At 45.0% G+C, this 62072-nt stretch overlaps 3 protein-coding genes and 2 long non-coding RNA genes across 5 annotated transcripts; 3 read left to right on the forward strand and 2 right to left on the reverse strand.

Moving 5' to 3' along the window:
- The first annotated feature begins 4951 nt into the window (after positions 1 to 4951).
- Positions 4952 to 7906, forward strand: LOC130405999 (E3 SUMO-protein ligase ZBED1-like). Its single transcript, XM_056611362.1, has 3 exons — positions 4952 to 6683; positions 6933 to 7038; positions 7184 to 7906. The coding sequence occupies exons 1-3, from the start codon at positions 5247 to 5249 to the stop codon at positions 7549 to 7551; spliced, it is 1911 nt and encodes a 636-aa protein (XP_056467337.1). The 5' UTR covers positions 4952 to 5246; the 3' UTR covers positions 7552 to 7906.
- Positions 7907 to 35975: 28069 nt separating this feature from the next.
- LOC130406660 (uncharacterized) lies at positions 35976 to 38696 on the reverse strand. The gene is made up of 6 exons (XM_056612338.1): positions 38608 to 38696; positions 38163 to 38439; positions 37892 to 38060; positions 37710 to 37786; positions 37461 to 37640; positions 35976 to 37264 (listed from the first exon to the last, which is right to left on the reverse strand). Exons 1-6 carry the CDS (start codon positions 38610 to 38612, stop codon positions 37211 to 37213), a joined length of 762 nt encoding a protein of 253 aa, XP_056468313.1. The 5' UTR covers positions 38613 to 38696; the 3' UTR covers positions 35976 to 37210.
- Positions 38697 to 39065: 369 nt separating this feature from the next.
- On the forward strand, positions 39066 to 40686 carry LOC130406661 (uncharacterized). The gene is made up of 3 exons (XR_008904490.1): positions 39066 to 39948; positions 40039 to 40135; positions 40212 to 40686. It is a non-coding gene; the product is annotated as an uncharacterized LOC130406661 (long non-coding RNA).
- Positions 40687 to 42677: 1991 nt separating this feature from the next.
- On the forward strand, positions 42678 to 44118 carry LOC130406659 (uncharacterized). The gene has a single exon (XM_056612337.1). The coding sequence runs from the start codon at positions 42678 to 42680 to the stop codon at positions 44010 to 44012; it is 1335 nt and encodes a 444-aa protein (XP_056468312.1). The 3' UTR covers positions 44013 to 44118.
- A 4251-nt stretch (positions 44119 to 48369) lies between these two features.
- Positions 48370 to 59270, reverse strand: LOC130406552 (uncharacterized). Its single transcript, XR_008904470.1, has 3 exons — positions 59225 to 59270; positions 57693 to 57813; positions 48370 to 48727 (listed from the first exon to the last, which is right to left on the reverse strand). It is a non-coding gene; the product is annotated as an uncharacterized LOC130406552 (long non-coding RNA).
- Positions 59271 to 62072: the final 2802 nt, after the last annotated feature.

Here is a 62072-nt window from a genome sequence, read left to right on the forward strand (position 1 = left end):
AACTTGTTTCTTTACCTTTCGCTTGAACTATTTGGCCCAGAGTACGAAGAGTTTGGGGTGTGGGTGAGGGTTTGAGAGCAGAGTCTGCTGTGTGGACTACAGAAAGTGTTGTTTATGTTATCTAAAAGATTTGGGTGGAGGAGGGATGAGACTTTAAAGATAATAGAGAAATATCCTGCAACAACGCAACAAGGAGATTACAGAGGGAGAACACTCCTTGAAAGAGACTCTTTAAATTAAGTTAAATTAGTGGCGATCCTTTCCATAATGATATAACCTGATCTGAGCATCAGTGGTAAACAAGCCTTTAGAGGTCCTTCATTGATGGGTGCTGTCGCCCCACAGGATGACACTGCAGCTGTCTCACAGATCACACCTGCAGCGTCCTCCTAAATACTGGACAAATCTCACATCATCGTCAGCATTAGTTCTTTAGACCCCAAATGATCTGAAAAAAAATGCTACAGGTTAAAGGACCACAAGGTAATCATTTGAGGAGTACTCTTCTATATTAGAGAAGTGCCCCGGTTCCCCTCGTAGGTCTAATGAGGTAAGTAACGTCAGACAGTGGTCTTGACATTATACATTCCCACTATGTACTTTTCCGTTCTAATTCACTATTCTGTCAGTTGTAGCGTGCTGCGGGTGCTGGACTGGATGCCTGGACTCTCCTCATGGATAACCGGCCAGAACCCCATCACCATTTTAATATGATGTACATGTATTTACCTGTATGCCATTTGTGGCACCCATTGCACTCCTGACCATCCCTGGAAGAAGGGATCCCCTACACTGCGTTTCTTCTCAAGATTTCTTCCTTGCTGATTCAAGGGAGTTTTTTCTTGCCCGTGTGGGGGCATGGGTAAAGGGGGGTGTCACAAATATTTGGCCTGTTAAGCCCTTTGAGACTGTAATGGTGATTAATTCCAGTCTGGTTTCCGCTATGGCCACAGTACAGAAACAGCCTTGGTCAGGGTCACAAATGACCTCCTGATGGCAGCAGACACCGGCTCCCCATCTCTCCTCATCCTCCTGGACTTAACAGCTGCTTTTGATACGGTTGACCACAATATTCTCCTTCACCGCCTGCAATACACCATTGGACTATCAGGAAATGTGAAGAACTGGTTCACCTCGTACCTCACTGACAGAACTGAGCACGTTGCCCTGGGCAAAGCAAAATCACACACCAACAACGTCACCTGCGGTGTCCCCCAGGGCTCGGTGTTGGGCCCCACACTGTTCTCACTGTACATGCTCCCCCTGGGTAGTGTCATTAGCAGGCATGGCTTGTCTTACCACTGCTATGCTGATGATACACAGCTCTACATCAGGACAACCCCCACTTCTTCTGCCCCTCTGCCAACATCCACACTGACCACCTGCCTGGAGGAGATAGAGGCGTGGATGAAGCTCAACTTCCTACAACTTAACAGCCATAAAACGGAAGCCATCCTTATTGGCACGCCACATCAGCTCCGCTCCCCCACCATCACCAATATCACCTTCTCTGGCAAAAACATCCCCCTTTCCACATCCGTCACCAACCTCGGTGTTAAAATGGACCCACAACTTAATTTTGACACCCACATCAAACACCTCTGTAAGACAGCTTTATACCACCTCAGGAACATCGCCAAACTCCGCCAATCACTCACCCTGGCTGATGCAGAGAAGCTCGTCCATGCCTTTGTCTCCTCCAGGTTGGACTACTGCAATGCACTCCTCATTGGGATCCCTGGCAAGAGCATCCAGAGGCTCCAATACATTCAAAACAGTGCTGCCAGGGTCCTGATGAGGGTGCGCAAGCATGACCACATCACCCCCATCCTGAAATCACTGCACTGGCTCCCTGTCTCACTCAGAATTGAGTACAAGGTCTCCCTCCTCACCCACCAGTGCCTTCACGGACTTGCCCCCCTCTACCTTCAGGAACTCCTCACCCCCCCGACAAACTCACGTACACTCCGTTCAGGATCCACTCACACCCTCCAAACCCGACATACAAAGCTGTGCACCATGGGTGATCGGGCCTTTTCTGCTGCTGCCCCTAGACTATGGAACGCCCTCCCTGACCACCTGAGGGCTCCACAGACTACAGCTCTTTTTAAACGGAACCTCAAAACCCATCTCTTTAAAAGAGCATTTAGCTAAACTTTCTTTGAGGTTCCCCCTTTTTAATAGTTTTTTTGGTATTTTTTTCTCTGAAGCACTTTGAGATTCTTGAATATAAAGTGCATTATAAATACAATTTATTATTATTATTATTATTATTATTATTAAGGGCTATACAAATAAAATTGAATTGAATTGAATTGAATTGTCCGGGGCCCCGCTGCCCAGCCTCCGGTAGAACCGCCTCCAGGACTGCAGGGTCTTTCCGGACCAGATCCAGAACCCCGACGTGATGCCCACGATCATGGCCATCAGATATTTGATCATGAACACTGCGAAGTCCGGCCGCAGGGGTGCGGTATCGTGGCGAGGGCACGGCACCGCCAGCCGCTTGCAGGTCTGTGAGCGCCAGGTGTTCTCCCAGTGCGGCCGGAACGCCTGCTCGTAGAAGAAGCAGGCGATGACCACAGTGGCGGGCACCGTGTAGAGCACCGAGAACACCCCAATGCGCACCATCAGCTTTTCCAGTTTCTCTGTCTTGCTGCCGTCGTGCTTCATGATGGTGCGGATCCGAAACAGAGATACGAAGCCCGCCAGGAGGAATGACGTCCCGATGAAGAGGTAGACGAAGAGCGGCGCCAGCACGAATCCCCGCAGCGCGTCTACGCTGTTGATGCCCACGAAGCAGACCCCTGTCAGCAGGTCCCCGTCCACCTGGCCCATGGCCAGGATGGTGATGGTCTTCACCGCCGGCACCGCCCACGCCGCCAGGTGGAAGTATTGGGAGTTTGCCTCGATGGCCTCGTGGCCCCACTTCATCCCAGCAGAGAGGAACCAGGTGAGGGACAGGATGACCAACCAGATGGTCTGATTGTAGGCGATATCCGTGCACAGAGGGATGGAGATGGCCTGGCAGAAGCCGTGCTCCGGCACCGACAGACCCGCGTCATCCTGAGATTGGGCCGCGCATGGCCAGGCGACCCCGAACACGAACATAACGTAGACCCCGACAAAGTTGGTCCGGAACCGGTTTGAAGAACCAGATCTAGACCCTGACGTCACATACTCCAGCAGCGACATAGTTGAGGGAGAGAAAACTTTGATCTCACTAGACTTGAAGAGTACTCACCGAATCAGCGCCTTGGCAACATCGACATTTAAACAGTAAAAGTGTGTTATTTTGCATTTCGGAACGGTTGTTTTCCGTTAGAAAATGTTATTCTGCATCAGAAAGGTATCCGAAGTGATCCGAAGTGATAGTTTTCCACTCTGAATTTTTTTTATTTTCCAGGGTTTAACGGAGAGAAACATCCAGATGAACTCCGCTGTTGGCGTTGCCCTTTGACTGCAGACATCCTCGTGTCCGTCGTCCCTGAGTGAACAAACGCCCCGCCGACCCTCCGGACCTCAACCAGAGATGAAGAGAAGAACGAACCTCAGCCCCACCGACCCTCAGGAACTTGAAACAAAGATCAAAGAAGAATGAAACTTTCCGTGCAGATCATCAACAGCACGAGACGGTCGCTAGGATTTAGTGGGGGCGCGCGCACCGAGCAGATGGTTTCTAGACGCCCATCCATGGACTCCTGGCACGGGGAGGGGCGCCTGGAAACCACTGCCGCGCCTCCACCAATCACAGCGGGTTATTTCTTTCTTTGATTCGAGACATCTGGATAAAACGAACCTGTCAAACTATGATATTTAGAGTTAAAGAAGAATTCATGATATGTGTAATGATGATCATATATTCATATCATATTGAATAATCTCATCTAAACTATAACATTATCATAAACATATAATGAAATGTAAAAATGTATGTATGTTTTGATGAGCCGCAGAGATCTAGTGAGTTAAACAGTGTGAAGGTGATAGTGTTAACAGGTTAATCACTGTAGCGGCCGCGTTGTCAGAATCACACATTGCTGCACCCCTTTCCAGTAAAACACACCTCCATTCAAGGCTTCCTCCGTCATCCACCCCTATTCATCTCCTACTCCAATGGAGTCAACTGCCCACCGATTCCGCACAGTTTAAAAAGTCCGTCCTCCAAGCAGGAAAAGGGGGTAGCGAGTGCAAGTCACCGGAAGAGTCCGTGTAGAAGAAGTGGGACCACGGCGTTAAGCGTCTTGTTTGAAGTCCGCGCTATAATCAGCTTTGCAACCTTGTCCTGGGAGTTTCGTCGGCACGTCGGCGATTGCCTGCATGTGAATGTCGTCATTCCCCAACCGGACGTTGCTTCATGGGCACCTGAACCTCACAACTGACTGACTCTGACTCTGACTAATGCTATCAACTTCGGTACCGTGAGTACCCGGTGTGTATTTTTGTTTTGGGTGGGTTGTTGCTACACCGGGTCGAGAGACGCTGGTTATTGTGATTTATTTCCTTATTTTTCGCGGTAATACCCGAAACAGACTTTTCTATTGGAATTCGCGGTAAAACCCGAAACGGACTTTTCCCCAAATGGATTATAAATGGGATTAAACGACTGATGCGTACGCACGCTGCATTTATTTTCTTCTTGTTTGTACTTTACTGTGGATAATTATTATGCAATTATATTGTGAAAACCGCATTGCTGGATTGTCTTTGTGATTTATTGTTGCTCTTTGATCTGCCTAGTTATTAATTTGTGTGGGTTAACTAAGCTATTTTCGGTTATGTTTTATTTTACTTTGTCAGACTTGACTCTGACTGGCACCCCAACATTCAACTTAGTCTAACCCGCTACAAAATGGCACCCCAGACATCTGGATTCACTAAAACCCGGGATTAAAAAAAGAAAAAAATCTTCATATGAACTAGGGGTGTAAAAAAACCCCGATACGTATCGATATCCGTTTTTAGCTTGTAAGATACGACTACATCGATGCGTGAAGTCCCGCATCGGTTTTAAAATGACACGAATCGGTTGGTGCCCCGATTTAAAAGCTATGAACCGATTCACAAGTGTTTTTCTCTACGTTAAGTTGCTATCCGAAACCCTCACTCACTGACTTGGTGCATTTGAGCTCAGTCACAACAATGACAGCCTGTCATTGGCCAAAGCCCGCATACTATAAGCCTATCAGGCGTGCCGCTATCCCTTTGAATAACGCAACGTATGTTGACATTAAGTCTGTAGTGAAATGATGTCTGACCACAGCGAACCCATTTTCAATGCGCCATCGACCCTCCGATCAAAAGTTTGGAAGACATTTGGCTTCTTCAAAAAAGAAGGTAAACTTGATAAAAGTGAAGCCGTATGTAAAATATGTAGGGCAGCAATTAAGTACACTGGCAGTACTACAAATCTCAGCACACACATCTCGAGACGCCATGCCAGTGATGTTGAACTTGATGCCAGCACTGCATCGACCAGCAGCAGCACCAGCAGCACTATAACTCAGTTTCTCACTCAATCACAACTGAGTTACAATTCAGCGAGGGCTAAGTCAATAACGATGCGTGTGGCTCGTTTCATCGCCATGGACCTGAGGCCATACAGCGTCGTTGAAAATGACGGATTTCGCGAACTGCTTAGAGAATTAGAGCCGAGGTACAAGATACCAAGCAGACAGCATTTCAGCGAAACGTGCATACCCGAGCTGTACAAAAAAACTAAAACTGACCTTAAGGCTAAGCTCTCAAGTGCAGAACGAGTGGCAATAACTACCGATGCCTGGACATCACGTGCAACGGATTCATACATTACGATAACCGTGCATTATGTTAATCTGGATTGGGAGTTGGCAAGCTATGTTTTACAGACGAGAGTCTTCAATGAGTCACACACGGGGAAAAACATCGGGGCTTTATTGAAAGAGGCATGTCTTGAGTGGAACATAGAGGATAAAGACCCAGCACTGGTGACCGACAACGCGAGAAACATGGTTGTGGCGGGAGTAGAGGCCGAGATGTCCCCTCACCTTTTTTGCTTCGCGCACACATTAAATCTGGCTGCCCAGAAGGCCTTGCATGTGACCACTGCTACGAAGGTGCTTGGGAAAGTGAGGAGGGTGGTTGGATTTTTCCACCGTAACATAGCGGGTGCTGAACTACTGCGACAAAAACAACAGCAAATGGCATTGCCCTCCCACAAGCTCATCAATGACGTTACTACCCGGTGGAACAGTTCCCACGACATGCTCGAACGTTTTTTGGAGCAACAATCGGCAGTTTTTGCCACACTCATGTCAAGGGAGCTCAGAAAAGGAGAAGATGTAAGCGCTCTTACTGAAGGAGACCTCAGCAATGCTGAGGACATGGTGAAAGTGATGGCACCTGTCAAAGTTATCACCACAGTTATGTGCGAAGATGAGCAGCCCACAATTTCGTTGATTGCCCCCTTCAAAGCAAAACTAAAGAATCACTTTGAGGCCACTACTGAGGACACAGGGCTCATTAAGGATATGAAGAAGGTGTTCCTCGAAGATTTTGTTAAGCGGTACACAAACATTGAAGACCTGTTGTGTACTGCATCAGCTTTGGATCCACGCTTCAAAACCCTGCCTTTCCTCAGTGACCGTGAGACCGAGAGGATCTTCTTGTCCATTACAGATGAAGCTACAAACCTGCATGATAAGGTAAGCTAAAGCTACCCCTCCCCTTTACAAATTAACTGTCTAAATACACAATATTTTTTGCATTATTGTTATAGTATTGTCTATTCTTTCCTCTCGTCATATTGTTGAGTGTCAGTCAATGATGGGCTACTGCATTGAACTAGACAACTAGTTAATCCAAAATGTTTGTTTTCTGTGATGATAAACATCTACCTAGTCAGTGGTTACTCATCAATAATCATCCCTGTTATTTTGTACTATTACTACTAGAAAGTAGAGGAGAGCCATCCCAGTCCGAGTGATATTCAAGAGCCAGATCAGAGAGACCCAACATCCGTCCAGTCCAGCCCAGTCCAGGTCCATGAAGAACCAAGAGGTGCGTTTTTGCATTCTGCATTTACATTTAACACTGCTGCTGCTACATTTAAAGTAATGTTTAATGGTATGGTAAATGTTATCAACTGTCATCATGGCAATCCCAAATGAGTGGCTTAATATACTGTAATTGTGTTGCATGTCAGGTGATTGTCCTCCTTGTAAAAAGAGGAAAAGTACAGCACTGGACCAGCTGTTTGGAGAAACATATGTGGTAAGACCATCAAGAAGCTCCAGGGAGAAGGTCAGCGAGGAAATCCTGAGGTACAGAGAGAGAAACCTTTTGCCCCTGAATGGCAATCCACTGGAGTGGTGGAGAGCACAGGTCGACTTACCATTGTTGTCAGATATTGCAAAAAGATACCTCTGCATACCAGCTACAAGTGTAGCATCAGAAAGAGTTTTCAGTACCGCAGGAGATATTGTTTCCTCTCAACGCAGTGTACTTAGGGGTGACCATGCCGATCAATTGATTTTTCTCAAGAAGAATCTTAAAAAACTCGAGCACAAATGAATTATTAGGAGGTAGCTAAAGGATATCAGCATACACTAAATGTCCTACAAGAATTGTATTAGTTCTACTTATATATTTTTTTTTTCTCCTTATGCTGTGTTTGGCAGCAATTTGTGCCATTACATTAAAGTAATAATCTAGGCCAGGATGGCGGTTTTGGTTTAAACAAAATTAGATATTTCCTATTGCTGCTTCTTACAGTTCACAGCTTTACTTCGTGTTTGCAGTGATATTTCCTATTTTCTTACAGTTCGCAGCTCTATTTGTGTTCTCAGTGAAAGGTTGCACATGTATTAATTGGTATAATGATACCTTATCTTGAGTCTGTATGATTTGCAGAGGCACTTAATTTGCAGAAGCATTTATTCTAAATATGAGAAAAGCACAAGGTCTAGCTCTGTTTTATTTTATTTTTGTATTGTCATCCATCAACAAGGGACTTCTTTGGGTATAGAAAATATATTTTATTTTACTATTTTATTTAATATTTAAATATAATTTTTTTGTATTTCCTTATGGTGTATTTATTTGGCTGCAATGTGTGCCATTACTGAAATGTATTTTTTTTTTGTATATGTGAGACAAACTACATACAGACTAATTTCACAATAAAATGTTTGTTCATATTCATTGAACAAATGAAAAGAACTCTTTCAGAATATTTTCAATTATTGAACTGCATCGAATCGCATCGCATCGCATCGCATCGAATCGCACTGAATCGTTTTTTAACAACATGCATCTTTTCTTATATCGTATCGTGACCATGTATCGAGATACGAATCGGATCGTTTTTTTCATGAGAGATTTACACCCCTAATATGAACCCTTTTCAGGAATGGATTTATTTTCCCCAACACCTGTTGAAATGGCCTCAGCAAAGCAAGACTGCAGAGAAACTCAGCCATCTGCAGCGAAAACCACATATTCCTTATTGGATATGGATTTTTGTGTTACATTGAACCCGGATCTGTCCCAACCTCTCATTCCTCTGGCAGTGGCAGCTCAAAATGAAGTTGGAGATCAAGATGGTTGTTCATCTTCATGGACGACTGAATTAATGGAGGAACCAGTCGACACTCATATAACAATAAAAGCAACTTTGGAGAAAGAATTTGAGACTCTAAGGGAAGCACAAAAACAACACAAGGAGGACCTTGAAAAAACAGTTACAACTTTATTGGAAAAAATCACGGCGACACATGAACAGCGCTTTCAACATTTGCATGAAACTCTGGACAAACAGTCATCATTTCTGAGGAGAGAGTTTGCAGCAAACCTTAACTGGCGCTTAACACACCATCATACAGAGATTTTGAAGGACATCAAAGAGTTCATGACCCCAGTCGAACAATCAGTTCATCACCTGCAGGAGGATGTGTGGAAGTTGTCCCAAAATATGGACAACGTATCCCAGGAATTGGGTACAATGAAACAGACATTGAATGTATCTGCCCTTGCACCACTCGCTGTTTCAGCAGCACCGAAAGATGTTCGGTTAGAGGAAGCTCGGAGGCAGCGCCTCCAATCTACTGTTCTGACTGATACGGCAGGCGTGCTTCTGACTCCAGAGGATTCTCCTGTTCTGTGTGAGCCCAGGGCACGGTTAACAGGAAAATGTCCTGTAAAACTGCTGTTCCCATCATTTGGAAAGATGGAGGGGGAACCAGATCCCCTTTTGTACTTGGAAAAATGTAGTGATTTTCTTGCTTTAAATCCGTTGATGGATGAGGAATTGATGGCAACCTTGAGAAATGTTCTACATGGGACGGCGAGAGACTGGTGGGATGTGGTACGTTTAAACACACATACCTGGTCGGACTTTCAACAAAAATTCCGTGCTGCCTTTCTGTCAGAAGATTATGAAGATGAGCTGGCAGAGAGAGTGAGGACAAGAGTTCAAGGCGAAGGTGAAAGCATTAGAGATTTTGCTTTCAGATATCGCTCCTTGTGTCAGAGGTGGAAGCCTGAAATTCAGGAAGACGCAGTCTTAAAGCTGATTTTCAGAAACATCAATCCCCATATGGCAAGCCAGCTCCGAGGCAGAGTAACTACAGTGGATGAACTGGTGAGGCTCGGACAACAACTGGAAAAGGACAGGGCGAGTCAAATTAACTATGAACAACGGACAAAAAAAATTGTGAAGCAGAAAGAGAAAGTGGAGATGGTTACTCCTAATGACCCACCACCGCAGAAAGAAAACCTTTGCCATGTGGTTTACTGCTGGAGGTGTAAAGGCAGCCATGCTCCATATTCATGCCCAAATTATAATCAGTTCAAGAAATCTAATTCCCCTGGACAATCCTACCCGCAACAATCCCACTCACAGCACTCCCGCCCTCAACAATCCCATCCGCAGCAACAACAGCCTCAGCCGCATCATTCTCAGCAGTCTCCCCCGCAACAACCCTACCCACAGCACTCCCACCCGCAACAATCACATCCGCAGCAACAACACCCTCAGCCACATCATTCTCAGCGACCCAACCAGCAAAAACACTCCTCTAATCAAACCTACCCACAGCCTTTTGGCTCTTCAAATCCCCAGAACCATTCTTCAGTGAACGCGGTGACCCATTCAGCTCAATCCCCGTTATGTATCACCTCACATCTCTTTGTACAGGGCCTGAAAAAGTTCAGCATCCCCGGGGGAAGCACGGATACTGCCATCCCACGACAACTGAAAGTGCCCTTGACTATAAGGAACTGGACAGGAAAAGCTGTTGTTGATACAGGTTCCACATATACTCTACTAAATGAACACATCTGGAACAATGTCAAAGCTGCAAATGATAAACTTACCCCATGGACCGGTGATCCTCTTTACCTTGCTGATGGGCAACCAAGGAAACCCCTTGGGTGGGCCGAGCTTGAAATGAGCCTACATGATAAGACCTGGTTGATTACTGTGGTGGTCCTAGACTCCAGGACACTGGCTTTTCCTGCCCTGATTGGTTTGGACTTCGTGTTTTTTACTGGTATGCAGCTTGATGTTGCAGGCGGGATGTACTGGTTCCGGGATAATGCGGAAAATAAATTCTACTTTTGTGCAGAGTCCTCTCTTTCTGGGGAGGGGGAGAATGGCAACTCTATTGCCTTCTTTTCTGTGGTAGCTCCATCGGCCACTGCACTGTTCCCTACACAGGCCCCTTTGGAGGACTCAGACTTGATGCTGAGGGCAGTTCAGGAGTCTCACCTGGAGGAGCACGTAAAACCTCAGTTACACAATCTGTTATGTAACAATGTTGATGTGTGTACAACCAAAGTAGGACGTACTGAGATATTGAAGCATCAAATCTTTCTCACCAATCCTGTACCAATTAGACAGAAACCCTATCGAGTCTCCCCTCCTAAACAAAAGGTGATGAAGGAACTCATTGAGGACATGCTACAAGATGACGTCATTGAACCTTCTTGTTCTGCATGGGCCTCGCCTGTAGTCCTGATTCCCAAAAAAGACGGGAAACCACGGTTTTGTGTTGATTACCGAAAAGTGAATGTTAACACAGTCACTGATGCTTATCCCATTCCCACAATCCAAGAGATATTGGATAGCCTCTCGGGTGCTGTGGTTTTCTCTTCACTAGACCTAAATAGTGGCTACTGGCAAGTGGAGATGGATCCAGAGGTGAGGGAAATCACAGCCTTTATATGCCCTCATGGACTGTTCCAATTTAAAGTCATGCCATTTGGACTTAAGAATGCCCCTGCCACCTTCCAGAGGCTCATGGAGAGAGCCCTGGGAGAGCTGAAGGGAATCATCTGCTTTGTCTACTTGGATGACATTATCATCTTCTCTTCGTCCTGGGAACAGCATTCTTATGATGTCCAAGCTGTCCTGGACAAACTCAGAAACGCAGGCCTCTCTGTGAATATGAAGAAAAGTAAACTGTTCAGAACCTCTTTGAAATTCCTGGGCCATCTTGTCTCTGCTACAGGAGTCCTTGTTGACCCAGACAAGATTGAGGCTGTGCAGCACTACCCTGCACCCACCAACTTGAAAGCCCTACAAAGGTTCCTGGGCATGGCTGGGTGGTATCACAGATTCGTCCCCAACTTTTCCCAGATTGCTGAACCACTCAATGCCCTAAAGAAAAAAGGAGCAAAATACTGCTGGTCACCTGCATGCCAAACATCGTTTATTACCCTAAAAAAGCACCTGGTTAAACCACCTGTCCTGGGCCACCCAAGCTTCGATGCACCCTTTGTGGTATACACCGACGCCAGTGAGATTGGACTTGGGGCTGTGCTTGTCCAGAAATCCCACCAAGGAACCGAGGAAGTCCTCGCCTTTGCCAGCCGCAGTCTAAACCCTGCTGAGAAAAACTATGCTGCCACTGAGCTAGAATGTTTGGCAGTGGTGTGGGCAGTGGAGAAGTGGAGAACTTACCTGGAAGGTAGACTATTCACCGTGGTTACAGATCATGCCTCTCTACTATGGGTGTTCAAAACCACCAAACCCAGCACCAGACTCATCAGGTGGGCACTCCGGCTTCAAGAATTCTCCTTCACTGTTGAATACCGAAAGGGAAAGTACAACACTGTACCGGATGCCCTCTCCCGGGCTCCTACAGAATCCATCCATACAACCGCACCGGTGTGTGCTACCATCGCATCTTCCCCTCCAAAACCATCAAAAGAGCTTCCTATCTCAATTGAGGCCCTGTGGAAGACCCAACAGGAAGATCCAGAATGTCAGGTTCTATATCAAAAAGTAGTAGAAACCGGACAAGTCATTAATTCAAACCCTTCCTACATCATTCTGGATGATCTCCTCTACCGTCTCGTCACCCTCCCATACAAAACCATCTACCAACTCTACATACCTCCTAGCTTCCGCTCACACTTACTAGACTACTTCCACCAAGATCCCCTCTCTGGACATCTTGGCAGGCACAAAACCTACCGAAGACTACAACATCTTGTCTACTGGCCAAAGATGAGCTGGGATGTCAGAGAACATGTAAAAAACTGTTACACATGTCAACTTTACAAACCAGAAAACAAAAAACTTGCAGGAAAACTCCAACAAACCCAAACTCACCGCCCCTGGGAGATGCTGGGAGTGGATTTGATGGGCCCCTTTCCCAAAAGCTCCAACCAAAATGTCTATCTCCTTGTGTTTGTAGATTATTTCTCACGATGGGTTGAATTGTTCCCCATTCGAAATGCCACTGCTGAAACCATCTCTCGGGTCATGGTCAAAGACATCTTGACCAGGTGGGGCATTCCTGACTACATCCTGTCGGACCAGGGAACACAGTTTGTTTCATCAGTTTTCCAAACTGTATGCAGGACCTGGAATGTGGGACACAAGTTAACATCTGCATACCATCCGCAAACTAACCTTACAGAGAGGGTGAACCGTACCCTAAAATCCATGATAGCATCCTATGTTGGTGACAATCATAAACATTGGGACAAGAACCTGTCGGAGTTCCGGTTCGCGATTAACTCTGCAGTCCAGGAGTCAACAGGCGTTTCTCCTGCAGAGCTTAATCTTGGTCGCTCCCTCAGAGGACCTCTTGATGCAATGTTGCAACCTCAGGAAACTGCCCCTGACACCCCTCCATACACCAAAATCACACAGCTCAAAGATCTCTGTTCCTTTGTTGAAAAAAATCTGGACTCTGCTCGTCAACGGCAGAAAAGAAACTACGACAAACACCGACGTGACCTTGAGTTTCAGGAACAGGACAGAGTCTGGTTGAGAGCCCATCCTCTCTCCAAGGCTGAAAAATCATTTGCCGCCAAGTTAGCCCCAAAATGGCAAGGTCCATATCGGGTAGTGGAACAAGTTGGGCCGGTGAACTATAAAGTTGTTTTAGAAAATTCAGGCAAAGACTTAAAAGTTGTACACATTTCCCGTCTCAAACCTTGCTACCCGACTGCTCAGGACCTACAGGAGCAGGAGAAAAAACACCTTCTTGAAATCTTCAATGAGGAGTCGGATGAAGAGGACTTCCTTGGGTTCGCAGACACCTCCGGTTCTACTACAAAATAAACTAGGAGGTGATTCTGTGTAAAACGCACACTTAGTAGACAACTACTGCGCCTTACCTTTGGTCGGCTTCTGCTAAGGGGGGAGGAGTGTAGCGGCCGCGTTGTCAGAATCACACATTGCTGCACCCCTTTCCAGTAAAACACACCTCCATTCAAGGCTTCCTCCGTCATCCACCACTATTCATCTCCTACTCCAATGGAGTCAACTGCCCACCGATTCCGCACAGTTTAAAAAGTCCGTCCTCCAAGCAGGAAAAGGGGGTAGCGAGTGCAAGTCACCGGAAGAGTCCGTGTAGAAGAAGTGGGACCACGGCGTTAAGCGTCTTGTTTGAAGTCCGCGCTATAATCAGCTTTGCAACCTTGTCCTGGGAGTTTCGTCGGCACGTCGGCGATTGCCTGCATGTGAATGTCGTCATTCCCCAACCGGACGTTGCTTCATGGGCACCTGAACCTCACAACTGACTGACTCTGACTCTGACTAATGCTATCAACTTCGGTACCGTGAGTACCCGGTGTGTATTTTTGTTTTGGGTGGGTTGTTGCTACACCGGGTCGAGAGACGCTGGTTATTGTGATTTATTTCCTTATTTTTCGCGGTAATACCCGAAACAGACTTTTCTATTGGAATTCGCGGTAAAACCCGAAACGGACTTTTCCCCAAATGGATTATAAATGGGATTAAACGACTGATGCGTACGCACGCTGCATTTATTTTCTTCTTGTTTGTACTTTACTGTGGATAATTATTATGCAATTATATTGTGAAAACCGCATTGCTGGATTGTCTTTGTGATTTATTGTTGCTCTTTGATCTGCCTAGTTATTAATTTGTGTGGGTTAACTAAGCTATTTTCGGTTATGTTTTATTTTACTTTGTCAGACTTGACTCTGACTGGCACCCCAACATTCAACTTAGTCTAACCCGTCCAGTCTTTTATGTTCTTCAGTTATCTAAACTCCTAATAACTAACTGAATTTACCATATTATATTATGTGGAAACGCAAACCCTAATGGCGCGTTTCCACCGGCGGGTGTGCTTTGGCCCAGCACGCCTTGGCCCAGTATGCTACTGAAGGTGCGGTTTGACCCAGCTCAGTTACGGCTTGCGTGCCTTGCTTCGCCCTGAAGGGGCTTATTTACCATAATGGCAATGTTCTATACATTATCCCGCTTATTACACGGCTACTTGTCAAAACAAAAAATAACTTCACACGGTGTGTCTTTTTACAATTTATTTGTTACCAGCATTCGAAGAGTTGGTTAGCTGAGAAATAGTCCGCCAAAGACGTTTATCAACGTTGGGTTGATAAATTACCGGACTACTTGCAGAGTGATACGAAAGACGGCAAAAAATCCACTTTCCTTGACAGCGGCAATTATACTTGGCAACAGTGAATTATTAAACATGCGCCCCCTAAACCCAACTCTGCTTTCATCCCGGAAATGTCTGATCTCCTCACAACACTCTGTACTACCTCTGCCAATACCATCATTCTGGGTGATTTAAATATTCATGTTGACACCCCCTCATGCCAGCCCGCTGCTGATTTTCTTCAGCTGCTAGACTCCCTCAACCTACAACAACATGTTGATGCCCCCACACACTCCAGAGGACACACAATTGACCTGGTCATCTCAAACTCCGCCCCCATCAGCAACCTACAGGTCTATGATCTTGGCGTCTCGGATCACAGAGTTGTGTCAATGGAGCTCCCTTTTCCTTCCTCCCACACCAAACCAAAGCGGCAGATCCACTTCAGGAATGTGAAAAATATCAACATGGATGCCCTGGCCCTGGACCTTCAACATCTCTCCTCTGGCTCAACTGACTCCCTCTCTCTTGCTGACTCAGTGGACTTATACAACCAGTCCCTGAGCAGTCTCCTGGATCTCCACGCCCCCTTAACATCGAGGTCAGTCTCCTTCTCGCGCTCCGCACCCTGGTACACCAGTGAACTACGTACAATGAAGGCTGCTGGGCGTGTCCTTGAGCGGCGACTCAAGGCCTCTGGTCTGACCGTTCACAAACAGGCATACAGGGAACACGGGAGGGCATATGCTGAAGCCCTGAATAATGCACGGTCCAGGTTCTATTCCGCAATAATCAACAATAGCCCTGGTAACTCCAAACAGCTCTTTTCAACTGTTCATCACCTTCTCAAACCCCCTTTACCATCCCAATCTGATGTCACCACGGAGAGGTGCAACATGCACATCAACTTTTTTAAACAAAAAGTGAATAACATCCGCTCACACCTCTCCATCACTACTGCCCTGCCCCTTCAAACTGCTGACCCACCGATTGACTCTGTCCAGACCCTCTGCTCCTTCTCCAGCATCACAAAGGAAGAGGTGGAGGACGTCATCAGGAAAATGAAGCCATCCACCTGTGCACTAGACCCCTTCCCTACAGCTCTGCTGAAGGCCAACATCTCTGCTGTCTCTCCACTCATCACCAATATCATTAACCACTCCCTCCTGGCCGGCCATATCCCATCTGCATTAAAAACTGCTGTCATCAGACCAACATTAAAAAAACCTACCCTTGATCCAGAAGTCCTCTCCAACTACAGGCCCATCTCAAATCTCCCATTTCTGTCAAAAGTTCTGGAAAAAACAGTTGCAGCACAACTCCAGGATCACCTCATACAACATCACTTGTTTGAAAAATTCCAGTCTGGTTTCCGCTATGGCCACAGTACAGAAACAGCCTTGGTCAGGGTCACAAATGACCTCCTGATGGCAGCAGACACCGGCTCCCCATCTCTCCTCATCCTCCTGGACTTAACAGCTGCTTTTGATACGGTTGACCACAATATTCTCCTTCACCGCCTGCAATACACCATTGGACTATCAGGAAATGTAAAGAACTGGTTCACCTCGTACCTCACTGACAGAACTGAGCACGTTGCCCTGGGCAAAGCAAAATCACACACCAACAACGTCACCTGCGGTGTCCCCCAGGGCTCGGTGTTGGGCCCCACACTGTTCTCACTGTACATGCTCCCCCTGGGTAGTGTCATTAGCAGGCATGGCTTGTCTTACCACTGCTATGCTGATGATACACAGCTCTACATCAGGACAACCCCCACTTCTTCTGCCCCTCTGCCAACATCCACACTGACCACCTGCCTGGAGGAGATAGAGGCGTGGATGAAGCTCAACTTCCTACAACTTAACAGCCATAAAACGGAAGCCATCCTTATTGGCACGCCACATCAGCTCCGCTCCCCCACCATCACCAATATCACCTTCTCTGGCAAAAACATCCCCCTTTCCACATCCGTCACCAACCTCGGTGTTAAAATGGACCCACAACTTAATTTTGACACCCACATCAAACACCTCTGTAAGACAGCTTTATACCACCTCAGGAACATCGCCAAACTCCGCCAATCACTCACTCTGGCTGATGCAGAGAAGCTCGTCCATGCCTTTGTCTCCTCCAGGTTGGACTACTGCAATGCACTCCTCATTGGGATCCCTGGCAAGAGCATCCAGAGGCTCCAATACATTCAAAACAGTGCTGCCAGGGTCCTGATGAGGGTGCGCAAGCATGACCACATCACCCCCATCCTGAAATCACTGCACTGGCCCCCTGTCTCACTCAGAATTGAGTACAAGGTCTCCCTCCTCACCCACCAGTGCCTTCACGGACTTGCCCCCCTCTACCTTCAGGAACTCCTCACCCCCCCGACAAACTCACGTACACTCCGTTCAGGATCCACTCACACCCTCCAAACCCGACATACGAAGCTGTGCACCATGGGTGATCGGGCCTTTTCTGCTGCTGCCCCTAGACTATGGAACGCCCTCCCTGACCACCTGAGGGCTCCACAGACTACAGCTCTTTTTAAACGGAACCTCAAAACCCATCTCTTTAAAAGAGCATTTAGCTAAACTTTCTTTGAGGTTCCCCCTTTTTAATAGTTTTTTGGTATTTTTTTCTCTGAAGCACTTTGAGATTCTTGAATATAAAGTGCATTATAAATAAAATTTATTATTATTATTATTATTATTAAACATAATTCACCGCCGGAAGTTGTGAAGGGCCCATGCACGTGAACGAAGCAAGACATTGAGAAGAAACGTGTAATAAATGACTATAGCCTCCTCTTCGGGTAAGGTCTTGCATCACTGTTTTCGCTGTACATTATTTTTCATCCTCATCATCATCCTCATCGTCATCCGCTTATCCGGGGTCGGGTCGCGGGGGGAGCAGCTCAAGCAGGGGGCCCCAGACTTCCCTTTCCCGGGCCACATTGACCAGCTCTGACGGGGGGATCCCGAGGCGTTCCCAGGCCAGTGTTGAGATATAATCTCTCCACCTAGTCCTGGGTCTTCCCCGAGGTCTCCTCCCCACTGGACGTGCCTGAAACACCTCCCAAGGAAGGCGCCCAGTGGGCATCCTTACCAGATGCCCGAACCACCTCAGCTGACTCCTTTCTAAGTAAAGGAGCAGCGGCTCTAATCCGAGTTCCTCACGGATGGCTGAGCTTCTCACCCTATCCCAAAGGGAGACGCCAGCCACCCTTCTGAGAAAACTCATCTCGGCCGCTTGTACCCGCGATCTCGTCCTTTCGGTCATCACCCAGCCCTCATACTAACCTCACAGAGAGGGTGAACCGTACCCTAAAATCCATGATAGCATCCTATGTTGGTGACAATCATAAACATTGGGACAAGAACCTGTCGGAGTTCCGGTTCGCGATTAACTCTGCAGTCCAGGAGTCAACAGGCGTTTCTCCTGCAGAGCTTAATCTTGGTCGCTCCCTCAGAGGACCTCTTGATGCAATGTTGCAACCTCAGGAAACTGCCCCTGACACCCCTCCATACACCAAAATCACACAGCTCAAAGATCTCTGTTCCTTTGTTGAAAAAAATCTGGACTCTGCTCGTCAACGGCAGAAAAGAAACTACGACAAACACCGACGTGACCTTGAGTTTCAGGAACAGGACAGAGTCTGGTTGAGAGCCCATCCTCTCTCCAAGGCTGAAAAATCATTTGCCGCCAAGTTAGCCCCAAAATGGCAAGGTCCATATCGGGTAGTGGAACAAGTTGGGCCGGTGAACTATAAAGTTGTTTTAGAAAATTCAGGCAAAGACTTAAAAGTTGTACACATTTCCCGTCTCAAACCTTGCTACCCGACTGCTCAGGACCTACAGGAGCAGGAGAAAAAACACCTTCTTGAAATCTTCAATGAGGAGTCGGATGAAGAGGACTTCCTTGGGTTCGCAGACACCTCCGGTTCTACTACAAAATAAACTAGGAGGTGATTCTGTGTAAAACGCACACTTAGTAGACAACTACTGCGCCTTACCTTTGGTCGGCTTCTGCTAAGGGGGGAGGAGTGTAGCGGCCGCGTTGTCAGAATCACACATTGCTGCACCCCTTTCCAGTAAAACACACCTCCATTCAAGGCTTCCTCCGTCATCCACCACTATTCATCTCCTACTCCAATGGAGTCAACTGCCCACCGATTCCGCACAGTTTAAAAAGTCCGTCCTCCAAGCAGGAAAAGGGGGTAGCGAGTGCAAGTCACCGGAAGAGTCCGTGTAGAAGAAGTGGGACCACGGCGTTAAGCGTCTTGTTTGAAGTCCGCGCTATAATCAGCTTTGCAACCTTGTCCTGGGAGTTTCGTCGGCACGTCGGCGATTGCCTGCATGTGAATGTCGTCATTCCCCAACCGGACGTTGCTTCATGGGCACCTGAACCTCACAACTGACTGACTCTGACTCTGACTAATGCTATCAACTTCGGTACCGTGAGTACCCGGTGTGTATTTTTGTTTTGGGTGGGTTGTTGCTACACCGGGTCGAGAGACGCTGGTTATTGTGATTTATTTCCTTATTTTTCGCGGTAATACCCGAAACAGACTTTTCTATTGGAATTCGCGGTAAAACCCGAAACGGACTTTTCCCCAAATGGATTATAAATGGGATTAAACGACTGATGCGTACGCACGCTGCATTTATTTTCTTCTTGTTTGTACTTTACTGTGGATAATTATTATGCAATTATATTGTGAAAACCGCATTGCTGGATTGTCTTTGTGATTTATTGTTGCTCTTTGATCTGCCTAGTTATTAATTTGTGTGGGTTAACTAAGCTATTTTCGGTTATGTTTTATTTTACTTTGTCAGACTTGACTCTGACTGGCACCCCAACATTCAACTTAGTCTAACCCGTCCAGTCTTTTATGTTCTTCAGTTATCTAAACTCCTAATAACTAACTGAATTTACCATATTATATTATGTGGAAACGCAAACCCTAATGGCGCGTTTCCACCGGCGGGTGTGCTTTGGCCCAGCACGCCTTGGCCCAGTAGGCTACTGAAGGTGCGGTTTGACCCAGCTCAGTTACGGCTTGCGTGCCTTGCTTCGCCCTGAAGGGGCTTATTTACCATAATGGCAATGTTCTATACATTATCCCGCTTATTACACGGCTACTTGTCAAAACAAAAAATAACTTCACATGGTGTGTCTTTTTACAATTTATTTGTTACCAGCATTCGAAGAGTTGGTTAGCTGAGAAATAGTCCGCCAAAGACGTTTATCAACGTTGGGTTGATAAATTACCGGACTACTTGCAGAGTGATACGAAAGACGGCAAAAAATCCACTTTCCTTGACAGCGGCAATTATACTTAGCAACAGTGAATTATTAAACATAATTCACCGCCGGAAGTTGTGAAGGGCCCATGCACGTGAACGAAGCAAGACATTGAGAAGAAACGTGTAATAAATGACTATAGCCTCCTCTTCGGGTAAGGTCTTGCATCACTGTTTTCGCTGTACATTATTTTTCATCCTCATCATCATCCTCATCGTCATCCGCTTATCCGGGGTCGGGTCGCGGGGGGAGCAGCTCAAGCAGGGGGCCCCAGACTTCCCTTTCCCGGGCCACATTGACCAGCTCTGACGGGGGGATCCCGAGGCGTTCCCAGGCCAGTGTTGAGATATAATCTCTCCACCTAGTCCTGGGTCTTCCCCGAGGTCTCCTCCCCACTGGACGTGCCTGAAACACCTCCCAAGGAAGGCGCCCAGTGGGCATCCTTACCAGATGCCCGAACCACCTCAGCTGACTCCTTTCTAAGTAAAGGAGCAGCGGCTCTAATCCGAGTTCCTCACGGATGGCTGAGCTTCTCACCCTATCCCAAAGGGAGACGCCAGCCACCCTTCTGAGAAAACTCATCTCGGCCGCTTGTACCCGCGATCTCGTCCTTTCGGTCATCACCCAGCCCTCATGACCATAGGTGAGGATAGGAACGAAGATCGACCGGTAGATCGAGAGCTTTGCCTTGCGGCTCAGCTCTCTTTTCATTACAACGGTGCGGTAAAGCGAACGCAATACCGCCCCCGCTGCTCCGATTCTCCGGCCAATCTCACGCTCCATAGTACCCTCACTCGCGAACAAGACCCCGAGGTACTTGAACTCCTTCACTTGGGCTAAGGACTCATTTCCTACCCGGAGTAAGCAATCCACCGGTTTCCTGCTAAGAGTCATGGCCTCAGATTTAGCGGTGCTGATCCTCATCCCAGCCGCTTCACACTCGGCCGCCAGCCGATCCAGTGAGAGCTGAAGGTCACAGGCCGATGATCCAATGAGGACCACATCATCTGCAAAAAGCAGTGACGAGATCCTCAGACCACCAAACTGCAACCCCTCCCCACCACGACTACGCCTCGATATCCTGTCCATGTATATCACAAACAGGATTGGTGACAAGGCGCAGCCCTGGCGGAGACCAGCACCCACTGAGAACGAAACTGACTGGCTGCCGAGAACACGAACACAGCTCTCGCTTTGGGAGTACAAAGATTGGATGGCCCTGAGGATAGACCCCCTTACCCCATACTCCCGCAGCACCTCCCACAGTTTCTCCCGGGGGACCCGGTCATACGCCTTCTCCAGATCCACAAAACACATGTAGACTGGATGGGCATACTCCCAGGCCCCCTCCAGGATCCTTGCGAGAGTGAAGAGCTGGTCCGTAGTTCCACGTCCGGGGCGAAAACCGCATTGTTCCTCTTCAATCTGAGGTTCGACGATCGGCCGAACCCTCCTTTCCAGCACCTTGGAGTAGACTTTACCAGGGAGGCTGAGAAGTGTGATGCCCCGGTAATTGGCACACACTCTCTGGTCCCCCTTTTTGAACAGGGGAACCACCACCCCGGTTTGCCACTCCTTTGGCACTGTACCCGACTCCCACGCGATGTTGAATAGGCGTGTCAACCATGACAGCCCCTCAACACCCAGAGCCTTTAGCATTTCTGGCTGGATCTCATCAATCCCTGGGGCTTTGCCACTGCGGAGATGTTTGACTACCTCAGTGACCTCCACCAGGGAAATTGACGACGTAACACCATCAACCTCGAGCTCTGCCTCCAACATAGAGGGCGTGTTATTCGGATTCAGGAGTTCCTCAAAGTGTTCCTTCCAACGTCCGACGACCTCCTCAGTTGAGGTCAACAGAGTCCCATCCTTACTGTACACAGCTTGGATGGTTCCCCGTTTCCCCCTCCTGAGGTGCCGGATAGTCTTCCAGAAACACTTTGGTGCCGACCGAAAGTCCTTCTCCATGGCCTCTCCGAACTTCTCCCACACCCGCTGCTTAGCCTCCGACACAGCAGCTGCTGCAGCCCTTCGAGCCTGTCGGTACCCTGCAACCGAGTCAGGAGTCCTCCAGGATAACATATCCCGGAAGGCCTCCTTCTTCAGTCGGACGGCTTCCCTGACCACCGGTGTCCACCACGGTGTCCGAGGGTTACCGCCCCTTGAGGAGCCTAAGACCCTGAGGCCACATCTAGCCACCGCAGCTTCAGCAATGGAGGCTTTGAACATCGCCCACTCCGGTTCAATGCCCCCAACCTCCACAGGAATGCCAGAAAAGCTCCGCCGGAGGTGTGAGTTGAAGATACCTAGGACGGGGGCCTCCTCCAGACGTTCCCAGTTCACCCGCACTACTCGTTTGGACCAGGTCTATCCGGAAATTTCCCCCATTCCCTGATCCAACTCACAACCAGATGGTGGTCGGTTGACAGTTCCGCCCCTCTCTTTACCCGAGTGTCCAAAACATGCGGCCTCAGATCAGATGACACGATCACGAAATCGATCATCGATCTTCGGCCTTTCGACTTTATTTTTTATATTATTATTATTTATACTATATTACTTTTTATTCAGACAAAATGTAAGTTGAAATACAAGATTGACAGTAAACACTTTGTGTTTCCTGATCAATATTTTCAGTGATGTTGCCTCAGTATAGTTATAATTTGCTTTATTACAACAGTATAAAAATCATAATTTTTTTACTTATTGGACGAATGATCCAGTCCCCCCTACAGGCATGGTGCACCAACCAGGCTTACAGCTAGTTTGGTCCTAGCCGACTCTCATACTTCATTTCATTTGTACAGAGAGTCTGGACTTTCAAACGTTTACTCACATGAAGGCGGGTGTCTGTTGAAGTTTACCTAGAACTGACGGGAAATTTAAATTGAGCGGAAGTACTTAGGCGGGCAGAGAAAGGCTAGCTTACAGCCTCACTGTATAGAGCTTATAGAGTGGACTATATCATATCAGGTAATTCACAAGGTTACTTTGTGTTCTTAAAGAGGGTACTTTTCTGAATCCACCTTCATACATCTATTCTTACATGTAAAGCGTGCCGATAACTGTAAAAAAGAATTGTAATTTAATTTTGTTGAATACAAATGTTCCCTACAAAGTATGAGTAGGACCTGTTTTTATTGGCTTGGAGTGCATTCAGCCTTCTTGGACTTGGGGAACACGATCTAGAAGACAGCTTGACCACATCGAATGTAAACACAAAGTCAAATATTCTCGTAACAGCCCCCGGGAACTCGGGAACAGCTCCTCTGTTGGTGTTTAGAGAACGGACTCATGGAGCAGAGTTCAGTAAAAGGCACGGAATGAGGGAACAGTGACTTAGAGCATGGTAATAATGGTAAAAAGCTGTGTTGTGGCCGTGACATAAGCACTTTTACGGTCATGAATCAACTCCACGCATGCACATTTTTCAACATCTCTCAACTAGCACCATATTTCAAGCTATTTTTGAGTAAATGTGGGTAAGGTGGGCCTGGAGCTGACCTACCAAAACATGATGTGAGCTAGGCTGTTCTGGTTAGTCAGTTGTAGCTGACTAACCAGAACACATGATGCGAGCTAGCATGTTAGCAGAGGCCTACAACTGACCACCAGAACACATGATGTGAGCTAGCATATTAGCAGAGGCCTACAGCTGACTAAGCAGAACACATGTGAGTTAACATGTTAGCAAAGGCCTACAGCTGACTAACCAGACTGACTAATTCAAACTGTATTTCTCCATAACTAACCCTAACCAAGTCATTGTGTGGCCTTAACCTTACCCAGCAGTTGAGAACTCTTGCAGCAGTGCAGTAAAATGTCACTACTTGGTGGCACTAAAACAAAATGGTCAAAACGACCACAGATGACATCTAAAGTAGTTAGATGGTGCCAGCGTTTCTATTGTTATATGATGGTTAATTGTTATCGAATGGTTATCACTTAATTAGCCTATGTTAATTTTCGGTTAATCATTGTAACCTTATGGTAAAGTGTTTCTATTGCAATCTTTCCATTCACCTGCTTATTCTAGAACAATACATATACTGTCCCACACTCTCGTACTCTGGATCAGCGCCAATGTGCCCAATGCATTGGAAGGGAGTAAGAGGAACAACACTGTGGTCAAATGCCATCAAGGAGAGATGGCCAGAAAGAGAGATGAGAGACGGAGAGAGCGGATGAGAGACGGAGAGACGGAGAGACTGAGAGACGAGAGACGGAGAGAGAGACTGAGAGCTGGAGAGACAAGGGACGGGGAGACGGAGAGAGAGACTGAGAGACGAGAGATCGAGAGACGGAGAGACAGAGCGAGAGAAGAGAGAGACAGAGACAGAGACAGAGACAGAGAGAGAGAGAGAGAGAGAGAGAGAGAGAGAGAGAGAGAGAGAGAGAGAGAATAACAGACGGTGCTCCCACTGCACACAAAACCAACTAGAAACAGAGCTGCACTTCCTGACTTTCTGCCGGTCATACAAAGACATCAGGAACATACACTTCCCACGGATTACAAAGGCATGCAAGGACTTTAAAGATACTCTAGATGCTAACGAACTGCCATACCTGTTGGGAGAAATAAAATAACGTGTGATCGAAGCAGCCAGATTCGTCACCTGTTGTGATGAGAGAAGTACCTCAAACTCCCCATAAACAGACTCATCCCCCGGGACAAACTTTGTCCACAATAATTGTACTATTGCACACATCCTCCATAAAGAGAGAGAGAGAGACTGCTATGATGATACAACCTGGGGTATTTTCTACTGTTCAAATGCACATAAACTGACAGAGACAATAACAACCACTACATTATTATTTTTGAAAATAATGTGCCCACAAAGAACATCACGGTTGACCTAATAACAAGAAATGGGTCTAATATGAAATGAAGAAGGTCTCAGTGAGAAAAGAGCGGTCATGGTATTATTTGAAGACAAAAGGCATGTCCTGAGGAAGAGGTTCATAAGGCTAGGTAGTTTAGTGATAGGTCTATCCTGGCTGAAGTGTTAGGTCTATCCCTGTAGTTTTAGGTATATCCTGGGGAGAGGGCTGTAGTGGTAGGTCTATCCCTGTAGTGTTAGGTCTATCCCTGTAGTGTTTGTTCTATCCTGGGGAATAAGGCTGTAGAGTTATGGTGTGTTCTAGATGCCTCGTACACCACCTCCACGAGTTGCAAAGTGGGAAATCTCCCAGCTTTCTTGCGGCATTTCACAGAGGCACACCCCCTTTCGGTCGGCCCCACTCGGGATTCTGAGAGAAAAAAAACTAAAATGGCTGCGCCCACAAAGAAATGTATTTTCTTTGTATTTGTCCCACTTTGGTCATTTTAATGTCTATTATAAATGCTGTTACACACTTGATTACATTGCTGCTTTAATCCGGTCACCAATTTATGCAATGCACGGTCTTGCTGGGCGTGCAATACAATGTAAAGTTGTGTTTTTTTTTCCGAGCTGGTTTGCTCAAGAGGCTAATGTAGCCATTGCCTGAATGCGTTCATTGAACGATAGTTCATGTACTCGTTCATATTTTGGGCGCACATGTACTGAACGTACTGTATTACTGCCTGATGAACGTTACTGTAAACGCGTTCATTCTGGTGTCTGTGAACGGCTCGGGGACCTTGTTCCATTCCGACATACCCCCACTCCGACATTGATGTCTAAAGGGCTCTTTATGGTTCCACGTTGGCTCCACGCAACGCAAGGGGGCTACGGACCCCTTAAGTCCTTGCAGACCCTCCTCACGTCAACCACAAGGGCCGGACGTGCGCCTCCAAAAAATCGTAACCTTCAGTTGAGGTGACGCAGCAGCACGGGCTGCGATTGGTCCACTTACTAAAACCTGACGCAGAACCATAAAGGTTCACGACTGCGTCGAAGCGTCTGCATGGTCATTGCGTTGGTAGTCTCGCAAAGCCGGACCAATCTACAGCAAGTAGAATGGTCTGGAACCACGCTATTTATGGCGCGTTTCCACTGCAGGGTGCGGTACGGTTCGGTTCGCAAAGACGCGGTACGGATTGCGTTTCCACCGCCAAAAGTGGGCGTGACCCGGACTGAGCCGTACTCGTTTTTCCCTCTGACGCAGAACCATAAAGGTTCACGACTGCGTCGAAGCGTCTGCATGGTCATTGCGTTGGTAGTCGCGCAAAGCCGGACCAATCTACAGCAAGTAGAATGGTCTGGAACCACGCTATTTATGGCACGTTTCCACTGCAGGGTGCGGTACGGTTCGGTTCGCAAAGGCGCGGTACGGATTGTGTTTCCACCGCCAAAAGTGGGCGTGACCCGGACTGAGCCGTACTCGTTTTTCCCTCGACTTCAGTACTCCTCCGTTGGGGTACTGAGACGCCAGAAAGGGTGCCGGAGAATTCGAGCTACACCCCCCCTCCGTTGATTGGTCGACAGAACCGTCACTTCCGGGCGACGTGGGGATAAAAACAAACAAACGAGGTATTATATTACGCTTTAGTGTTAGCCTGGATACCAGCCTGAACTCCGCCCACAAAATATTTGGTCTGGGAGATTCAGTCTGGAATTGAGCTCGTTGGGAGGTATTAGGTCAGATCAAAAAGTGATCTGACCAATCAAATTGTAAGGGCGGGCTTTATACGTTGATGGACAGATGATGATACACATTAACGTAATCAACCACGTCACCAAAGAGCGCTCAGCGCTTTTACTTTTTTTCCCAAAAATGCTGACCGTGTTGCCAATTTGTCCGTGTATCCTTAAATTATTTTTACAAAACAGGCATAAATCGTTTATGTCCATCTTCTTTTTCTACTTCTTCGAACGTGCGCTCAGTTGAGTTCGTTTGAGAATAGCTGTGCTTCGCACAACATACGTCACATACTACGTTGCTCTGATTGGTTTTAGGTCTATCCAATTGAGCGAAGAGGCATTTTCCTTCCTGGTTCCGCCCTATAATCACAGCCCAATGGTTCGGTCTCAGACTCATATTCTGACTAGAATTATGAGTATGACATCGCCAGGCTACTTTAGTAGGGTGACCAAACGTCCTCTTTTCCCCGGACATGTCCACTTTTTACGTCCCGTTCGGGGCGTCCGGGGTTTTTTTATTAATTGATGATAATGTCCGGTTTTCGGACATTATCTCGTTGCATATTTGTTTTTGCCTCGTCGCATATTTGTGTTTCTGGGTCTTTCACATAACCTACTAGTTATTACCATTGTATATGTCTATGGTTATTACGGCCTTCCAAGTTCTGGAAATGGTATCTCCCTTACGTTCCACCTTCTTGCGCGAGCTGACTGTAGAGAGAGTCTGTCATTGGGCGACCGATCTCAGGGTTGCCAGAGCCACGATAATGATCCTCCAAATACGACCATTTTGAGCCTTTGGTACGTTACTTTGCCATCTCCAATCTGGCAACATCGAGCACCTTGCCGCTTCCACTCTGTTTACAACAGCACAGTACAAAAAAAAAATGCGCTGCGTAGCGGTTATCAATGAAGTACCACATTGTGTGGGGAATAGGTATTTTGGCGCCCCCTGCTGCAGGCGCACACCTGCAGGTGTGAAGGTGCCGTGTATAGACGGAACGAAACCCCCACTGAAGCCCGTAGGCTGACGATACAACCCCCCCCCCCCCCCCCGTCAACAATCTTGCCAGGGGCGCAATTGGACCCAGGATCGCCACTGTCTGCAGCCATGCCTAAACGTAAATGTAAGTTCACGGACTAACTAAAGAAAAAATACCCATGTTTTCGCCCCACCCCCCCCCGCGACGAAGTGTCCTCTTTTTCACAAACTCAAATCTGGTCACCCTAACTTTAGTGTCCTACACTGACTTTCGTCATTGGGGATAGTCACCGACCCTGATTCGATGTGGATCTTTGGCCCAAGACATAAGGCCCTTCTCCAGTCTCTCCCAAAATCCCCACTGACCTAATTCACGCTTGGACTTTTTGATTATTTTTCTAAATGTTGGGACTGATGGACAATGAACTGGTGGTTATTTGAACATTCAAATTGGTTTACTGTAAAAAGGAGCGTCGGAAAACCTGCCTGTCTTTGCGCACCGAGGCCATTAATTATGGGAATGCTGAGAGAATGCTGGAGAGTCGAGAAAAATAAGACTAGAAATGCAAACATGTTATGTGCAATCTAACAACTGCACGCAGGCCTATGGCATGCAAAAATAAGACTGTTGTTATTCTGTGGCTCAATCAATTTCACATGACCTGCTGTTCTGATCATCTCCAGGTCTGGGGATATTGGTTAACAGTCTATGTTTAACAGATTTGCCTTCTATGGGCAAAAACGGTAGGTTTATTTGTATTGCTCCCCTTCAAGAATTTGTGTGGAAATGGGTGGGTCTAGGCTATATTCTCGCCTATCTCCTTTGTAAAGCGCATTGTATTGCCTTTTGACCGATATGAAGTTAACTGCGCCCATTCTTTGATTTGTTCTGCCGCGGCACTCCAAACAATTAATTGTGTTACAATGTTCGTCCAATACATTCCAAAAGTGGTCCTGCGTTGAGTTAAAATCCAACTGTAACGAATAAATTGTCCAGTTTTAAGTTGCATAGAATATTTAAACATTCCCAGTCTTTAAAACCTTTCATACCGTGCATGTTAAAAAAGTGGACGCCCCGCAACTCCTAACACTTGTTCAACAAAACTTGTTTGTTGAACCTGCCTGGTATATTTTTCCAGGATTCCAGATAGTTGGAATTTGAAATGGAAAATTATTATTGCACTTTAAGGACTACTGTCCTGTTTTTCTTATAATAATTCCTCAATAAAAATGACTATTCAAACAGCAAGTTTTTCCTCATTTTTTTGAGAATATACTGTAGCGGTGAAAGCTGCAGCTGCTACTAGTGTGGACTGAATGGACAGCAACAAAGCAGGAGCCTAAATGCCGATCTGCTTTATTGAAGTTCATATTTTACGATGAAGTTTGGATTTTCATAAGTGAAATAATATAATAGTTTATTGTGTTAATTTCGAATATATAGAATTTAATATGAAATTCACTTGCAATATTTTTGGTGTATGCGCACATTAATTTACTTATCTTGAAGTGTGAGAGGATCTTATGTGTTAATTTAGGTGTACACCTAGAGTGTGCATATATTTCTTGATATCTAACCCCTACGATAACCTCTGCCTCCTAATAGCCTCTCCCAATCGCACCCATGAACTTGGCCATAGGCTCGGCCAATCAATGACTTGCATGCACGTGCACTGGCGAATGGGAGGAGAGGAGAGGGGGGGACAAGAAGTCGTCGGCGGGAAACTAGGAAGATGATGGCGGCTCGGAGAGGTACCATGCGGACAGAGATTTCGGTGTGATAGATCAGTTAAAAGAACAAGCTCTTAGTTATTGCGTGTGTGCTACATGTTTTAATCTGAGCTAGGAAGGTTCAAGAACATTCGCGAACTTGTTTGTTGAGCGCGACAAGACAGATAACACTTATTTTACAAATTACATTTATTAGCGTTCCTAACTTTATGTTTAGAGTGTTTAGCGTGTAGTAAACCAAGTGTTTAACATTCTCATAGTCTAGCTAGCTAGCTTGTTTTCATTTAATTTAGATGGATGGATGGATGGATGGATGGATGGATGGATGGATGGATGGATGGATTTAAGTTGTATAGGTTTTTGTTGTTGATTGAAAATGGTGTCATTTAATTCTATTTTGTTGTGTGTGTCGTCTCAGATGTATGAAGCAGGTTGCTCTCTCACGGAGAAACGGCAGATCCGGAGGGATGCAAAAAAATTCACTCTTAAAGGTATTCTGTAATTAAAAAAATAACATAACATAACCATCTTAATTCATCTTCCATTTTAACAAATGAGTAGGCCCCGCAAAGGAAACTGAATTGAGTTATAAGCAATCTACAGCTGATGCAGTGCTGATATTTGTTCTCTCCCTCTTTAGGGAATTGTCTGTACTACCTTGGGGAGAATGGCGATTCAATGAGGAGGGTGATCCTCACTGAGAAAGAGAAGGTTGAGTTGCTGACAGAAGTCCATGCTGGCCACTTTGGAATCAAGAGGATGCTGGACAAGATCAACCAACGCTTCTGCTGGAAGGCAATTACCAAAGATGTTCATGAATGGGCAAGTGACCAATTTGTTGAAGTTGTGTTTGATCCAGATGAGCTCTAATATTTCCTGTGATACGCTGAGGCACATGAGATTTAAAGAATAATTTATAGTGATTGCCTTATATAAGTAATTGTTCATTCAAACTACTGTGACACGCAAAGAAAATCGCCTCAACTCTAAAGCATATTATTAAATCTGTTGTGTTAAATTTCCTTGTGTTGTAAAGGTGAAAACCTGTATGTCATGCCAGAGGTTTGAGCGAGTGAAAACAGAGGCACCAGAGTTGAAGCCCATCAAACCAAAGTCACCATGGCATATGATTGGTGAGATATCTTGCTTCTGTTCGGCTACAACCTCTCAAAGTCATATTTTAATTTGTATTATTTTCTTAATGTACTGTATTGCCTTTTCTATCTCTCTAACGTCATGGCCTGGGGGCATGTGTTTATGTCTGTCACTACCCTAGGTGTTGACCTAATTGGACCATTCAAAGCCTCAAAGAGTGGGAACCGCTTCTGTCTGACAGCAACTGACTTTTTCACCAAGTGGGTGGAGGCCAGGCCCATCAAGGACAAGACTGCAACTGCCACATCACAGGTGTGTAAATCATGGCAACATTTGCAGCGTAGCCACATATTGTGAATGCAGAATGTTGTTGTTATTTTTCTTGGGGGGGTGGGGTGGAGAATGATTTCAGCTTCTTTTGATGTTCCACAGGCTATGATGGACATTTTCTACACCCATAGTTCTCCTGAGGTCATCTTGACAGACCAGGGTCGTGAATTCTGGAACAGGTTGAGGTATTTACACATATAAATGTGTCTTTTAACAGTGATTGATTAACACTGGCAAACAAGAAATCTAATAAATGTTGAATTCCTTAATTCAGGTAAACAAGTCCCTTTTTGAGGAGTTTGGTGTCAAGCACCGAATCACATCAGCATACGATCCTCCGGTATAGTGTATATTATGTCTAGGATAATGTACAGTGAGATGGTCATTATTGAGAAATAAACCCCAACAGGGTGATGCAGGACCCCGACGCGAATATGATCAGAATGGCGTCCATAGCAAAAGTCTGTTATTCATAGCAGCGGACTGCTATACAGAAATAACAGTCCGTAGAATGCCCTAATTGACCAATCAGAATCGAGTATTCAACAAAGCTGTGTAATAAAGAAATATAACTGACATAAAAAAAAGATCGATAAGCTTCTAAATAATGTTACTATTAACTTATACATATCTGTGACACTTTCAATTCTCTATTCCCCTTGCTTGCACTTTGCTGTTTTTACAGGCCAACGGATTGGATGAGAGGACCAATGAGAAACTGAAGAGGTCCATTGGCAAGACCCTTGATGGACAACAGGAGAGGTGGGAAGAAAAATTAAAATAAATTGTTTTTTCAAATAACTGTTGTGTCCAAGCTTCTTCCAGGTATTCACCCTTTCGTCTGATGTATGGACGGGAGCCATGTCTGTTTTCAGAGGTGTGTAGTGGTTGACTTTTTCATATTACCATGTTAACAATTTCTAAATCAACATTTTTACTCTTCAGGGAGGAAGTTACACTGATTGGAGCATACTTTTATTGCTTGTCCTTTGCTTTTCTTTTTCCTGTTACTTAAGACCATTGGAGATCTTGCAGATGATGTGGACATTGCTTCTTCAGATAAGGAGGATATTGAGAAGTACGTCCAGGCAGGGGCTGAGAGCGATGGACAAGGCAAGTGTTTTACAAATGGGAAGCAAATCATTATTTATATTATTATCATTATGCATTTATGTGCACAGAAAGGCAATTGCGAATTAACTATCCTGCATCAGGTGACTGCCAACATACAGAAGGCCCAGGAGAGACAGAAAGAGGCATACAAGAGGAGGACCAAGAGGGGGACCAAGCGCTTCAGGATCACACCAGGCATGGAGGTCCTGAAGAAGAATGAGAGGAAGCGTGTAAGGCATGGTCAAACCATGGACCCAGATTGGCCAACTCATCATCTCATCTTCGTCCGCTTATCCGGGGTCGGGTCGCGGGGGGAGCAGCTCAAGCGGGGGGCCCCAGACTTCCCTTTCCCGGGCCACAATGACCAGCTCTGACGGGGGGATCCCGAGGCGTTCCCAGGCCAGTGTTGAGATATAATCTCTCCACCTAGTCCTGGGTCTTCCCCGAGGTCTCCTCCCCACTGGACGTGCCTGAAACACCTCCCAAGGGAGGCGCCCAGTGGGCATCCTTACCAGATGCCCGAACCACCTCAGCTGACTCCTTTCTAAGTAAAGGAGCAGCGGCTCTAATCCGAGTTCCTCACGGATGGCTGAGCTTCTCACCCTATCCCTAAGGGAGACGCCAGCCACCCTTCTGAGAAAACTCATCTCGGCCGCTTGTACCCGCGATCTCGTCCTTTCGGTCATCACCCAACCCTCATGACCCTAGGTGAGGATAGGAACGAAGATCGGCCGGTAGATCGAGAGCTTTGCCTTTGCCTCAGCTCTCTTTTCATAACAACGGTGCTGTAAAGCGAATGCAATACCGCCCCCGCTGCTCTTATTCTCCGGCCAATCTCACGCTCCATAGTACCCTCACTCGCGAACAAGACCCCGAGGTACTTGAACTCCTTCACTTGGGCTAAGGACTAATTTCCTACCCGGAGTAAGCAATCCACCGGTTTCCTGCTAAGAGTCATGGCCTCAGATTAAGTGGTGCTGATCCTCATCCCAGCCGCTTCACACTCGGCCGCCAGCCGATCCAGTGAGTGCTGAAGGTCACAGGCCGATGATCCAATGAGGACCACATCATCTGCAAAAGTTGGATTGGCCAACTGTGTACAGGTAAATGGTTAAAGGTGACATATTATGCTATTTTCACAGCAAGTAAACATAGCATTTGAGGTTCCAAAAACAAGTTTTTGAAGCTGTTTGCTTGAAATAACTTTTAGGCAAAAAAATCTCGCCTACCGCCATTCCCTCTGGTTCAGTCCCTTTCAGAATGCGCTGTTTCAGGGGGGTGTAGCTTCAATGCAAATGAGGCACCCTGCTCATTGCATTTGGACACGCCCTTCTAACAAACTGATACCATGGTTACGGAGAGAGTGCAGCGTAGCATGTGAAAGTAGCGGACATGGCAGCTTCAGTGGTTCAACCCTATATGTTCGAACCTGAATCGGATCCTGAAGAAGGAGAGGAGGCTCCTGCAGAACCCCAGACTCCGAGAATTCAGCAGGATGCTTCTGAATGGTTAGTCAAAGAAAAACTTTCTATTTTTTAAGGAACTTTTCAACGTCATTGTCTGAGTTTCCCGTATAAGTTTGACGCTAGCTGCTGGCACTAGATATATTGAAGACATTAGGGTTGCCGCGATGTGGACATTTTCACACCGAGTAATACACTTGCGTCAACACCGGTATTACCGAGTATACACGGTAGGCATATAAACTTTGGAAACTAGGTCAACCGCCATCTTGTCCGTCAACTCTCCTCTCACACTCTGTGACAGTGTCTGAATCGCTGTCTAATCAATAGGATACTTCATTCACTGCCTCTTCCGTGTTAATTCGAATATTATGAATAGTCTGCGTTGGGTTCATACGCTTGTATCAGACGCTTGCGGGGGCCAGCCGTGTTTCAGTATGCATGGTAAGGTGCATATTTGGTAAATATGTCATGTTAATAGTGCAAATGAATTAAAAATAAGTATCTAGTAGCCATCTTTAAAAGCTAGGCGATTATATAGTAAGCCTATTGAATTTACACTAGTTATAACTATATTCTATTTCACAAAACGTGAAATTATGTCAACCAGATGTGTTTGTGTTGTAATCTTGAGAATGCCTAGCGCTACTGGACATTCAACTCAGGCTAGGAAAATGTGTCCATCTGGAGCACGCACCAATCTCAGACGTGGGAGCTATTATTGGTTGCAAATACTGGTATGCCAGGTTTATTTATTTATTTAGCATTATGCATGCATGATTTATTTGTATAGGTGCACATGTGGAAATTGTGCCACAATTCAGTCAGAGCCGGAGAACTTATGCTGTCAGGAGGTGCCTCAGGTAACATTAGCAGCTACCTAACCCTTACCTACACTTGTTTGCAGTGCATGATTTCTGATAACATGCCACTGCAGATACTCACCTCATGTTATCCATAATAGGTTACAAGACGGCTGGAACAGCTGGATGAAAGGCCTCCCTGCATGATAGACCATCCAGGTTTAGAACCGGTTTGTCTGAATGTGTTCGCTGCAGAACGCATGCAACATTTACAGAGCTGACTACGGTCCTTTGCGACTACGGGGGATAGAGCAGTGAGTTTTACATATAATAACCTACTTGACTGTTCATACACAATAAACTAAATCAAGTCAGCCAAAGCCACAATTTCACATCATATAGCCAATTTTTTCATAAGCAGATACTGCATATTATGCATTAATTCACATAAAACATTGTACAGATACAATAAACATTTATTGAACGCAGTCATGAATATTTGTGCATCTATACAGTATAAGTGAAGAATTCACTGAATTCAATGAGAAAATGTGAACACAGATGTTGACATTGAGAAAATGTAACATTGTTAGTCAACAGGTTCTACAGTCGTTAGGTATTTAGCCTACAGAAATTTTGTGAGCTGGTGCTGGGGCTTCCTTGGGCGGAAGATACGGGTTGTTATCCCATCATGCGTAGTTCTTCGCATACACTGGGAATTTCCAGACGCCCATACGGAGGCTTCAAACCACCCTCCCTTGATTAAATCTGGAGACGTAGCTGGCGATGACCTCCTCCTTGTCTGGATGCTCATATTCTGCAGAGAGTTCCGGCGGGATGTTTATCTTCAGAATCTCTGCTCTGTAGGATGCTGGGTCGAAAAATACCTTCTCCATGATCATGTCCATCAAATCATTCACATACTCTGTGCAATACACACAAAAGGGAATAACTAGTTACTAGATTATTCATTGATTAACTGTTCATGCATTGACATTTTGCACTTTGAATATTTGGTATATTTTGAGGTATTTATGTGTATTTATTTGTTCATTTATTGTGTTGGAAGTACCCGAGTTGCAGTACTTTGTCTCATGTTCAATATAAATGTTCATTTTCTGAGTAAAAAAAAAAAGTTGACACTTACGGAATGTCGCCTCAGTCTTCACTTGTTTGGCTCTGCACTCTCCCTTCCTGGCCTTAGGAAAGGTCAGTCTGAACATAAGATCCCCTGATGACGTAATGGCTTGTCCTCTATCTGTCACGGTCTGTCCGTCACGCCCCTTTCACCCTCGCAGCTGGGCTGCGTCAGGTGGTTAGTGGAGCCTTTAAGTTGGCTGAACACTGTTCACCTGTTGCCAGATTGTCTTCGCTGTTAGGTTCATGCAAGTCTCTCCAGCTATTCGCCTGTCTCCTGTTCCCGGTTACCCGATCCTGCCTGTCCTCGACTACGTTCCCCGCCTCATCCTACTGGACCCTCGTTCGCCTGTCTCCTGTCCCGGCTTCCCGACCCTGCCTGTCCCCGACTACGTTCCCCGTCTCGTCCTTCTGGATCCTCGTTCGCCTGTCTCCTGTCCCGGCTTCCCGACCCTGCCAGTCCCCGACTACGATCCTTGTCTCGTCCCTCTGGATCCTCGTTCGCCTGTCTTCTGCCCCGGTTTCCCGATCCTGCCTGCCCCCGACTACGTTCTCCGCCCGCCCCCGTTGATTTGCTTGACGAAGTAAAGATCGGAATATCATTGTGTTTGCTTGTCTCTGAGTCGTGCTTTTGGGTTCTAATCTGCCAGTCTCCTCAGTGGAGCGTGGCACTATCAGAATTCTCATTGCAATGCAGTGCAGCTATTGAAGATTAACCGAGATATAAAACACTTAGACTAATTCAAGAGAGAGAGTAAAATGAAAACGAGGGGTCCGGAGCAAGAATTGACAAAAGACTTTATCGTGCAGCAGAACAACAACGACAACAGCCTGAGTGGGTTTGCAAAGTCACTGGCCCCACATCGGGCTGCAGCCTCACTTATACACGTATAGGAATTTCTTTGTTTACAATGGAGTCACAATGGAGTCACAATGGGGTTTCCGCCCGTCAATCTTCGTCACAGCATGTTATCAACTGCCCAGTTCAGTGGTCTGCATGGATCAACCTCATTAGCCAAGATGACCCAAGGCTAAAAAGGCTGAGGTCAACTTTAGCTTGACCCAAGGCTGAAAGGGCTTGGACCAACTTAGCTTCCCCCCAGTTCCCTATACATTCCTGTGCACCATCTGTTCTGAATCCAGATTCTGCAAACACAATGCTTTCCACTATTTAAAATATAAAACCTATTAATAATCATGGTTTATCATAGAATATACTCACTAATTTCTACCACACAGCCAGGTAGAGTCTGACATTAAAAAGAAAAATCTAACATGAAAATAATTGCAAGAAATGGGCAAATGTTCACAACAATTAATAATTAATAATTAAAAAATAATAATAATAATTTACCTGCACAGCATTCCTAGAAATGGATAGACCACATTTTCCGCAGGATCACAGCGTGGAATGCCTCCAAAGAGGACGTCTGGTGGTGGGGACTGAGCTTTGCTATATCCCTCAGGACTGTCTTCTTGGTCAGCGCCTTCTCCAGCTTGTAGAATGCAGGAGTTGCTGAAAGACAAAAATATCATACATTATATCCTACTTATTGGTAATGACTGGACTTGCAGCTAATCAATATAGTCAAACCAGTTTTGAAAAGAGAATGAGACAAACTTCCTGAGAGCCATCTACTCTTGTCCGTTGTGCTGCGAATTGGATGTAGACATTTTGGGAAGAGGGGATCATCATGAGTATGAATATCCTGAACATGGTTCAGGTGGGAGGTCCATTTTGCCACTCTCTCCGGCCCGGTTATTGACGATGCCGCCGTCCAATAGATGTGGTTTCTGATGGCTCGCATCCACGTCTTTACTTTCTGGCAGTCCTTGGTTTTGCTAATTTTATGTAGTTGCTTTGTAATTCCTACAAATCAGAATAAATATTTTTTTAGAATCAGAAGTGAACCCAATATGAATTCCACACGTTTTCCCCAACTACAAGATACTATCCTATCATTATGCACCGAAATATGTACAGAATACTTCTTGTATCTTGTTCTGAAGGCAAAAGGGGGTCCCTGCTACAAGTAGGTTTCTAATGTTTTGTTGGGTGAGTGTACCTTCTCCATGTGCCAGACGTCATAAAATTTAGTGATGTTGTTGTCCCTCAGAAATTTCTGGATTTGTGGATGACGGTCAGTGACGATGCTATCGATGGTTACACCACGTGCATCCAACAATGCCAGGCTCCTCTTCAGGCCTTCCTTCTCCATATGGGAGCTTCCTCCAACCTCATTGCTCTGTCAAAAATCAGAAGTACGGGTCCATATTTAAAATTTGTGACATTACACACTATTCGTCACGCCTACCTGAACCAACTGGAGATCGACAATAGTTTTGGTGTTGAGGTCCATCATGGTGTAGCTCCCAAATTTTGCACAGTGCCCTGTGAAAACATAGTCACAATATTTTATTTGTCTGGTATGCGTTTATGTATTCGTAATCATTTACAATCAGACATATCCTAATCTTAGCATTTCAAAATATATACCTGGAGAATCAGCCCTCATGTCGCCACCAAGTATTACTTTTCTTTCTTCGCTGAGCTGCTGCAGCATCACATTTTGGGAATGGTTCCATTTATGGACCATAGCTGGCTCTATAAACATTCGGGCATGCCGACGAAAGGTATCATACAGAAAAATCTGCAGATGCATCGCCTGGAACACCCGATAAAAAAAAAAAAAAAGGACTTGATAATGTAAAACATATGCCATGCTCAACAATGGGGCAAATTATTATTTACTTATTCACTCATTTACCCTTTGAAGTTTGAAGAAAGAGGCTCCACTGATGTACACTGCTGCAGAAAGCTGCAAGTTCCCAGCTGGTGTGCTATCCAGAAGAGGCTGTCTTTGCCAAATTCGGGAATACTCGCAATACTCACACAGCTGTTTCACTGATATGAATGTCCCAAGCACTTTGTTTTTCACAGTGCAAACACGCTTGCACACAGGACACACCTCGAACAGCTCCATGAGACAGGTCTCGTACACTATGTACTTCCTTATATCGTGTTTGGATGTGGATTCAGCATCTCTGGGGGGGGGGAATTAGTTAATCAATAACTCTTTCAAACAGTTTGAACAATAACCAAATACTTTAAAAAAGCATTATAAAGCAGAACTCCTGAAGTACACACCATCCATTTCTCCCAAAAAAAAAACTGATTATATACATTGAGACATGTATATTTCAGTTACTCACGACATGAATGTTGACTCAGGCAAAGTTGTGACCGAGTCTTCAGGGTGAAAGGTTGCGTCCAGCCCTTCAGAAGCCAGTATTGCGCTGCCCTCGAGACAATCCTCCTCCTCCTCCTCCTCCTCCTCCTCCTCCTCCTGCTGCTGCAGCCGAGGTCTCTTAGATGGTGGCGGCTTTACAGGTGTCGAGCATGCTACAGGCAGTGGGCCTGTGAAGGGATTGGTGGATGTGCCAAAGTCCTTGAAGGACACAGTAGCCTGGACAGCTGTAACAAAACATATATTTATGATATGGCATTCTTAGGAATAAAACATGACTGCACTGTTACAGTATAAACACTACCAACCTTCACTTCTGTAATGTGAATGAAGAGTCTTCAAAGAGAGTTGTGTGCCAACATGGTGTCTCTGAGGTGGCTCAGTATTGCAGCCAATGTCCCTTGTAGCAGGTAACTTCGATGATGCAGGATGCTCGAGGCCTATCGAAAAAAAAGAGACGTCAACCTTATCTTGCATATATAGCTCTGTGTCGTTTAAATATCAAGCATAACTATAACGCAGTGGCTATTCGTACGGCGACCGTAAGAATAGCAATTAGGCTATTCGTACGGCGCGCCGTAAAAATACCACATTAGTCTATTTTCACGGCAGGTTATGGTTAGGGTTAGGGTTAGGGTTATTATTATAATTAATTACTATAATTACGGTCGGCCCGGTTAGGGTTAGGGTTAGCGCCGAGCAGACTGATGACCGTACTCAAGTACGGTCACGTGACAAGCTCGGTCGCCGTACGAATAGCCACTGCCTAACTATAATATACAAATTATATTCACCGTGTATATATAATTGCTATTCACTTGTATACATTCTCGCTGTACCTTTAGATACCTCCCTTCCTCTCTCTGGATGGGAGCTTCGTTGGTATTTGAATCGCCATTGTAGCCACGAAATCTGATACTATGAAATGACTTCTTTGTTATGTAGATTCCGTTAACTGTCTTGCAGTCTCCACGATGGTCACTCCAACTCGCCTATGTCACCTTTGCATTAACTACCCACAATGCGAACGTTTACCTATAAAAATCTCGTTCACCCATTGTCTCACTGAATGTATCCTTGGTAGTGTAGCAGGATAGAGGTGCTATCCATGTTAGTCACGGTACAAGTACCACTAGTGGCCGTCATGATGTGGGCGGTATAAAAGCAGCCGTCCTCCACCTGCCTCTTTCTCTTTTGCGCTCCTGTCACTTGCGCGTCACTTCCGGGCCAAAAGGTGGTCTGGTCCGATAGGGCGACTATTTGTTGCTGCTTCAGGGTTTTTGTGCGAGCTGTGGTGTAAGTTCTTGTAAGTTCTTGTAAGCAAGTTATTTTAAGTATTTTCTTTCATGGCAATGTAGTTGATGCTGTCTGATGGCTAACACTAGTGTGTTCTCAGGTAAACGCTGATGACGGCCGGAGTCCTCTCTCCCTCCCTCCTCCTGTGTGAACGGGAGTGTGTGTGTGTGTGTGTGCCCGTGTTTGGTCGTAAACAGGTATGTGTTAGCATAGCAAACAACTGTAGCATTTTTGTTTTATGTAGCCACACTAATATCATGTTTTCGTAAACAGGACCAACTGCAATCAGCTCATTGGGGTCGCTGCTGCTTTGCCAGGCTGATATTGTCTTTCCACGCTACTCCGCTTCACTGTTGCTGCACGCCGCGTTGTTTACTTCACGTGCTTTGCTGGCTGATATTGCCTTTCCACGCTACTCCGCTTCACTGCTGCTGCACGCCGCGTTGTTTACTTCACGTGTTACACCACCGGCCGGCATCTCGTGCCTACTGCCGCCTGTCGCTGCGGCGCACCCCCCTCCCGAGTAGTGCTACCAAGGGTGCTCATCCAGTGTGTCTTTTAACCGGGGTTGCCCCCCCCCCATCCGTGTGTGCATGAGTGTTAATGTGTGTTCTAATTATTTGAATGGTTTGTTTTCTTTTGGTTTGATTACTCATTTAGTTTTGCGTTTATCTCAACTATTTTGTGCCTATTGTTTGTTTTCTTTTGATTTGATTACTCATTTAGTTTTGCTTTTATCTCAACTATTTTGTGCCTATTGTTTGTTTTCTTTTGATTTGATTACTCATTTAGTTTTGCGTTTACCTCAACTATTTTGTGTCTATTGTTTGTTTTCTTTTGGTTGCATGCTGAATATTTTGAATTGAAAAGGAAAGAAGTTATTTAATAAATTTTATTTTTCTATGACATTTAAACTACGTCTCATGCCTTCTAAACGAGTGGACTTACCTGTGTGCTTTGCACTTTACATCAATTCCCTGAGGTGAAATTCCCAGGGTGGCGTTGTCGGTTCCTTTTCTTATTTCTTAGTTAGATCTTTTAGTTTATTTTCCTTTCGCCTACCACCTTGCCACACTTGGCGTTGTCGGCAGGATCACTCTTTTCCGAACGGCTGAGACGTGTGTTTCTTTGTATACATATTTGTTTGATTTTCTTTATTTTTTTGTGCTGCTCGCTGTATTTGGTGCGATCTAAATTTTGTTTTTGTGCGTGCAGATTAGGGCGATCAGAGACAAAGCAGCAGTGGCCCCTCGTGGATCTTCGTGAGGGAGTTCTCCCTCACTATAGGTTTGACTTTCGTGGTGCTTTTGCATCATCATAGCTACTAGTAGTGTAGTGAGTTTGTAGTAATCATGGAGGAGGAAGCTCAGGAACTTAGAGAGCTGATTGCACAGTTAAAAGCAGATAATGAGCGGTTGCGACAGGGACAGGCTGGTTCAAGTGCTCTACCGTCTACCTCTTCAGCAGTACCTGCTGCCTCTCCTACTTCTGTTCCCTCTGTAGCAGAGAGACTAATTTTTGTGCCTAGAGATAGGAAGTGTACCATCTTTAGGGGAAGGACAGGCGTAGGATTGAGTGAGTGGGTGGAGGAGGTGCAGGCGAGTGTGAGGGCTCGACATCTGTCCCGGTCTGACCAGGCGTTTTTTTTGTTCGACCACCTAGAGGGAGAGGCCAAGGAGGAGATAAAGTATCGCTCTGCCTCTGAGAGAGAGGACCCCGCTAGAATACTTGCCATTTTAGACGAGCTGTATGGGTGCTCAGAGTCGTATGTTGCAGTGCAGCAAGCTTTCTTTTCCAGAGGTCAACAAGAAGGAGAAACGCTTCAGGAGTTCTCCCTCGCGTTGATGAGCCTCATGGGGAAAGTGAAGCGGTGCGCCCCCGCTGACATGCCACACGCCGGGGCCCTTCTGAGAGATCAGTTTGTCGAGCACATCTTGAATAGTTCCTTGCGACGCGAGTTGAAGCAGTTGGTGCGTCGCCAACCTGATAGCACCTTGCTTGAGGTGAGGGCCGAGGCGATTCGATGGGAGCGTGAGGGTTTGCCTGGTGGTGTGAGAGGTCGCAGCCACTCGGTCCCCTTAGTGTATGGTGTCCAGTATGGTGTTCATGGCGCCCCCCAGGCTATTGCCCCACCTACCGCGGTGTCTGAGATGAGCAAGATGAGGGAGATGTTGAAGCGTCAACAAGAGCAGCTTGATCAGCTTGTGGGAAGCATTGCTCAGCTACAAAACTCCAACCAGTACCGTCGTCCACCACGGTCTGGGCCTCTAATATGCAGGCGTTGTAACCAGCCGAGACACTATGCAAATGAGTGTGATGGCGAGCGCATTCCCTCTTGTTCACAGTTTCCCTCACGACCCCCCTTGAATGCTGATCGACAATCTCGCCCTCATTCCATGTCGGAAAACTAGTGCCCATCGAACCGCAGAGCCACAGTTCGGATGGGGCCGCCACTGGCTCTCAAGCTGTTTCACATAACATGGATGCGTCTGGATTGATTTCGTCTTGCCCCCATTTGGATGTCGATATGGGCGGCATGAAGGTCCCTTGTCTGGTGGACACCGGCTCCATGGTGTCTACCATTTCTGAGAGCTTCTTTCGCCAACATCTTGAACCTTGGGGCCAGGAGCGCCTCCGTTCTTGTCATTGGTTGGAGCTCAGAGCTGCCAACGGTCTGACTATTCCTTACCTCGGATATTTGGAACTTGACGTGAAACTTTGTGGCAAATTGATGCCGCAATGCGGTGTTTGGTGGTTAGGGACCCGCCTGGTGGCATGCCTTCTCGAGTGCCTGGTATCCTGGGGATGAACGTGATTCGTAAGTGCTACCAGGACCTTTTTGGCCAACATGGTGTAGCGTTGTTCTCCCAGGTCTGTATCTCTGAAGCCCCCAAGCCAGTTGTGCAGGCACTGCAACAGTGTCATCATGCAAGTGGCCTAACTCCCTCAGACACTCCAGGGGCGGTGAAGGTCAGGGGTAAGAGGAGCTGGCAGATTCCGGGTGGGGTTATGAGAATGGTGGCCGCCACATGTTCTGAGCAGTACTCAGGTTCTACGGTACTTTTTGAGCCTTTGGATGGTGGTTTGCCTGCGGGGTTGCTGGCTTCCCCTTCTTTAGTTTGTGTTATAAGGGGTACAGCCTATATACCTGTAATTAATGTTGGCTGCAACGATGTTATGTTGTACCCCCGCACTGTTGTTGGCACACTGGACTTCGTGAACGTGGTCAGCCTTCCTGCAGGAGTCACCGAGGTGCCATCAAATGTGGCCACTGTGTCTTCCCAGACAGCTTCACCCAGTGTGCAGCAACAGGTGGACGATGTGGATGTGTCGCCATTGTCGGTTGGTGAACAGGGTCAGGTGAGGTCACTACTTGGACATTACGCTTCAGTATTCTCCACCAGTGACACCGATCTGGGTTGTACTATCCTCATCTCCCACGACATTCCTTTGATTGATGATACTCCAGTGGCGCAGCGTTATAGGCGCATTCCACCCTCAGAGTATGAGGTGGTGAAGGAACACATCAATCAACTGCTCTCATCTCAAGTAATTCGGGAGAGTAGCAGCCCCTACGCGTCCCCGATTGTGTTGGTACGGAAAAAGGGTGGCAAACTACGCATGTGCGTTGATTACCAGCAGCTTAATCGTAAGACCCGCAGAGACGCCTTCCCTCTGCCACGCATAGAAGAGTCTTTGGACGCATTGTCCGGTGCTTGCTGGTTTTCAACCCTGGACTTGACCAGTGGCTATCACCAGGTGCCAGTCACTGAGACCGACCGGCCAAAGACCGCGTTTTGTACACCTTTCGGTTTATTTGTGTGGAACAGAATGCCTTTTGGGCTCTGTAATGCGCCCAGCACTTTCCAAAGGTTGATGCAACGCATCTTGGTGACCAGCAGTGTCAGTCTTTATTGTTATATCTTGATGATATTGTTGTGTTCTCCTCCACTATTGAACAGCATCTGGAGCGACTCAAAGTGGTGCTGGAGCGGCTTCAATGCGATGGGCTTAAAGCCAAGCTCAGCAAGTGCTCGTTCTTTCGCAAAGAGGTGCACTACTTGGGCCATGTGATATCGGCTGATGGTGTCTCCACAGATCCGGCCAAGATTGAAGTGGTTGCTAATTGGCCGTTTCCCGCTACTGCCTCGGAGCTTCGTTCTTTCCTTGGTTTCGCCAGTTATTACCGGCGGTTTGTGGAGGGTTCGCTAAACTAGCAGCTCCTCTGCATAGGGCTGTGGCTGAGTGTGGTGGCACCAAGAAGCCTGACCAGCGGTTTTCCAGGTGTTGGACTGAAGAGTGTAACAAGAACTTTGAAACACTGAAAGCGAAGCTCACCACTGCGCCCGTGTTGGCTTATGCAGACTTCACCCTTCCATTCATTCTGGAGGTCGATGCAAGCTATGGTGGCTTGGGCGCAGTCCTCTCTCAGACTCAGGCGGGCAAGGTGAGGCCAATAGCCTATGCTAGCAGGGGCCTGCGACCTACAGAGAGGAACATGGCGAACTATAGCTCTATGAAACTCGAGTTCTTGGCCCTTAAGTGGGCCATGACAGAGAAGTTCAGAGAGTACTTGTTGGGAAATAAATGTGTTGTGTATACTGATAACAACCCCCTCAGTCATTTGTCTTCTGCTAAGCTGGCTGCTACTGAGCAGAGGTGGGCAGCCCAGCTAGCCTCTTTCGATTTCGAGATCAAGTATCGATCAGGGAAGAGCAACACCAATGCTGATGCTCTCTCTCGTCAGCACCCATCTGGTCCCCAAGATGTAGAGGCGATGCTTCCAGGTACAGCCACACCGAAGGCTTTGCAGCAAGCGTTGGGTTTGGGAAAGGCAGAGGCCACCCAAGCTACCATCACAGCCATGCCACAGCTTACTCCGCCTGAACTTCGTCTCGCTCAACAGACTGACCCTGTGATACAGGAACTGTTGGTGTTTTGGAGGAGGAAGCAGCGTCCTAGTCGTGAGGAGCGGGCACAGCTCTCCCAAGCTACGCTAGTGTTGCTGCGGCAGTGGGATCGCCTGCTTGAGAGGGATGATGTCCTGTACCGAAAAGTGTTCCGACCTGATGGTGCTGAAGCCATGTACCAGCTGTTGTTACCAAATGTACTGAGAGACGAGGTCCTGACCCAAGTGCACCAAGAGCATGGTCACCAGGGGGTGGAGCGAACACTGGCGCTTCTCCGGTCTCGATGCTACTGGCCTGCTATGTCCTCCGATGTAGCCCGTTGGTGTCAGCAATGTGAGAGGTGTCAAGTGGCCAAGGATGTTCACCCAAGGGTGCACGGAGTCATGGGACATCTCTTAGCTTCCCGCCCCAACGAAATCCTTGCCATCGACTACACTACTCTAGAGCCGGCCCAGAATGGTCTAGAGAGCGTTTTGGTCCTTACTGATGTTTTTAGTAAATACACCATGCTATCCCTACTCGGGACCAGCGCGCAACCACCGTAGCAAGGGTTTTGGTGTCAGAGTGGTTTTATAAGTTTGGTGTCCCCGCTCGTTTGCATTCTGACCAGGGCCGTAACTTCGAAAGCTCGCTCATTCAACAACTGTGTGACTTGTATGGTATCGTAAAATCACGTACCACCCCGTACCACCCGAAGGAAATGGTCAATGCGAGCGGTTCAACCGGACACTCCACAACCTGCTGCGTACTCTGCCAGTGTCTCGTAAAAGGGATTGGCATATGTGTCTACAGCGTACCGAAGTGTCATTCAGGCATAATATGGACATATTATGTCCTATTAAAAGCAAAAGACTGTGATGATGAGATGCGTATGTCTACAGAAGATTGGGTACGTTTCGGTGTAAAGGTATGCCCTGAGCTGGATGCTGAACGGTGGGTATCTACACAGAGACCCTGTGTCACCCAATGGAGATGGGCTTATGGAGATGTGTTATACCGCATGGATTAAGCGATGCGTTGATCCAAGGGTATTACCGGAGGCCTGGTTTTGCCCTGGGACAGTGCTGTAAAATCTGTTGATTGTTTTGAAACTATCTTTTTTATCCAGTAGTGGGATTGGCCTCGATACTCTCGATTTTTGAGAAGATAGACAGAGTGGTAAAGAAGTACCCATGTCCCCCCACTGAGTGGTACCCCAATACCCCAAGGAGCATGTGTGGTACTAAGGATGTTAAAAAACAGCTATTTTTATCAGATGCGGGTGAAGAGGGTTCACCAGATCACCGCGATGGTGGTATGGTGCTGGATGGGTTGGATGCAACAGGCCACTAGCTATAGAAAATGGTGAATATATATATCATTAATATATGATTTTGTGTGTGTGGTGTGTAAGTCTTATGTATTTTTGTTTTATGTTGCGCAGAACAGGTGTATGCTGATCATCCCCCACATGAAGAAGCCAACACAGAGTGCGGTTATTTAAATTGTGTACAACCCGAACATGGTTTTGACAAACGACTGGATTGAATCTGACCTTACTGCCACATCGGGGGCCCGACAGTGAGCCGGTTACAGATTTGGGTATTGGAGCAGGTGGATGGCCCGGAAGGAAGGTCCGTTCAGACTGTTGGGGGTGCGCGTACAACTGTCCGAGTCAACAATGCCATACATGCCTGTATGCCATCTCAGTATCATTACGAAACCCATTACGATGATATATGTTGTGTTGGGTAGATATCCCTTCCAGATACTTTTAGAAACTATTTAAAAAAACACAACGGGTCTATCGATTGGCATCTGAATCTATGCTATGTGATCTGCTGTCCGAAACCTATGTTATGGATAAATTGGACGAGATAGGCAGAAAATATGTGGCCCCTGAACACCAGAGTGAGATAATTGAAGCAACGCGGTTGTGGCATCGTACATTGGAGTGGCATCGTGCGTTGTAGGTTACATACCATAATTTATAATGGGTAATTTGATTTATTTTGCTTATGATGTGTTTAGTGATTCTGTATGAAATAGGCTTGCTGTTTTGATTCATAGTATGGTAGCAAATGATGCTTTTATCAATCATATTACTTTTATCAGACGTGTGTATAAGGATTGTACGGAACCCGTAAAGGGTCATGAAAAAAAAAGAAAAGTATCGTGAGCACGAGAAAGTATCTCGTGCGCAAGAGAAAGTATGTTGTGCGCACGAGAAAGTATCGTAGGCCTACTCATATCACTGGCAATGTGTGTGTGTGTGTGTGTGTGTGTGTGTGTGGTGGTGTGTGTGTGTGTGTGTGTGTGTGGTCAGAGAGCTACCTGGGATAAGAAAGTAGTGTATTCAAATAGAGGAAAATCTGAATGGGTATTTTAAATATTCCAGTTAATCCTTCCAGTTGCGTTTAACCCAGCAGTTTATATGAGGAACAATTGTCTACAAATCCATTTATCTTCCAGACATCGAACAAGAATCCAAAAGACACATTGCTTTAAAAGTAAAACCAGTTGTAGGTATATAATTTATTTATTCACAAGTATATACTTATAACTGCGACTGTTAAAAAGTGACACATCACATTATCAACTGTAAGCATAAATATCATTTTTTGTTTAATCTCTCTTGAAACTTGTTAAATTGACCAACTGAAAACAGTTATGGGTCATTTTCAGCACCACTGTATAGTACATTCCTCCATATTGCATCAGGATATAAAAATATACTGATATTGTGATCTTTTTTCTTGAAAACATTCTTTCCATGTTGTTCAATGGCAAAGAAACAAGAAGAAGAGGAAGAAAAGGATCTTGTGCTGCAAGTAAAAGTCCTCATTGTCAGCATGGTGTCTTCTAATATGTTCATACACAATATGTCCATTCATTCATGTATTCACAGTACTGTTAAAACATCATTAGCAGTGGGAAAAAAAAAGACTACAAATAAAAAAACTATAACAACAGAGTATTATGGTGTCTCTTAGAACAGTGCAACACTCACAGTGCCACCGGCCTCCCAACAGAGAGAGAGAGAGAGAGAGAGAGAGAGAGAGAGAGAGAGAGAGGAGAGAGGAGAGAGAGAGAGAGCAAGCATGTTATAACGTAAAGGAGTGTGGTACCGCAGTGGAAGGGGCTGGTAGAGTGAGAGTGTAACATCGGAAACCATCATTGCAGGAACTGTCAACATAGAATATTTCAAATAACGCCATGGCAATTAATAATGAATAACAATGTCATGATAACCTTGTGATAATGAGGGACATTGCAGATAAACAAAACTAGAACATACAAAAAGATCCAAATCAAAACACACAAAGCCAAATTAGAGACATTTCTTGGGGAGAAAATGTCTTAATTTAAATGTTTGAGGCAAACGAGAAGATCCGTTTTTGTGTGAAGTAAAGGCGCTGTTGGGATGAGAGTTCGGTTCATTTTGCAGTGCATAGAGGGAGACTTCTGATCTGTTCAAATACACACACACACACACACCACACACACCACACCACCACCACAACACACACACACCAACACACACACACACACACACACACACACACACACTGTTTCAGCGGAATTGGACGATAATGACCAGATGGGTTGAGGAAGAAAATAATGAGATTTATTTATTTTCACTGCATTTGCTTGTGTGTGTGTGTCTGAGTGTGTGTGTGTGTGTCTGTGTGTATGTCTGTGTGCATTTGCGTGTGTCTGCGTGTGTGTCTGTGTCTGTTGCGCCTTGGCCTTCCTGTCGTTCAGCGTCATCGTAGGAGAGGATGAGGGGGGAGATGGGGTTGACGGGGGGGGTTTACATCCGTGAGGAGGAGGCCAGCTCATAGAAACAACACGTACGCATCACTACTGCGCACTTGGCTGGAGGACATTGGCGTTACCCTGAGAGAGAGAGAGAGAGAGAGAGAGAGAGAGAGAGAGAGAGAGAGAGAGAGAGAAAGAGAAAAAGAAAGAGAGAGAGAGAGAGAGAGATTGACTCAATTAGGTTGCATTCAGGTGTTAATTGTGCTCACCATTGGTCTTTTACCTGCCTATTTTGTGTTGTGTATTAACGTCATCTCATTGACGACCAATTTTCTGCTAGCTGTCAGTGTGTTCTTTACACAGAAATTGTGAGGTTTGTGCGAGTCAGAGAGACAGAGGAGAGGTTCCTTGCATGCCACATGACGTCATAGTTAAAGGACAATTCCGGTATTTTGAACATTGAGCCCCCTTTCTGGTTTGTTAGGATGAAATAGAGTGGGTGACACCGACATTTGAAACTATTCGTCCTTTGGCTCATTTTGAATCACTCCTGCCTGCTTGACAATGGTTGTCTGTGTGCATACACAACCTGTCAACCCAACAACCCTAAAACGTTCGTTTTCAAAAATGTGCAAGTAACCGAGTGGTTAGTGGCATTCGTGAAGTTTAAAAAAAAATGATTGGCGCAATATATGGTTTCCATCCGTGTTAGTTGCTAAATTGGAACTATTTCTTCAGATACTTCACAACCGCATATAAACTTCCGCACAAGGTCCCACTCCGTGCAGCACCCTACTTTCGACTTCCGTCGGCATCTGCCTGCACTTCCCACAGGCACACCACCAATTCCCGTGATCCTGGGGACCCGCTTCAGCCGGAGCTTCAGGCGCCTCCGTAGCCCTAGCCTCCATCTCACGTAGCTCTCTTGGGTGAATTCTGGTTCAAAACGATATCCTCTGCCGTCAAACTCAAAATCGAGTGCATCCTCCAGAAGCCACCTTTCACAATCCATCTTCAGTGATTTTCTATGTGATTTTCCCTAATCCGAGGTGCTCACGGTACAAGACTTCAAACCAACGTAAACAGCCCACCTTTCCGGTTCGGCGGAGTAATATCAACGTGCAGTAATGAGTCTTCCAATGAAATCAACTGGCGATAAATGTGCAATTAAAACACGACAGAAAACCATATATTGCGCTGATAATTTTTTTTAAACTTCACGAATGCCTACCAACCACTCGGTTACTTGCACATTTTTGAAAACGAACGTTTATAGGGTTGCTGGGTTGACAGGTTTGTGTATGCACACAGACAACCATTGTGAGCAGGCAGGAGCGATTCAAAATGAGCCCAATACCCGAGAAAGGACTAATAGTTCAATTTCGGTGTCACCCACTCTATTTCATCCTAAACAAACCAGGAAAGGGGGCTCAATGTTCAAATACCCGGAATTGTCCTTTAATAATCAGGTTGCGTTTAGGTGTATATTTGTTTATTATGATTGAGAAGTATATAATCAATCGGTTTCTGGCAATATATGTTTTTGGGCGGTTTTTGGGTGATTGGGCAGTTTTTTGTATATATGGTTGGGCTGGAAATTGCCAATCCTATCTGGCAACACATGCTATCTACACAAATATATGCAATATGCCATATGAGAGCTGAGACTCCAGGGACTCCAATGGTATAAGACTTCATCATTTTGTGAGCATATTGTGATGACTAGATGTGAAGGAATAAGGTCAATAAAATACCTTTCCAAGTTACTACCACACGCACACACACATACACACAAACGGACACACACACACAGAAACACATGCAAGCGCAAGCACCACACACACACAACACACAGAAAAGCTCAGCTTCTATAGCTGCTTTCACATATACACGCAACTCCTGCCTTTAGCTCGCTATTTCGCCGACAGGCCGTATATGTGACCGACGATATCCTGACATTGGTATCCTGAAACATCCTAAAAAAATACTATGCCTGATGTAGTATTTTAGCCGGCGGAAACGTTAATTACCTTATATGTGAATGAGGAGTAGAAAGTCGGGCATTTCACACCATTTGAGGAGGGCGTGTTGATGACGCTTCGGTCTGCATTTGCATGTCATAGAGTGGCACCCTATACGATAATCAATAATAATCTTTTCGCTGAATGGTTGAAAATATTAAAATGTTGGCACTGGCTTTTCGAGTCATTCGTGGTGAATGAACATTAAATGATAGGTCTTATCGTAACCCTAAAAGTACACATCATACAATAAATTACAATACATGAGTTCACAGCTGCACGTGTCAAAGTGTGAATAAGTGTGAATGACCCTCACTGACGAACCTTGTGATATACAAATGCGGAGAAAAGACGAGGACATGGGTGAAAACGGCTTATATTTTTATCTCAAATGTACCACACCTTTATTTGTTTCCAACCATTTTACATTATTTAAATGGTGTGCATGTTGACAGTGTTTACTCCATTTAGATTATGTTCAAATCCCTTCATTTGATATAAGCCAAAAAAACTCTTTACGTCTTAAACTATGCGGCTTTACTAAAACGTATTTTCAACCTCACTTTTAACCCTAACCCTTGCACCACAGTACTCACTGCCTTTTCAGCAGGAAATGCATTTCTAGTTGGGTATAAAATAGTAAAATGGACAGCATTTATATGTGTGTCTTGCTCAGGATCACCTCTTGGCCAAGACAACGTATGTACGTGTGAACGAAAAGGGGAAAATGAATAATCCAGCGGCTTGTTTGTTTGCGTGATATTTAGATTAAAAAAGGGATTAAAAAAGAATATTTAAGACGTTTCAAACGTTCCATCGAGTCTCTCGCATTATACAATGGCCAGCTTTATTGTTTTCCGTGGGAGCCGGCAACTTAGTCTGCGAGTGGACGATCTGAAAATAAATCGGCTTTCCTCGAAGGTTGTGCTCCACACAGAACCTCCTCACCGTCCTAACGGAGCACTTCGGGGCACCAGATTGCTTTAGAGCGGTACGAACGCGTCGTGTGTCTTTCCAGTGTCAAATAGTTCACGAATAAAATCACCATAAGGTTCAAGTGCGGCCATAACTAAGGCTAAATATAATTAGGAACGATTCATGCACTATCTATTGCTGGTTTAGGTGGTTGGCTCTTTTTTCTTTGCTGGCGTTCTGCCTTCTGGTGTAGGGACTATAACTATAATGTATCTATTTTTGTTTTCTGTGTCGGGTTAAAAGATATCCAACACACAAACACAAATACAATTGCCGTTCCTTTGTTTATTTTCTTTTGCCCTTTTTCCGATTCTAAAACCAAATCACAAAAAAATGCTGTGTAATAGTGTTTTTCCTGATTTGTTTAACATCGGGATATTCAAAGAAACGACCATGACTACTGGAATTCAATAAATGGCATTTTTCCTGTTTTTTTAAATCAAAACAGGAAACTGAATAATCCAGTTGCTTGTTTTGTCTGTGGGATATTTAGATAAAACCACAATGAATGGCCGGGAAAGGGCACGCTGGTTTTAAAAAAATACATATAAAGACGTTTCAACGGTTCCATTGAGTCTCCTGCATGCTAACAATGGCCAGCTTTATTGTTTTCCTTCCGTGGGAGCCGGCAACTTTCAAGTTTCGTGTAGCTCTAACTGAATAATCACAATCGTCGTTCTAGTAGTTGGTTTGTCAGCTCACGATACTGGATTTTCTAACTTCAACACTATTCCTGGAAAAAGGTAAGATATTCTATACCATTTTCGATATCAGGGGAAAAGTTTACATACCCGAAAGTAAAGAATTATCTCCACAACTGCAAAGGGCGATATGGTCATATTTGGGCCAAAAGAAAGATTTGTTGTGCAAGTGAATATTCAATTGGGATAATACTTGGTTAAAGTGAATAAAGCCCAGGAACACAGCGCAGAATTGGAAGATAACATTTTACACCTGAAATAATTATCAACTTGGTTGTTATCAGTTGGGAGCGCTGTCTTACTAATGAGACACATAAAAGGTAGTATTCTTACAATTTTGAACCTATTTAAAGTTCAGGGCAATCGAAATGCACCAAGCCAAACACTCCGCAAATAATATATGGCCACGAGATTGCGCTGAAGAATATGTTTCTGATTGAAGGCAATTTACCTAGTTCTAAGAACCCTTCTCTTATTCATTGAGTGAAAACAACCAGTTTAAGTTGCAAAATTTTGGCCCAGATACTGGATAATCTGTTTATGGTGGTTTTATTCTATCAGAATCAACGTTGTGGACAAAAATCACAAAGTAATACTTCATTTTTGGTTGTTAAAAGAAAAAGGGACGTTTCTTCTCTAAGTTGTTATTTGCCGAGTTTTTAGTAGTCACAGAAATGATATGTGTGTTGTAGTTGCCTGTTGGAATAAGTGGAGGCTCAGCTTTCATGGAATATAGTAGTTTGTGAGGGTTCCAATTCGTGAAAAAGATCGCTATTGCTGTTGTGCATGGGCACAGTTATGAAACCCAAAACCGTTTCTTGACTTTCCTTGATAATTTGCCTCAATCCAAAGTAATTCCAAACTGCCCTCCTCCTCACTACTCCCATTTAACTTCTACCTAAACCGTTCGCGGAGGTGCTCGCACTTGAGATGCTAACTGTGTTGGCTAACCTTTAGCGAATCACTGCCAGAGACCGCACTGCGAGTGAGTGACAGAAGGCGGGCTATATTCGCACGTGAAGCGATGCGTGTCTGTTAACATCGCTTTCTGAGAGAAGAGAAGACAGCGCGCTGATCAATTGCAAATACTTCTATTTAGTGTGGTTTTTGAGGAACAAAAGGTTGTTCTGCAGTTTCTAAAACATTTGAATAAATAGCTTTTATATTACATCCACCCAAAATCCACTTGCCCGTTCGGGCAACCATAAAAATCTCAACTTTCCCAAACATTTTTTTTACTTGCCCCGGGCAAGCGGGCAACCGTTAGTGTCAACCCCACTTTTTTGGTTCCCACTGAAAAAAAATTATCGCGGCTGTAACTGGCCACCCGGTGTTGTATGATCCGAGCCTTTTTCATTTCAGAGATCGCACAAAAAGGCTCTGGCCTGGGCGGAGGTGTCACTCGTGGTTGGTTGGACTGGTGTGTGAGTTAATGAAACGTTTGAGGTTATTGTAAAATAGGTGCGATACATGCCTGCTAACCGAGATCCTAGCATACACTGGAAAAAGGGTTTTAAGCCGTACTTCATCTGATTATTATTTTGTAATTCAATTCAAATAAACATTTTTTGTTTTATTTTTAAAATAACTTTTTTTTATTTCAAAATACTGTGAAATATAGATATTTTTAATTAGGAGCTCAATTAAGAAATATCCATTTTGACAAATGTAAAATTTTAAGGTTGTGTATTCAACTGATTAATAATTTTGTCATTCAATCCAAATAATTTTTTTTTGTTTTCTTCCTAAAACACTGTTATATTTGATTAGGAGCTAATTTAGAAAATATTTGTTCAGGACAAGTACAATTTCAAGGTTACGTACAAGCGAGCAGAATGCGCAATTAAATAGCAAAGACGCTTACGAATACTGGACCAAACCGCCAGTGTTGCCAACTTAGCGATTTTGATCGCTATATTTAGCTACTTTTCGACCCCTTGGCGGAAACTTTTTTTCAAAAGCAGCGACAAGCGGACAATCTAGCTTACTTTTTCAGCTGCTGAAATGGTGACTGTTCTGGTAGGGACTTTGACTTTTGAGGTGAAGAAAGCACTGCCTTGACAGCGCGAGAGGGTGGCGATGAACTTCACTGGTTCTGGAAGCTAGGGACGTCTAGTCTGTGTCATGAAGGAGGTCTGGAGTTGGTTCTACCTCGCCATTTGTTGTAATATATATGTATGTTGTGTGGTGCAGTAGCTCAGTTGGTAGTCGAGGGTTGGCTGGTAATCTGAAGGTGTTGGTTCGATCCCACTGCTCCAACCAGCAGTGTAATTGAGGTGGTCTTAGGAAAGCACTAACCCTGACTGATGTCGCGATGTGATGTCGAATCCAGACAGAAGCGCCCCAAGGCCATGAAGCGGCGAGAGCCGAGCGGGAAAAAATGATGATGATGATGTATACTAAAATATGTTATGTTTAAAAATGTTCATGTTTAAATGAGAAACAATAGTTTGATTAAATTGTAATCTTTTTGATTGGATAAAACAAATTATTTCTGATAGATATTTCTTAAATGAGAAACAATTGTTGGAGTGAATCAATATTTTTTTGTTTAGGATTTAACATACGATTTAAATGTATTAACTTCATTCAAAGAATAGAATTATACTTGGTGCCAAGTTGTATTATTTTGTTTTTATGAACATAGGAAATATTGTTTGAGGCAAGCTATATTTGTCATTGGCTCAAGTTATGTAATATAGATGTGAACCATTACCCTTGTTTTTTTTAATTGGTTCAACAGAAGGCTTTTTCCAGTGTACTAATCTCCCTTGCTCTGAATGGGACGATATCGTTTTCAAATATCGAAAATACATACGTTGTGCAAAGGAATAAAACGTTGTGCAAAGGAATAATGTACGCATAATAATGCAATAAAAATGCAAATGAATAATGCACGGAACAAACATGTCATTTCAATGCAGTTTAATTGAAGATAGACAGCTGATAAATGACCATTTAGCAGACGCCTTTATCCAAAGCGACTTACAATAAGTACATTTGACATAAGGAGTGAAACGATATACCGCTGTCAGTGACAGTGATAATGACAGCTGTGTTTTCTGTTTTGTGTTCAATAGTTAATGAGTGCTATACCTATTAACTATTAATCCATAGTGATTTTGATACAAATTGATGATAACGGGAGTATTTATAGAAAATATTTGCAATCTAGAACGTTCGTATTTAAGCGGGAATCATTTTCATTTGCTCTCCATACCACCAATCTAACCAACCAATCACGTGTTCTGTCATGCGAACAGAACACGTTTTTGAAATCGACACATACACAAACTAATCGAGAAGACGAGGGATAAATGACAAGGGATATATCTCTTGTCTTTTATCCCTCAATTCCCGCTATTCCCCACTATTCACGGAGCCTGAGGTGAATCATTTTTAATTAAATAGTCTAGATAGATAGATAGCCTAGTCAAGTCTTTATTAATAGCCTACCAAACGACACAAATCGTCGGGAATTCATTTAGGTGATTCGGCTCACACAGGACTGTACATACACAAAATACATCACATTAAAACTACACACGCGTTGATAGATGGATAGATAGACGGATAGGCCTAGATAGATAGATAAATATGTTCCATTATTTGCCTCGTGGAGCCAGCCAGTCCTGTGCACCTATGCAAATTAGCCATGTGCGCCAATGTCAATTTGTTTGACGAATGAGTGCAGATCATGATTTGCAGATGCAGATCAGTGAAACATATTTTAACTAGCCTACTACAGCACAAAACCGTCTCTGCAATATGGCCAAAGTGTATGGGAGTTCACTCTTTGATATGGCTGTCTGTACTAAAAGCATACGGCTCCTTTAAATGCGTAAATGCAAAAATTAATTGTACCTCATGAGCGACAAAAGCAAACAGAAATATTCGCAGCAATTTTTAATGAGCGTCTTTACAGCGCAATTCGCTTTTGGTGTGAACGCACAGTGTGAATGATCTGAAACTAAATTGGAAACTAGATTTCTTCTTCGAAAGGTTGTGCTCCACACAGAACCTCCTCACCGTCATAACGGAGCACTTCGGGGCACCAGATTGCTTTAGAGCGGTACTGATCTCGTCGTGTGTCTTTCCAGTGTCAAATAGTTCACAAATAAAATCACCATAAGGTTCAAGTGCGGCCATAACTAAGGCTAAATATAATTAGACAGTCTATTGCTGGTTTAGGTGGTTGGCTCTTTTTTCTTCGCAGCGTTCTGCCTTCTGGTGTAGCCTTTAACTATAAATGTATCTATTTTTGTTTTTCTGTTTCGGGTTTAAAAAACCAACACACAAAACACACAAACAGAAATAATATACTGTGTACGGTTCGTTCTTTGAATATTCCGATTTAAAACAAAATCAGAAAAACAATTAACAGAGTCGTTTTTTGTTTTTTCTGATTTGGTTTTGAATTGGAAAAAGGGCAAAAGGAATAAACAAATAAACTGCATTTTATTTGTGTTTGTGTGTTTTGTGTGTTGGTTTTTTAAACCCGAAACAGAAAAACAAAAACAAAAATAGAATAAGCAGCGAATAAAAAAGAGCCAACCACCTAAACCAGCAATAGACTTTCTAATTATATTTAGACTTAGTTATGGCCGCACTTGAACCTTATGGTGATTTTATTCGTGAACTATTTGACACTGGAAAGACACACGACGCGAGGTTCTGTGTGGAGCACAACCTTCAAAGAAGAAATCTAGTTTCCGATTTAGTTTCAGATCGTTCACTCGCAGACGAAGTCGCCGGCTCCCACGGAAAACAATAAAGCTGGCCATTGTAGAATGCGAGAGACTCGATGGAACGTTTGAAACTCGATGGAACGTTTTTTTTAAATCCGCGTGCCCTTTTCTCTGCATTCATTGCAGTTTTATCTAAATATCACGCAAACAAAACAAGCAACTGGATTATTCAGTTTTCCCGTTTTGATTTAAAAAACTGAAAAATACTGTTTATTTGTTTATTCCTTTTGCCCTTTTTCGGTTTCAAAACCAAATCAGAAAAACCAAAATACGATTTTTTTTTTCTGATTTTGTTTTAAATCTGAATATTCAAAGAACGAATTACAACGTGTTTTAATTTTTTCAACCGTCAAATCTATATTGAGTTTAGATTGCACACATTCTAAATAGATAAATTGCAAAGAGCCTGTTTTATGAAATATCATGTTGATATTTATTTATTTTTTGGTGGAGAAAGCAAAGATTTCCGATGAGCTAAATTTCCCTGACATTTGGGCTGAAAGGGATCAAACACAACCTGGTGCAACATCAGACTTCCTACAACTCTCAATCCAAAACGCATGTTTGAAAATCTCATTGTGAATCCTAGCTGAAATACTCAAATGTATTGATCCACAAATGGAGAACATCCTGCTGTGTGTGTATTGTGGAGGCGTACCTGGAGTCGTTGAAGCTGTACCATTCACCTGAGGTGGGGTTGCGACAGTAGGCCGTGTAGTGGCCGCCCATGGTGGTGCCTGAGTGGTTGGACACGGCATACAGGTTGTACACGGCATTGGCTGAACACACACACACACACACACACACACACACACACACACACACACACACACACACACACACACACACACACACACACACACACACACACACACACACACACACTTAGTGGACTTCCAAAAGTTGCATAAACAACCATTGTTTTTATTCGATTTTGGATTGATGCATTTACACAAAATAAATCATGTCATAGGACATCATGGGCAATCCATTATTTAACTATTTAAATGGTTTTATATGCAAAGAAAGAAAATAAATGTGGAGGTGAGATAGGAACCCTTGGTGGCTTATTTAAAACCCACACACAAAATGTCTAAACAAAAATAAAATCACTTATTTAAAGCACTTTGGAGGGCAATCCAAAGTTTGTAACATTATACACAGGCAAAAGCACTAAAAACAAACGATAAAAGACAGTAATAGCAAAATTAAAGAAGATAAAAGCAATGACAAAGGTAGGATATTTCTTAGATTTAAAAGTAGTCAGCATGTCTGTAGTCTTTACTGGCAGTTTGTTCTACATTTGAGTGGTAAGGAAGCTAAAGGCAGCTTCACCATGTTTAGTTGGACACTGCAGTACCAGCCGGACCTAGTGGTCTGTTGTACGGGGACAGGAGTGTGATAAGTATTTTGGTGCCCGCACCGTTGAGTGATTTATGGACAATCAGTAGGATTTGGAAGTGGATCTGTGAGATACTGGTAGTCAATGTAGTGATGAAATAACTGGAATTATATGATGAGCTTTTTGGTCCTTGTAACATCCCTGGCAGCAGTATTCAGGATCAGCTGGATCTTTTCTGAAGTCTTAGACAGACCCGGTCAGTCAGAGGGCGTTTTGCTAAATGCGCACTGCATTTTTTGTTGAATCCTTCAGTTAAAATAAAAGCATCTTGCTGGCCTTTTGTTCATTGTTAATAAAGAACTCAATCCTGCTTAGACCATGTTTCTCAAAATCATCTTTTGACATCAAGCCTTTGATCCTTATACTTTGAAGATGATACAAAGCAGATTCTGCTATTGATTTAATTTAGGTCTGTAACCAGAAAACAACAGCTTGAGCTTAATTTTTAATCTTCAAGGACTATAAAAGTGAGAACACACTTCAAATCTTTATTCACTGGCCCCCCTGAAAATGAATTCAGATTTCTCATTTAACTGGAGAACTTTTTGAAACATCTAGCTACTCTATTGGTTAATGTCCCAGGGAGTCAATTGAACTGGATTCACTGGGTGAGCGAGAGATATATATTTGTGTGTCATCTGCATACACGTGATATGAAACGTTTATGTATGATCTCGTAACATATGGGTAATGAGGTGTATTACTTACTATTATCTTTCCTAAGAATTGTCCAGACTTGTGTGTGTGATTGAGAAGCGTTTAAACAGAAGACTAAGGCTGATACTCACTGCCGTTCCCTGAGGCAAACTCCCGCAGGTCCAGCTCCTTCATGGGAAGTTGACGTAGGTGGAGAGTTTGCTTGTTCTGCGGGCCTCAGAGAAGCGCTTAAGGTCTGGGAAGCCACGGGCAGTCAAGGAACACAGTGTCAACTTAATTTAGAGGCTCAGAGATGCCCCACTGTGTGTTATATGTATATAATCATTGTTTTATGTTTTAAAAAGAAAAAGAAAAGACTAACAAGGAGAAATAATGTTAAAAGGGATCTCTAGTACAACGTTCCATGCTGGATATCAGATTATAGATAATTGACCCACGTGGTTTTACTATACATGTTCATGTATGAATCAAAGATGTTTTAAAGTGTAGGTAAATCAGCTCTTTGAGCTGGAAACTGAACATTATGAGATAAAAAGTTTTGGGCTGAAAGTCCTAAGAAGGTTGTATTCTACAGGTTGTATCCCCAAGGTTATCAAAAAATGTCTAATTGGTTAAATAAAATAAAAAAGATCTCGAATATAAAAATGTAGGAAGAATACATGCAATACATGCTTATCTATCACCTTTCCACAACACCAAACAGGCCATTCAAATAAATCCCCAGTCCTGATTTAAAGTGATAATTACGGCTGGTTGGTCAGTTATCAAGGAATAACTTTCCTTTGATATCGTCTCTCAGCAGTCAAATCAAGAAAAGTCATGAAATGCTTGAAAATGCTACCATTAATTTTACTTCTACAAATTTATCAGAGTAATAGTAGTTCAATGAGGTTAGTGGGATTCTCTTTACAAATCTGCTTTCAGTTGTTTGACTGAGGGAGTCTGAGAGCAAGCAGCGCATCGCATCCGTACTCAGCTAACAAATGTCTCCAAAGACCTGGAATCCATTATAAATTCTCATGGAGCAATCAAATGAAGTTATAATAAAAGTCCCTATTGCAACCACAAAGAGGAAAAGGATACGGAGCACGAGGATCTTGGGGAACCTTTGTACCGTAAACTTCTTGGTGCACCGTCGCCTGGCTTTACATCTGTAGCAGGTCTGTGAAGAGGGAAGAACAGCTCATGGGTACAGCTGCTGTATGGACGATTTGAGAGTTGTAAAGAGAGCAGTAGAGAGAAGACAAAGCGCAGGATCTAGAAATCCCAATCATCGGCCCTCCCTCTCTGCTACATTTATATTTAGGGGATTATGCTGACGCTTTTATCCAAAGCGACAACCATTCAATCACACATTCACACACTGACAGCGGAGTCGACCATGCAGGGTGACAGCTGGCTCGTCAGGAACAGTAGGGACAGGCGTCTTGCTCTGGGACACCTCAGCACTCAGCTTGGAGGAGCCAGGGATCAAACTAGCATCCTTCCCGTTACCAGTCAACCCGCGCTACCTCCTGAGGTACCGTATCCTGACTGACTGCATCACCGCCTGGTACGGCAATTGCACCGCCCTCAACCGTAAGTGCTTTCAGAGGGTGGTGAAAACTGCCAAGCACATCACCAGGACGGAGCTGCCATTCATGGAGGACCTCTACACTCAGTGGTGCAGTACGAAGACTAACGATAGTTATGTTATTATAACTATTATAGTTCTATGATTGTAGGCGTAGCCGTCTAGGCTTCGCCTTATGGGCTTGTCCCGTGAAATTTTCAAACTATGCACCAATCAGCGTGGGCACCGCCCACATTTCCCACGGTATCGTGTCTATATAACGCGGTGTATACCGTCGCTCATCCTCCACGCTTTTCTTCCAGCATTTGGAGGGTACAGCAGGTGGGAAACTAGATGGCTACGCCTACAATCGTAGAACTAGAGTTATAATAACATAACTATCGTTCTATTTCATGTAGGCTACGCCGTCTAGGCTTCGCCTTATGGGCTAAGGTGAAGCTGCGAGCGGAGCACGATCAATGTACTCCTGCTGGACCCCAATCAAAACGACTTAAGTCACCAGAGCACATTAAGACTCAAAAAGCCAAGGAAGTGTAAAACACAACAGCTTAATAAAAAACGAATTCCTCCTAGATCAAGCAAGGCAATGATCAAGAGAGAAAAAGTGAGTCTATAAAGACTCCGGCTCTAATACGTGCTTCATGGAACCCATGAAAATGAAAAGAAAAACCAGAGCAACACGGTTTCCATTAGGTCCGCTACCACCGGGGGCGGAGCTACGGAATCCGGCTCTCCAATAAGGGGTCTCTCTCGGCCGTTTCTTATTTGAAAGAAACGGCGGGAGTGCCATACTGGCAAACAAAACCACCTGACAATTGGCGGGCCAATAGAAAAACCCCCTAGCCTGTTTTTCATTTGAAAAACGGTGGGAGAGTAAGACTGGTAGTCAAGTCCCCGAAACGCCCTTGAGTAGAGCCGTTGAAGCGGCCACGCTCCGTGCAGAGTGAGCTTTAACGCCCAACGGTGGCGCCAAGCCCTGCCGAGAGTAGGCTAAGCAAACACCCTCACATATCCAGCGAGAAAACCGCTGCTTAGAGAGAGCGCGGCCCCTGCTAACTCACAAACAACTGTTGTGTGGAGCGGAACGCGGCCGAGCGATTCACGTACATAGCCAATACCCGAACCGGGCACAGGAGATGCAACTCCGCCTCCGCCTCACTAGAATGAGGCGGGGGGTGAAAAGCCTTAAGCACAATATCCCTCGACCGAAAAAAACTATTAATGTTCTTCGGGAGGAACGCAGGATTAGGTCTGAGCAACGCGAAGGAGCTGTCCTCGTTTAGCAAGAAGCAACTCGGGCTGACACCGGCCCGCTTGGCAGAAACCAAGGCAAACAAGAGCGCCGTCTTAAAGGACAGGGCTTCCAAAGGGGCCTGACAAAAGAGGCTCGAAAGGATCCCTGGACA

This window comes from Gadus chalcogrammus, chromosome 16, assembly GCF_026213295.1.
Source record: "Gadus chalcogrammus isolate NIFS_2021 chromosome 16, NIFS_Gcha_1.0, whole genome shotgun sequence".
Lineage (NCBI taxonomy): Eukaryota > Metazoa > Chordata > Actinopteri > Gadiformes > Gadidae > Gadus > Gadus chalcogrammus.

What these genes read in the sequence shown, in the direction of transcription:
- LOC130406659 (XM_056612337.1), top strand. Translation starts at nt 42,678, where the DNA reads ATGCGGTGTTTGGTGGTTAGGGACCCGCCTGGTGGCATGCCTTCTCGA.
- LOC130406660 (XM_056612338.1), bottom strand. An exon ending in TCGATCTCCAGTTGGTTCAG is followed by an intron (nt 37,641 to 37,709) that starts GTAGGCGTGACG and finishes GATTTTTGACAG; the next exon opens with AGCAATGAGGTTGGAGGAAG. An exon ending in ACGTCTGGCACATGGAGAAG is followed by an intron (nt 37,265 to 37,460) that starts GTACACTCACCC and finishes TCTGATTTGTAG; the next exon opens with GAATTACAAAGCAACTACAT.
- LOC130405999 (XM_056611362.1), top strand. Translation starts at nt 5,247, where the DNA reads ATGATGTCTGACCACAGCGAACCCATTTTCAATGCGCCATCGACCCTC. An exon ending in CTACAAACCTGCATGATAAG is followed by an intron (nt 6,684 to 6,932) that starts GTAAGCTAAAGC and finishes TATTACTACTAG; the next exon opens with AAAGTAGAGGAGAGCCATCC. An exon ending in GGTCCATGAAGAACCAAGAG is followed by an intron (nt 7,039 to 7,183) that starts GTGCGTTTTTGC and finishes GTTGCATGTCAG; the next exon opens with GTGATTGTCCTCCTTGTAAA.